Source organism: Ruditapes philippinarum, unplaced genomic scaffold, assembly GCF_026571515.1.
Source record: "Ruditapes philippinarum isolate M1 unplaced genomic scaffold, ASM2657151v2 ctg7965_1_1_1_1, whole genome shotgun sequence".
NCBI classification, from domain to species: Eukaryota; Metazoa; Mollusca; class Bivalvia; order Venerida; family Veneridae; genus Ruditapes; species Ruditapes philippinarum.
The window spans coordinates 1,369-65,457 of record NW_026851946.1 but is presented as its reverse complement, the minus strand read 5'-3'; the positions used below and the strand labels follow the sequence as shown (position 1 = coordinate 65,457).

Here is a 64,089-nt window from a genome sequence, read left to right as displayed (position 1 = left end):
AATATTTCAAACATATTCAACTGTTAGTACCTGTTGAATTTTCTTAACAGGTAACAAGTTAAAAACTCAAAACTTTTATTCTTAATTCATTTTTCCCAAAGTATATGAATGAACAACGTTTGTATTCAATGAAAAAGCAACTTCCCCCTGTCTTGATAAAAACGTTTGCCATTTAATTATCTTATCAATGTCCATTCAATGGCAAATTCACGATAAAACATTTCAACCTACAGGTATCATATTCAATTTAGGTCAAATCTTATCAAAAACCTGTATTCCAACTATATGACCTTATGCAATAAAACTTTTAAATGATTAAATAACATGAACAAAATGTATTCATTTTGTGTAAACATTTATTTTTGTTTGAGCATCATATCATTTTACAACACAACAAATATTATTAAATTTTGTACACTGTATCTAAGTTTAATTTTTACCGTCTCACTCGCCATGTCTTACATGGTATGAAGAATGGAGAAAGAAACAATGAAACATTTACACGCGAAATAACTCGTTCACATTTATATGTTATTTTATTAAATGACCACACTTTATAGACTTATTTGAATTTCACAAGTCGCATCAAGTAATACTGTTGGTTTGCAAATATTAATGTGACTTTCTTTGTCCAGAAAAAATTCTGAATACAAAAGAAGATGACAACCTAGAGGAACACCCTATCAAACTCCTGGATCCTCCAAAAACAAAGTTAAAACGTCAGTTGTCTATAGACACAGTTGATCAAACAGATGAACTGCGTGTCAGAAAGAGACCTGCAATTCTACGCCAGTCAGATTTAGGTCAAGACATACCATCGAGGAAAGATGAGGTTGACGGCAGTAGACCATCCTCTTCAGCCAATGTTGTTCATTTTGATACACCAAGACACTATTCAGCTAGTGTATCTGAAACACCAGTAAACACAACTTAACCGGTAACAGTAGTTACAAGCTATTTTAAAATTGGGATTAGTATTTGGTCAGTTGAATGCTTCTCAGTGTGTAAATATTCGATCGTTGCAATCAGATTCCAATTTTTGAGTGTAATTTACACGTGAAAGCGTCATAAAACCGTCATGTAGAGCTGGATTGAATGTCAAAACAGCTTTGTCATCGTTTACTATTGAGAAACCTGTTATCTGCTCCTTTAAAAATATCTGAACATTTTTTTATATTAATGGCTGCTTTAGTCTGTTTTGGTCAAAAATTGTCGAAGAAGACGCAGGATGTTTATTTTTTTTTTCAGATATTTCCTCCATGAAAACTTTTACGAAGGATTTTTTTCAGGAAATTTTTAGGAAATAATAACAAATAACACGTCATTTATTAAGATATGAATGGAACACATGATGAAATGTTAACATGTTGTACTCATGTTTCTGTGTGATTATCTTTACCGGTGATTGATTTGCAGTTTTCTTCTGATTTGGTCTAAAGCTATAAAGATCAATACCCCCAAAAAGTTGATTATTGACATATGTAAAAAAAAACAAATAGTAAGTCGTTAAATACATAGGGGATATTTAAGTTTTTCTCTATAAATGCAGGATGTATTTTCATTTAGTGGTATGAAAATAATTAGTTCACGAGGGGCAGTATCTACAAGTGAAATATGATAATTTTCATATAACAAAAGAACACACACTTTTACAGTGCAAATACGGAAACAAGAAAAGAAAATACGAGTTTTATTTTATCGATATATCTCACTATTACAATCATAAAATAAATGACCTTTACTCTCTTATATCTTTGAAACAATTATCTGAAAACAAATAACTCATTCAAGGGCGATACAAGAAGTATATTTGTATTTCACTGAGGAGAATAGTTCTGAACATGTAAGTTATATGTTGTAAAGTTGGCAAAATGTACAAAAAGTAGTATTTTGACTTCTATACAAAATACTGTTCAACTATGAATATACATAGTGCCAACAGAGGAAAAGTAGCAGAAATTGTTAATACATATTTGTATAACGTTCTTTTGTGAAAACTGTAACAAGATACTAAAAAAGTTTAAATAAATCTTATAGCATTTCTGAGGCATAAATGGTGGTCCTTAAAGACGAGATAGATATCAAGACACTTAGGTAAAAGCATTCTTAAGTATTTATTGTATTGCAATATATAAACAACCTGGTTAGGCTTCTGATTGTAAAAAATCTACATAAGATTGTTAGCAAAGAATAAAAACAGGTGAAATAAAACAAAAACATTAAAAGTTCGTTAAGCTTTAAAAAAAGCGTGCCATCAGATAAGTTCGCCGCTTATAAATATACATTTTTAAATTTGTTAATAACTTTTAACAAGTCCTTAAATCAATTTTGACAGCACGGTTCTGGACATAAGATATCATAATTATATCTATAAATTATAAAGAGTTATTGCACAGGTTTTCGTGCAGTAACATATGCAGAAGCTCAAGGACGCCTTTAAAGCTCACAGAAAAATCGATTTGAAACGTCCGATGGGTTCTGCAGAGTTAAGAATGCATTTTCGAGTTATAAATACATTTTGAGCGCAATATAAAATGTATTAGTAACGCAAACATTCTAGTTATTATATAATTACCTAATGTAGTCTAGACATTTAACAATTAGACAAGGGAGACCTTTGTTCAGTTATAGATTACCTCCCTGAGCCAAAATGAATTACCTGGCACGAAACGTTCGCGATAAAGGTTATCGAGATATCATGTAAAATTTTACACTGCAGTCTTTCTCTTACCGCCTTTCTTTCACTGTCATCTTTGTAGTCCCCTTTGAAAATAGATAGCAAAAACTAATGTGTTAAAAGGTAAGAGATCGAAATATATTTTACAGAAAATATACAACAGATAATATTGACGAGTAATATAAACTTTTCACGTGCAATATATACACATTTTCGATCTTTTACGTGCAAAATAAACACGATTTCGATCTGTTGATATCATTCCATGTACATTTCACGTCAGGTCGGCTACAAAAATATTACACTCTTAATAAAACTCGGTATTATCTGCGATTTTGTACATACATTGGTTTAGACCTACTGCAAATGCAAAATATATCTCTAAGATTTGTTTTCAGTCAGAAATATCCATGTGGATTAAGTTCTACTGTTTATCTTATAGCTGTACTAATTTTCCATCCGAATCTATAGTTTTAAATTTGATTTCAAATGGAAATTCGATCTGTACTAGTATTGCCAATTTCAGATCCAGTGTTGTTTTTTTTTTAAATTTTTGTCTTGATTTCCAGTGAGACGGTAGACGATTTTGTCATTTAGTTTTAACTTCATGTCAAGTCTTTATTTGATAATTTGATTTATTTAAAAATTCAGCCATTTTTTTCTACACAAATACATTTAACATTTTATCATAACAATATTTTAAAAAGAGGACACTTATCTAGTATATTTGTCCATGACCTGATTTTCATCTTACAATTTGTCATTCACGTGATAGATAACAAAGTCATCTTGTGATATTAACGCATGCGCTGTAAAATTGTGTTTTAATATCGCAATGGCGGAGTTAAGTCCTGGATTAAATGATATAAACTTTACGGACAGTATGTGAAAAAATTACGGTAAATATAATTTATTTATTTTTATATGATGATTTTCTTTTATCAAATAATGTAGCTGGTAAAATCATCTTAATGGATAACATTTTAAAATAGCCGTAAAATCTGTGTGCCCGAAAACGAAAGTAGGAGTTGGTCAAAGTGGGCGTCTTCTAGCCTGTAGAACAACACAGATTCGAAAATAAAAGCTTTTATTTTCATATCAAATTTTCTTCAGGAAGTTAACATTGCTACAATAACATAGTTTTACATTTGAAATTTTATTTGAATGATTTAATTAAATTATATTCATATCAAAATGTGTACAGAAATTAATTACAGTACAACCCCGGAAGAGCAAAACCCATTCAAATACAATTATTTAGGTTGTTCCTGAATGATGTTATAGTTACTCATTATAAATGTTTACTGTGGGGAAAATTAAAACTGTCCTTGGTCCTTGTTGATTACGAAAAATCTCAATCTATGTGTCCATAAATTCCTTGGGCACTTACTTGATATAAATTGATTGCAAAGTACAACGGCTTTGTTGATGTCAAATCGGATTGCAGTCATTTTTATTGCTATTAGAACGTTAACGGTTAAATATAATGCCAAATCAATATTTATTCAGATGGGTAAAAATAGTTATTTTCTTACCCTGTGTATGATCTTACGTCGCAACATTCTAAACATTTAATCGGAAAATAGAAATAACGATTTAAAGTAAATTGTGTAAAATGTACATGTTAAGTTAAATTTACTCTATTTCAATGCAAAAGTGCAACGTCAGCTGCTTATAGACGCAGGCATTAAGTCCATGTTCGACAAAAAAATAATGTACAGGGGGTTATCATGAGACTCCGAATAGAAAACTGAGTACGATACTAGAAAGAGAAACCAGAAAACGATTTATTCAAGTTTAACCAATATCAAAATAAGCATCATTTGGATTTTTTTACTTTGAATTTTTTCGAAAATTGAATATAGCTATATTAGTGTATGTGGCTGAAACCTATCAATCGAGGCAAAGTATAAACATACCTGACAAAAGATGGGGCTTTTATTTTTCTTATTTTAAATAGAGTCAATGACAGGAATATAACATCACATGTAGGAATAACATTATAGGCTATTATTAAACATTATCAGCTGCAATTATAAAATTGATAAAACGATGTTGCATTTAGTTGTTGTTCCTTATTAAGACTAAGATTCGAATAAAATTATTTAGCACATATCCGTGCTGTATTTGCGAGTCCGTAAAAACAGTATTATACATACATGCATATATTGTGTCATGGTATACAGAGAAATTCAAGCGTTACACTATAGGCGCGTCATTGGAAAATGATTTTTTTTTTTTCAGTATGAACACACTATTATTAAAATTAAATTATCTCCTTTCTCCACCATTTGGTTTGTTCTGTTCCTGTATGGCCTACTGTTGTCATGAGAAAGGGGTCTTTGGTGCATGAACGCCGATATCTAATGTTAATTTGTCCTAATATTGTGTTAGGCGTAACGGATGTAGCGGGATATTTCTTTTTTGTTAGTCAATATTGCTTTAAGGAATTTAATGATTTGTCAGCGCAAAGAAATATTGATATTGCTAAATTATTTTAGATCTACTATTGTTCATAATTCATCTCGAATGCCACATTGAACTGATATTTTAAATTCTGTTTCCATCGGGAATGATTCCTTTACTGATAGTGTCAACTCGAGTATTTAACAATATGTAATGGATAACCAGTAGCAAGGAAGTCGATCTCGTCAATGTAAGATAATTCTATCATAAGATAAACAAAGAGGACAAATATTTAGTATATTTTTGCCGCGGCCTAATTTTCGGCTAACAATTCAGTAGTCACGTGATTGATAACAATTTCATCTCGTGATAAAGACGCATGCGCTTTGACATTGTGTGTCCATATCGCAATGGCGGAGTTAAGTCCTGGATTTAATGATATAAACTCTACGGAAAATATATGAGTAATTAAGGTAAATATTGATTTTTAATTGGATGATAATTTTATCAAATTATGTAGCTTGTTAAACCATTAACCATCTTGATTGACAACATATTGAAAAGGCCGTAAAATTTGTTTGTCGAAAACGAAACTAGGAGTGGGCCTTAGTGGGCATTTTAATAACTATACAGTAATGAAAAAACATATGTTTGTTTTTGTTTTCTTTTTCAATTTCCTACACGATTTTAACGATGCTAAAATAACACCTATTTGTATATATTTAATATGCGGGTTTTAATTGAATAATTATTATATAAAAAAACACGTAGAGAAATTAATTACAGTAAAACCTCGGTAGAACGGAACTCAATCATATACATCATATACGAAAATCAAAGTTGTTCCTGAAAGACGTTGTTTAAAAGATGTTAAACTTAATGTAAAGGTTTATTTTAAGGGAAATTGAAACTGTTGCTGTTCCTTGCTTATTATAAAATACTCCCTTATAAATTTCCCCATAATTTTCTCCTTAAAGTCAAGGGCAGATACTTGATATAAATATAATTAAAAGTAAAAGCCCTTCACATGATGACATTATTATTTTTATTCATTCTATATTTTATGTTCGGCAGTGCTACATGTTGATTTTCCTACGTATAATACTTGCAATTACACAGTCTGTCCGAATAGGGCAATACCGGCTCTATGAATCCGACAATCACTTATTCAGAAATGATAACCTGCGTTCGTCCGACACTTTAGTCAGAACTACTGGGTTTCGTGTGACGATCAATTTTAGCCAGTTGTACAATCATTGGGGACCTGTTGTTTGCAAAAAATGTCAAAGGGTTAAGTAATATGTCAATATAAAGTTGTATATTTTAAAAACGTGTGGAATCATGGTGCATAGAAAATATTTTTGTTGTTTTATAATTATGAAATACTCCCTCATATATTTCCCTATCAATTCCTCCTACAAGAAAAGGGCAGGTACTTGATATGAATCGATTGCAAAGTAAAAGTCCTTCACATGATGTCAGATCGGCTTGTGGATATAATAACTATTTGCTTCTTTGTATTCGGCAATCAACAGGTTGTGTTCTGTTCCTACATATAATACTTGCAATGATAATGACTGTTAGGATATTAGGATAAAAGTAATGCATACATTGCTTTGTTTAAGTGGCAGTTGCATACTGTGAAAAATGAACATTTAACATAATGTATTCATCCGACATCTTGTTCATATGTTACCTTTATCTTCATCTTCAAATGTATTTATCATACATGAGCTTCAAACCTCAGTCGTTATCATTAATTGATTACAAATAGTGGTTGTGACTGATAAACCTTGATAAAACGCTTTACAACGAGACACACTACTATGTTAAAACAAATAAACAAATCTAAACATAAAGATAATTTAGTCTGTTTTGGTATCAATTTCAAATGAATTGGAGATACTACTTAAATATACTGGTGTCATAAAAGAGATAATCTCGTTTAACATTACATGTATTTTAACAGCAAAGAGAAGACGAACAAGATGTAAATTGCACAATTTATTTAAAGATTTAACCAACATTACATTGTACTGAATGTACATGAATAATGCACCAATGCATAAGTGAACAATATAGTATATCACTTATCTTCTTAAATTATTTTTGGTCTAGAATTAAAACAGATACTATCAGGCATTCTGATCTGATAATGACAAATCGTGAATATATGCTTATGCAACTATGTTAGAAAATGCTTAAGCCGTATAAACTATGTTTTTTTGTTTGTTTTTTTTTTTGTTTTTTTTTGGTGTGATTATTGCCCAGGCCGTACTTATATTGGCTGATACTTGAGCTGTTATATTTTTTATTCTTACGCCGTTATGTTAGTTGATGATTGAGCCGTTATGCTTGTTTAATCTTAAGTTACAATGTTGAATGAAATAAAGGTCATTTTTTATTTACATTATTCAGAACAAAATTTATTCTATAGGACTCGTACATTATTCAGAACAATATTTATACTATTGGACTCGTACATTATTCAGAACAATATTTATTCTATTGGACTCGTACACAGCTGCAAAATCTATATCAGTCTCAGTAAGATCCTCCTACAATATAGATTTGACAGCTGTGTACTCCTTCAATAGAATTTAGTATTGTACTCTTCAATGTAAATTCGTTTCAAAAGGAGTTTATGGAGAAATTGCCATATTTAAGGGAGAAAAAATAATGCAACTTCCCTATGATACAATATCAATAAATAGACGTGAAGTATTCTGATTTTGATGGAGCGGCTATAAATACATATTGTTTTGACAAATAAGCATTTATAAATATTAAACTTGTATAGGTGTAACATTTTACAAGGTTACGTTCATTACCATATTATATATAGCTTCTAACACTTATTTTAAGTTTAAACTTATTATGTAGCCAAATAATTCCAATTATTGAAATTGTTCGTTTTGGGATCTTTATCATTAATTAAAATCAGACGAAAGTTACATTCCAGCGTTTAGACGCACTAATGACTTTTCTGTCATGCAGGTGCATTACAGATTACATATTATATACCAGAAATGTGTTAAGAAAAAAGTCTTGCAGTGATTTGAAGATATTTGAGCAGGACATTTTGATATATGATATTCTTATATTGGCAATTATATTTATTTATTTATTTATTTACTTCAAACTGTATATTAAACACAGATAATTTAGCTCCATGATATTAAATAAGACACGGAACAAAATAATGAATTAAAACAAAAAATAATATGACATTGAGTTGCCAAAAACTTCTACGTAAAACATTTTGGAATCACTCCAATCTGAATTTGTTCTATTAAACTTGATAGTGTCCTAAAACAAAGAAAATTAAACATTCAAGAAAAAGTCGGAATCTGTACGGAAGCTTACACCTTGATAACACTACATAAGTAAAGATTTTTTAACATTGATTGGTAAGGTAACGTTTAGCAATTTAATGTTCGAAGTCTTATCATAAATTTAATATATGACGTTTTATAATTCCTAACCATTTATTTAACATTTTCTCATTTTCTTGATGAATTGTTGTCACAGATATATACATTGTAAAAAATCTATTTTTTTAAATTTGTATTCACATTTAATGTTTAAGCATCGAATACTTGACTTTATCTTTGCTAGTTTATCTCTTAGCAAACTAAGACATAGTAGCCATGAAATCCTTTATCTTACTTAAAATAAAATAAGGATATGTTAAACAAGTGTATGTTTTAATTTGTTTCAAAGGTGTTCTAAGTCATGTTTAGTCTCTTGATCGGCATTCCACACTCAAATAATTTGTTATCTACCAGTTCTAACTTCTTATCTGAACATCTTTGATGACTACATAAACTGCACAAGAAGGTGCTTGTTCGTAACTTGGTGCTAGGTGGGTGATTATATGTTAACTAAGAGTGAATATGCTGCTCTTTATGGTACAAGGTGGGTGAGATACGTTAACAAAGGCTGAATATGCTGCTTAAGACGGTACTAGGTGGGTGAGATATTTAAACAAAGACTGAATATGCTGCTTAAGACGGTGCTAGGTGGGTAAGATATGTTAACAAAAGGCTGAATATGCTGCTTAAGACAGTGCTAGGTGGGTCAGATATTTAAACAAAGACTGAATATGCTGCTTAAGACTGTGCTAGGTGGATGAGATATGTTAACAAAAGGCTGAATATGCTGCTTAAGACAGTGCTAGGTGGGTCAGATATTTAAACAAAGACTGAATATGCTGCTAAAATTAAGACTGTGCTAGGTGGGTGAGATATGTTAACAAAAGGCTGATAGGTGGGTGAGATATGTTAACAAAAGGCTGAATATGCTGCTTAAGACAGTGCTAGGTGGGTCAGATATTTAAACAAAGACTGAATATGCTGCTTAAGACTGTGCTAGATGGATGAGGTATGTTAACAAAAGGCTTAATATGCTGCTTTTAAGACAGTGCTAGGTGGGTCAAATATTTAAACAAAGACTGAATATACTGCTTAAGACTGTGATAGGTGGGTGAGATATGTTAACAAAGACTGAATATGCTGCTTAAGACAGTTCTAGGTGGGTGAGATATGTTAACAAAGACTGAATATGCTGCTTAAGACAGTGCTAGGTGCGTCAGATATTTAAACAAAGACTGATTATGCTGCTTAAGACTGTGATAAGTGGGTGAGATATGTTAACAAAAGGCTGAATATGCTGCTTAAGACGTTGCTAGGTGGGTGACATATGTTAACAAAAGGCTGAATATGCTGCTTTTAAGACAGTGCTAGGTGGGTCAGATATGTAAACAAAGACTGAATATGCTGCTTAAGACTGTTTTAGGTGGGTGAGATATGTTAACAAAAGGCTGAATATGCTGTTTAAGACGTTGCTAGGTGGGTGAGATATGTTAACAAAAGACTGAATATACTGCTTAAGACTGTGCTAGGTGGGTGAGGTATTTTAACAAAGAATGAAAATGCTGCTTAAGACTGTGTTAGGTGGGTGAGATATGTTAACAAAAGGCTGATTATACTGCTTTAGACAGTGCTAGGTGGGTCATATATTTAAACTAAGACTGAATATGCTGCTTAAGAATGTGCTAGGTGGGTGAGATATGTTAACAAATACTGAATACACTGCTAAGATATATGTTATATGTGGATGTGACATTTTAACAACGACTGAATAGACTGCTTTAGACGGTGCTAGAGGATTGAAATAATTATGTTAACATAGACTCAATATACTGATTTAGATGGTGCTATGTGTGCGAGAGCTGAGAGCTTCTTTCGGGTAATATTTGGAGTAGACTGGCATATATTGTATAACCCAAACTGCACGCGTAAACATATTTCCAAATTAAGTAAAATGAAATGTTTAAATCTTGTCATCATCCATACAATTAAACATTAAAGAACAATAATTTTGTTGAAAGTAGTTATGGGAAAACTATTTATCTTTGTTCAAACTTTCAATCAAATTTATTCAATTGAAATTAGATGATAAAAAGATATATGCCTGCTATTGTCTTCTCATTATAAAGAAACAGCACAATATTGCCTAAAATAATTGTTCGCAGAGTCTCGTTGGCCCTTTTTTTACTTAAGAAAATGTAGGAAAATATTTAGTGTTGTAAAATCTTTCTATAATTTAGTAGTGTTCGTTTACCGTACGCATGCACTGTAAAATTGGAGAAAATCAGTATGGCGGAAAATAGTCCAGGATAACATAGGCACTCGGTTCCACAACCTTCCATGATTTTAATTTCTTTTAAAAAAAATCATTTCATGTATATAAAATAAATAGTATTTTATATACATAATATGATTTTTTATAAAGAAATTATAATAATAGAAGGTTGTGGAACCGAGTGCCTATGCAGGATAATACAAGAGTTTTACAAGTAAAATGGTTTCCTGCGAGGAACATTTTTAATGATATAAAGATATTTTATTTAACTATTTTCAATATTGTTTGGGAGGGGGGTGAATAAACGTTTGTATCAGGAATATAGTTGACAATAATCGATCAATATAGAAGAAGGTCTTTGGAAACTGGTGACCGTTGAAGGCCTGAGACCGGAGAAGGTCGAACATAAAACAATTATTTCTTTTTAAGAAAATGATTAAATACCATTTTCTGAATAATTCTGAGCAAAAAAAATTGTTAAAATAAACACACAAGTTTACGCACGAGTAATATCTCTATTTAGTATGGCAGATGCCACTACACATATTTTAATTTTGTAGATTTTCAGTATAAACAATTGATTGTTTGTTATAATTTGAGATAAATATTAAAGAAACATTGATTATTTTCAAACACATCATTCAAGTTTTTCCACCTTAAACGGTAAAATAATTATAGAAAATTAGAAATATCACGTAATAGTTTTTTGTTGTTAATTAAATGTAATTCGGACTAATTCCCTAGAGGTAAATCCGTAACGTCGGCACACGGTATTTAGCTACGTTTTCGAAAAGGTCAATTAATTAATCATGTACGGATTACAGATCACATGCTCCTCTATGTACCGAAAACAGGTCACGTGCTCCTCCGTGCCTCAAAAGTTAAACGCGTACCAATACCCTGCGGTCTTCAGACCGCAGGGAATAAAAAGAAACTTTCGCAAAGTATGTGCCAGTTGTTCAAGGGTACCACTTAGGTGTACACACTTATATACATGTAGTAGCTAGTAAAACTCGTTTTTTGGCAAAATCGGTATAAAAGCCCGATATGTTTATTCGTAAACAGGACATTTCGGCCCCAAACCAAATCGGTCCCGGGACGTTTCGGCCCTTTTCCGCGAGACGTTTCGGCCCTACTATATAGCACAGACAATTAATTAACAACAATAAATTTAATTACAATTAAACAGTCATGACACTTTAATTCTTTAAATAATTATTTATTATCTTTTGATCTCTTGAACCATTTAGATATATATACGTTAATGTTTTTAAAGGTGTAGCAAAAAATAAAGGCAGGTTAATCCTTAATTTATAAAACAAACCACTAAAACTTCTTGATTAAGAAAGTTAATTACAATTATTTCTTAGAAAACATTATTTTTTTTATCTTGATTAAACTATAGGCCTACGTATTTTTTCAAGGTGTAACTAATTAACTGTGTATAGCTTTATGTAAGTTATATCAGAGAAAACTTCAAAAGATTTAAACAAAACGTTTACTATAATCTCCTGATAATATTTTTAATTATTATTGTTATTAGATAATGATAGATGCTAGATGTTTTAAAAGTGATTGAAAGACTGAAATCAAATTATACTGGTTTCCTAGCAGTTTCCGTCCCCTAGCAGTTTTCCGGCCGTTTATCATTTTCGTCCAGTACAGTCTATTTTTACAAGTAAGGCATCCACATTACTTCATCAATCAGAGAGACATTTGTTTTCTATGCTAAACAGCATTTGAAATAGTACAACAATTTATATGTTTTGAAGTTTTGCCTGTTATTAAAAGTTACGTGAGAGAACTTGCGACTTTCAAAAATAAGCAACACCTAGGGAATTTTTAGTTAGAATATCCATGCACAATAACTAAGACCCCATTTTAGGTAAATAAATACTTCGGAAAATAATTTTGACCACACGGAAAAGGTTGGGAAGTTCTGTTTGTCTGATAAAACCATTTTAACATTGCTTCTTGGTACTGAATTATATTCAAAATAAAACATGTCCGGAAAACTGCTATGCATTTTTGAATAAGGTGAAAAAAGGTGTTACATTTCAGGCCTATATTCCAATTAAAAAGTAAAATGAAAGTGCAATATTAAACACATGGCAATGCTGGACAGGTACCTATTTTTGTCCTGTTAATGTTGTGTACCCCTCCGTAGACTGATTTTTATTTTATTTGTTAAAAAGTGCGATTTGTGTCCGGAAAGTTGAAACTGCTAGGAAACCAGTAAATGCTATGTACCTGCTATATATTTATTAATTAGTTTAATCAAACAATGTTGACAGTGACAAAAGAATTATAAATATTTTGGCTTCTGTTTTCTTTTCATTGTAAAATTACATGACCGAATGTAGAAGAGGTATCATAAATCTTTCAAGGTACTTGAAAATTGGCGTTCCACTTCATGAAAATTGTCATTTATGATTATTATAACTATGAAATTTTGATATACCGGTTTAAAACATAGTACTTATTCTGGGGCCGATTTGGTAAAGGGTCGAAACGTCTTAGTTAATTTTGGGCCGATATGTCTTGGGGCCGAAACGTCTCAAAATCGTTTATTCAACGTAAAAATCGAGTTTCAAAAGGATTGAAAAAACTGTACTAACATATCTACTTTCAAACTTGGAGAAAGTGTCTTTTTTGTTTCAGTATATTTTTTTCTTAAATTTTGAAGAAATTGCAATAAGAACCTTGAAAAGCTTGTAACTTTTAAGTAAATTACTTTTTACTTAAATGAAATGTTAACATAACAAATAAAAAATAATAAACTCTCTTACGGCTTAGGTAAATTACCAATGTTTTATCAATTGAAAACGAAATTTTGAATTTGGGGGCTAATAATCTTAAAAAGCAACAAACATTAATTAGACTTTTGTTACGCTCTTCATTAAATGAATTTCTAATATTGATTAATATTAATTTATTGATTAATTGTAAAACAACTGGTCCTATTGTATTGTGTTAGAAATGGCAAATTATCTTCCCCTATGTTTATTCACAGGGGCTTGACATTTTATCAATAATTGAAAAAATATAAGCAAATAATTAGAAAATAACGGCAAATAAACCCCTCTGAATAAACACATGTAATTAAACGCCTTTTAATAACTTGATTCAAGAACTTTGCCTATATGTGTATAGTTAAAAACTTAAAAACTCTTCTTAGAGCTACAGCTTAGATATTTATCATGAAACATCTTCAAATGGGTACCATGTTTGTTAAAATAAAAGCCCCTTGGTTAAAATTGGCCACGCCCCGGGGGCCTATATTCAGGTGAGCGATTTCAGGGCCATCAATTGGCTCTCCTGTTTAGGAACACATCATATTAACCCTTTCACTGCCATAGGGACGGCTTATGCGTCCCTGTTATTTTCGGCGTATTTGCAATATGGACGGCTTTTGCTGTTTCTATAATAATCATAATAATGATAATAAATTAATAATAATAATAAAAATAATAATGAATATAAAGAAAATTATACCATCGACAATAATTTTTATTATACTAACATATTTGGAAAGATATATAATTATTATAATGCTAATAACAAATAATAATAATAATTATATTAGTTAATAGATAATAGTAATTTCTTAGGAAACCCTCAGCAAATTAAGGTGATCAATAAAACAATAACCCTCTGGCAGCGAAAGGGTTAACCCGGTATTTTTTTACTTTGAATTGCAATCGAAGACCATAATTATTTATTTACATAAAATCTAAGTTAAACATAATCTTTTTGTTGGTTTGCTTAGATATTGATAGAGTATGGCGCATCAACTTCATTTAGAGAAGGAAAAATACAGACAGTGGGTAAAGGCTGGTTTAGGACTTGGATATTTAAAGGAGGGACTGGCACCATTCTGTAATGACATAGCTGTCCAACAACATAATGATATCTTACAAACCATTCGTTCTACAAAATCACTACCATCAACTGTGACGTGTGGCAGCTGTCGAGTTGAAACTCTAAAGCCAGACCATAAGCCATTAGGGAATGCTAAAAATAAAGTTTGTCCTCTTGGGCAAGTAAAATGCAGCTGTTGTTTTAATGGCAAAATTGCTTGTCCGAACAACATATGTGGCGCCATCTATGACTATATTGTGCAGCATCATGCCTCTACACCACCTGCACCAGACTGGAAAAATAGCAATGCTCTAAATTGGTCAACAGACCCGTGGAGCATATGCAAATGTTTTATAAATGCTCCTGGGTACAAGGACATGACATCAGCAGTCGATACAGATTGTACTGGGTTGCTGCATGTTATCACAAATAACATATATTTTCATAATAATATTGGAGGCCTTGTTACTGGACCAAACAATCTTTTTTCAAAGGTAAACCCATTTGTATACTAAATATACTCTCAATCAATTTCATCAAATTTCAGGTATTTTATGTAAGTGAAAAATATTCTTGATTACTCAAACACATATGTTTTTTGATTACTAAACTTGATTACTATCTATATTCAGCACCAAAGCATAAAAAATGTATATTAAGCTATCAGTGTAATTATGTAATTAAGTGATGCACACCGAGAATTTTTTTTTTCATAAATGATTTGAAAATCATTATGGATAACATTTTAATTGAAGGTAGTTTGTTAATATTGACTTTTATGAGGTACGTTATTATGTAAATGATTTGTGTTTTGTTTTAATATCAAATGAATATAGAATCCGGTAAAAATATACATACATGTATCTTTTATCAAAATACCAATTCAGTATCCATTTATTATGTAAATGTATATAATTTCAACTAAACTTTTTTTTAGCTCACCTGTCACAAAGTGACATGGTGAGCATTTGTGATATCTTTTTCGTTTGGCGTCCGTCCACCTATACACTTTTACTTTAAACAACATCTCCTCATAATCTGCTAAGCAAATTTTATCCAAACTCATAGAAATGTTCCTTTGGTAGTCAACTTTAAAAATTGTTCAAAGAATTAAATTGATATGGCAACCGAAAGAAAAAACTGTAAAAATCTTCCTTTAAAACCCAAAAGAGCTAGAGCTTAAATATTTGGCATGAAACATAATAGGGGGGGGGGGGGGTCGGGGGATGTCATTGATTTTCCTTATTTGTCTATAGTAAAAACTTTAAAAAATCTTTAAAAAAAAAACAAATAGTTAGAGCTTAGATATTAAGCATGAAACATCTTCTAGTGGGTGTCTATCAAGTTTGTTCAAATTAAAGCACTGGACTAGGGTCAAAATTAGCTGCGCCCCAGGGGTCATTCTTTTTCCCTTTATGTATAAACTGTGAAAAAAATCTTCTTAAAAAAACCCCAAAGAACCAGAGCTAAGATATTTAGCATGAAACATCTTCTAATGGGTGTCTACAAAGGTTCAAATAAAGACCTGGGGTTAAAATTGGCCATGTCTCGGGGTCAATTATTTTCCTTGTATATGTATAGTAAATACTTAAAAAATCTTCATTTAAAAGACCCAATGATCTAGAGTTAAGATACTAAGCATGAAATATCTTCTTATGAGTGTCTACAAATGGGTTAAAATTGGCCCGAGGGAGCATTGCTTTTCCCTATATATGTATAGTAAAAACTTGTAAAAATGTTCTTCTGAAAATCCCAAAGAGCCAGAGCTTCAATATTTATCATGAAACATCTCCTAATTGGTGGTCAAGGTCACAGCATGACCTAGAAGCAAAACCGTGTCCGGCCCTTTGTTATTTGAAGACGGATTTTACAACTATATCACAGAAATGACTACCATATTGAGACAACATGTCGCCCGCAACATTTTGGTCACTACCTTGAAAGTCAAGGTCACAGCATGACCTTGAATAAAAATTGTTTCCAGCCCACAACTTTGTTATTTGAAGTCGGATTTTATTTTACAACTATTTCACAGAAATGATCACCATATTAAGACGAGGTGTCTCGTGCAACTTTTTGGCCCCTACCTTGAAGGTCAAACATGACTATGCAGCAAAATTGTGTCCGGCCCATAACTTTGTTATTTGAAGTCGGATTTTACTACTATTTCACAGAATTGATCAACATATTGAGACAACATGTCACGGGCAAGTCGGTTGATATATCTCATTGAGTAAAGTGCAGTGCAAAGAACAGTAACTCTGCTTTGCCTAAGTTTGGAATTATCACACTTTGAAGTTTGTCTGGGACATTACTGTGAAACTACAAAAGATAAAATTTTCTGTGTCCAAAACCTAGTCGGGGAGCATCACCCGGTTCAACCAGCTCTTGTTGTTACAGTGGAAAGTTCAGTAATTCATGATTGAAACAATTAGGATACTTTCTTAACAGTTTTAATTCTCATCTAGTTTAGTTTAGTTTTATTGCTTAACACAGTATAATTATGTGTGTCTGTTGAACTTAGTTTTGTTTTACATTCAATAGGTACGTCAGTATAGAAATGAAATTTTCCACTCTAGCAGCATGGAATTAGAAGAAAGTGAGGCTAATACTTACTTAGATGACATGATTGCAGTTCTACAAGACAATAAGGAACTTGTACATCAACCAGCTGCACAACAAGCTGTATTGAAACTTCAAGATGTAAGAGTATATACATTTGTAATTTACTTATGATATCAGTTTGAAATCTTTAAAGAGTTCACTGTTCAGTTATAATTATTTTTATTAAGAATTCAAGATAAATTTTAGTGTAATCGATTAGATCAATTGAGATAATTTCAAATTTATGTTTAACCTTATATATAATTTGTTGTGTAGGAGTGTTATAAATCACATAGCTACATTTTTTCTGAAGAAACTATTAAAGAATTGATATTTTTCATTAGCTGAAGAAGAGGGACTTCATTATAACTACTGTAGACTTTGATGAAATTCTGGGACAAATCAAGGAAGAAATGAAAAAAGTTCTAAAATCAATTGAAGATGCTCCAACAAAAGAGGAATATGAGGAGCTTAAAAATACATCTATAGAACTTGAAGCCCAGATATTCAAATTAAATGAGGTAAACTTAACATTTCTAGTGTTTATTTCCAGTTATATACTGGTACATGCCTTGCATACAACATTGTTTTTAGAGAACTTAGTATGTTTATTTCCGGTAAATATATTTGTACTTCTATTCCACACAACCATGGTTTTAAGAGAACTGTTTGTTTCTGGTTGATATACCGGTACATGCATTCCACACAACCATGGTTTTAAGATAACTGTTTGTTTCTGGTTGATACAGGTATATGTATTCCACAAGAGAACTTTATAAGTGTTTTCTCCCAGGAATATATTTATACATGTTTTAAATACAACATGGTATTAAGAGAGGACTGTTTGTTTCCAGTTGATATACTGGTACATGATTTCCACACAACCATGGTTATAGAGAAATAATTATTGTTTCCAGTTAATATATTAATACATAAATTACATACAGCCATGGTTTTAGAGAATAATGGTTGTTTCCAGTTAATAATCTAATACATGAATTACATACAGCCATGGTTTTAGAGAATTAATGTTTGTTTCCAGTAATATTCTTATACATGAATTACACACAACCATGGTTTTAAGAGATTTAATGTTTGTTTCCAGTAATATACTTATACATGAGTTACATACAACCATGGTTTTAGAGAACTAATGTTTGTTTCCAGTAATATACTTATACATGAATTACACACAACCATGGTTTTAAGAGAACTAATGTTTGTTACCAGTAATATACTTATACATGAATTACACACAACCATGGTTTTAAGAGAACTAATGTTTGTTTCCTGTAATATACTAATGCATTTTAGCTCACCTGTCACAAGGTGACAGGGTGAGCTTTTGTTATGGCTTTTCGTCCGGCGTCCGTCCGTCGTCCGTAAACTTTTACTTTAAATGACATCTCCTCATAAACCACAGTATAACATAAACAAACTTCACAGGAATGTTCCTTTGGTGGTCTCCTTTGAAAATTGTTCAAAGAATTCCATTCCATGCAGAACTCTGGTTGCCATGGCAACCAATAGAAAATTGTTTAGCTCACCTGAGCACAAAGTGCTCAAGGGTGAGCTTTTGTTATCACTCTGCGTCCGTCGTGCGTCTGTGCGTCATGCGTCCTTCAAAAAATGGCGTCAAACTTTTCAAACAACAACTCCTCCTAAACCACATCGCCAATTTCAACCAAACTTTACAGAAATGATCCTTAGGTGGACTCCTTTCAAAGTTGTTCAAAAATTTAAATTCCATTAAAAACTCTGAATGCCATGGCAACCAATAGGAAAAACTTAAAAAATCTTCTTTTAAAAATCCCTAAGAGCTATAGCTTAGATATTTGGCATGAAACATCTTCTAATGAGTGTCTACCAAGTTTGTTTAAATCAAAGCCCTGGGGTCAAAATTGGCCCCGCCCCAGGGGGTCATTGATTTTCCCTATATGTGTATAGCAAAACCTTAAAAAATCTTCTTTGAAAAAAAACCAAATAGCTGGAGTTTAGATATTAAGCATGAAACATCTTCTAGTGAGTGTCTACAAAGTTTGTTCAAATAAAAGTCCTGGGGTCAAAATTGGCCCCGCCCCGGGCGTCATTGATTTTCCTTATATGTGTATAGCAAAAACTTAAAAATCATCTTTGAAAAAACCCAAATAGCTAGAGTATAGATATTAAGCATGAAACATCTTCTAGTAAGTGTCTACCAAGTTTGTTCAAATAAAAGCCCTGGGGTCAAAATTGGCCCCGCCCCAGGGGGGCTTTGATTTTCCCTATATGCATATAGTAAAAACTTTAAAAAAAATTTCTTTTAAAGAACCCAAAGAGCTAGAGCTAAGATATTTAGCATGAAACATCTTCTAATGAGTGTCTACCAAGTTTGTTCAAATAAAAGCCCTGGGGTCATAATTGGCTCCGCCCCAGGGGGTCATTGATTTGCCCTATATGCATATAGTAAAAGCTTAAAAAATCTTCTTTTAAAGAACTCAAAGAGCTTTAGCTAAGATATTTAGCATTAAACATGTTCTAATAGGTGTCTACCAAGTTTGTTCAAATAAAAGCCCTGGGGTCAAAATTGGCCCCGTCCCAGGGGGTCATTGATTTTCTTTATATGTGTATAGCAAAAACTTAAAAAAATCTTCTTTGAAAAAAACCAAATAGCTGGAGTTTAGATATTAAGCATGAAACATCTTCTAGTAAGTGTCTACAAAGTTTGTTCAAATAAAAGCCCTGGGGTCAAATTGGCCCGGCCCCGGGCGTCATTGATTTTCCTTATATGTGTATAGCAAAAACTTAAAAATCATCTATGAAAAAACCCAAATTGCTAGAGTTTAGATATTAAGCATGAAACATCTTCTAGTGAGTGTCTACCAAGTTTGTTCAAATAAAAGCCCTGGGGTCAAAATTGGCCCCGCCCCAGGGGGGCTTTGATTTTCCCTATATGCATACAGTAAACTCCGCTTATAACGAACTCGTTGGGACATTCAAAATCTGTTCCTTATATCCGGGGTTCCTTATAAGCATATAGCGAATTAGTTCCTTGTATCAGGAGTGTTTATAGCGAACAGATTTACATATAACGAACTGATTGTTAAACATCGTCCGCCATTTTTAAGAGCATTTGATTAAGAATAGTCATTTATTTCTTTTTTTAGACACAATACCCGAGAGCGTACATTTTAGAATTTGAAAATCCTTTGCTATTTCAGTTTTAGTTTTACTCCCTTTCTCAATTTTTCATAGATCATCATAATATTATTTTGTTTCTTAACTCAGTGTTTTTCGTTTTCTTTCAATGAATAAGAGTAAACGAGATTTTCCATTTTTCTTTTATATTGAATATCTTCTATTACATTTTAAGGGTGACTTTAACTAATGAAATATATAGATTTCTTTTCATTTCAATCAAGCATACTTTGTAGTTTTCTGTGGATTATGTTTGCAAGCATTCGTGATTATGTTGAAAACCGATAATTCCTTTACTCGAGCAAAATTAATAAAGAAAAGAAATTATAGAATAAAAGGAATTACCGTTTTATCTTTGTGACAAGAACTCAAGCTAAAAATATCCTAAATAGAAAACTATTACAAACTTCTATACAAAATCATTTTCATATATTGAATTACATACAACAATAAACGGTACATTCCGCGAGTGTTATTCCGTGCCAATAAAAACGAAAATTGAAAATGCAGGATATATTGACGAATAGCCGATATTTGGAGTTTGTTATAAAAGTGTAATTTAATGCACTTTTAACTAAATTGGGACTAAGAAATGAGTTCCTTAAAAGCGATAATTCCTTATAACCGTGTTCGCTATAACCGTATATTTTTATATTAAATAAAGAAAGAAAAAATTCGGGCCAAAATAAATTGTTCCTTATAACCGGAAGTTCGCTATAACTGTGTTCGCTATAAGTGAAGTTTACTGTATAGTAAAAACTTAAAAAAGAACCCAAAGAGCTAGAGCTAAGATATTTAGCATGAAACATCTTCTAATGAGTGTCTACCAAGTTTGTTCAAATAAAAGCCCTGGGGTTATAACTGGCTCCGCCCCAGGGGGTCATTGATTTTCCCTATATGCATATAGTAAAAACTTAAAAAATCTTCTTTTAAAGAACTCAAAGAGCTAAAGCTAAGATATTTAGCATTAAACATGTTCTAATAGGTGTCTACCAAGTTTGTTCAAATAAAAGCCCTGGGGTCAAAATTGGCCCCGTCCCAGGGGGTCATTGATTTTCTTTATATGTGTATATCAAAAACTTAAAAAATCTTCTTTGAAAAAACCCAAATAGCTGGAGTTTAGATATTAAGCATGAAACATCTTCTAGTGAGTGTCTACAAAGTTTCTTCAAATAAAAGCCCTGGGGTCAAAATTGGCCCCGCCCCGGGGGTCATTGATTTTCCTTATATGACAGTGTATAGCAAAAACTTAAAAATCTTCTTTGAAAAAACCCAGATAGCTAGAGTTTAGATATTAAGTATGAAACATCTTCCAGTGAGTGTCACCAAATTTGTTCAAATAAAAGCCCTGGGGTCAAAATTGGCCCCGCCCCAGGGTGTCTTTGATTTTCCTTATATGTGTATAGCAAAAACTTAAAATCTTCTTTGAAAAAACCCAAATAGCTGGAGTTTAGATATTAAGCATGAAACATCTTCTAGTGAGTGTCTACAAAGTTTGTTCAAATAAAAGCCCTGGGGTCAAAACTGGCCCCGCCCCAGGGGTGTCATTGTTTTTAACTATATGTGTGCGCTATAAGTGAAGTTTACTGTATAGTAAAAACTTAAAAAAAATTCTTTTAAAGAACCCAAAGAGCTAAAGCTTAAATATGCATATAGTAAAAACTTAAAAATCTTCTTTTAAAGAACCCAAAGAGCTAGATTTAAGATATCTGGCATGAAACATGTTCTTATGGATGTCTACAAACTTCTATACAAAAAAACTGGCCCCGCCCCAGGGGTGTCATTGTTTTTAACTATATGTGTTCTCTATAAGTGAAGTTTACTGTATAGTAAAAACTTAAAAAAATTCTTTTAAAGAACCCAAAGAGCTAAAGCTTAAATATGCATATAGTAAAAACTTAAAAATCTTCTTTTAAAGAACCTTAAGAGCTAGATTTAAGATATATAGCATGAAACATGTTCTTATGGATGTCTACCAAGTTTGTTCAAATAAAAGCCCTGGGGTCAAAATTGGCCCCGCCCAGCGGGTCATTGATTTTCCCTATATGCATATAGTAAAAACTTAAAAATCTTCTTAAGAACCCAAAGAGCTAGAGCTAAGATATTTAGCATGAAACATTTTCTAATGGGTGTCTACCAAGTTTGTTCAAATAAAAGCCCTGGGGTCAAAATTGGCCCCGTCCCAGGGGGTCATTGATTTTCCCTATATGCATATAGTAAAAACTTAAAAATCTTCTTTTAAAGAACCCAAAGAGCTAGTGCTAAGATATTTAGCATGAAACATCTTCTAATGGGTGTCTACCAAGTTTGTTCAAATAAAAGCCCTGGGGTCAAAATTGGCCCCGCTCCAGGGGGTCATTGATTTTCCCTATATACATATAGTAAAAACTTAAAAATCTTCTTTTAAAGAACCCAAAGAGCTAGATTTAAGATATTTAGCATGAAACATGTTCTAATGGATGGCTACTAAGTGTGTTCAAATAAAAGCCCTGGGGTCAAAATTGGCCCCGCCCCAGGGGGTCATTAATTTTCCCTATATGCATATAGTAAAAACTTAAAAATCTTCTTTTAAAGAACCCAAAGAGCTAGATTTAAGATATCTAGCATGAAACATGTTCTTATGGATGTCTACCAAGTTTGTTCAAATAAAAGCCCTGGGGTCAAAATTGGCCCCGCCCCAGCGGTTCATTGATTTTTTTATATGCATATAGTAAAAACTTAAAAATCTTCTTTTAAAGAACCCAAAGAGCTAGAGCTAAGATATTTAGCATGAAACATCTACTAATGGGTGTCTACCAAGTTTGTTCAAATAAAAGCCCTGGGGTCAAAATTGGCCCCGTCCCAGGGGGTCATTGATTTTCCCTATATGCATATAGTAAAAACATAAAAATCTTATTTTAAAGAACCCAAAGAGCTAGTGCTAAGATATTTAGCATGATACATGTTCTTATGGATGTCTACCAAGTTTGTTCAAATAAAAGCCCTTGAGTCAAAATTGGCTCCGCCCCGGGGGTCATTGGTTTTCTTTTTGTGTGTATATAGCAAAAACTTTGATAAAAAATAGCTAGAGATTAGATACTAAGCATGAAACATCTTCTTGTGAGTGTCTACAAAGTTTGTTCAAATGATAGCTTGGGGTCAAAATTGGCCCCGCTCAGGGGGACATTGATTTTCTTTATATGTGTATAGCAAAGACTTAAAAATCTTCTTTGAAAAAACCTGAATAGATAGAGTTTAGATATTAAGCATGAAACATTTTTAGCTCGACTTTTTTTCTTTTTTTTTTAAAGTAGAGGTATTGTTATAGTCAGGTCGGCGTTGCTGTTGCCGTTCCCGTCCGAAAACTTGTACCTGGATCATAACTTTTTATATGCCCGTAAGAATTTCGGGCATATTATGTTATACCCCCTGGCGTCCATCTGTCCGTCCGTCTGTCTATCTGCACTCACAGGACAGTAATTATGTGGCTAGAGGGACAATAGGTAACTGTTCTTTCTCTTTGATGTCATTCATTCCGTAATGCTTTTATGTGGCTATTTTCTTTTGCGTGGCTAAAAAGAACAATAGAGAGAACACTAGAGTAGCCACATAATTACTGTCCTGTGAGAACATCCGTCCGTCCGCACTACCGAATATGGATAGGGGGCCATCTAACTGTAAACAGAACAAAAGAGAACAATAGAGTTCATTCCGTAACAATAGAGTGGGGGCCATTGGCCCTCTATTAAACAATAGAAAAAAAACAATAGAAATGGCCCCTTATTCCATTTCGGCCGGACATTCGTCCGTCCGTCCGTTAGCAATTTGGTTTCCGGAGCATTACTTAAGTTCCATTTGGCCCATAACATTCAAACTTTATAGGATGATTGCCCATATTGGGTAGAAGACCCCTATTGATTTTAGGGTCACAAGGTCAAAGGTCAAGGTCACTATCACCTTATAACTAAAAACAGTTTCCGGAGCCTAACCTAAGTTTCATATGGCCCACAACATTCAAACTCCATAGGATGATTGTCCATATTGGGTAGAAGACCCCTATTGATTTTGGGGTCACAAGGTCAAAGGTCAAGGTCACTATCACCTTTAAACTGAAAACAATTTCCGGAGCATTACTTAAGTTCAATTTGGCCCACAGTGTTCAAACTTCAAAAGATGATTGTCCATATTGGGTAGAAGACTCCTATTGATTTTGGGGTCACAATGTGAAAGGTCAAGGTCACTATTACCTTAAAACTGAAAACAGTTTACAGAGCATAACTTAAGTTCCATGTGGCCCACAGTGTTCAAACTTCATAGGCTGAATGTCCATATTGGGTAGGAGACCCATTTTGATTTTGGGGTCACAAGGTCAAAGGTCAAAGTCACTATTACCTTAAAACTGAAAACAGTTTCTGGAACATAACTTAAGTTCCATTTGGCCCACAGTATTCAAACTTCATAGGATGATTGACCATATTGAGAAGGAGACCCCTATTAATTTTGTGGTCACACGGTCAAAGGTCAAGGTCAGTATTATTTAAAAACTGAGAACAGTTTTCGGAGCATAACTTAAGGTCTATTTGGCCCACAATATTCAAACTTCATAGGATGATTGTCCATATTGGGTAGAATTCCCCTATTGATTTTGGGGTCACAAGGTTAAAGGTCAAGGTCACTATTACTTTAAAACTGAAAACAGTTTCCGGAGCATAACTTAATTTCTATTTGGCCTACAATATTCAAACTTTATAGGAGGATTGCTATTGGAAGGAGGTAATACTTTATTTAATTTATGTAATGGTAATGTCTTACAAATGCTTCATCCTTAATATAAAAAAAGAATACTTTCGGGCATATAATGCTCCGCCAAGCGGTGCTCTTGTTTATTTCTTGGTGTATTGTCTTCATACTTGGCCACAGCAACCCTTGGGACAAGACCTTTCAGTAGACCACACTTACCTTCACCTTCATCCATAAATGACCTTGACCTTTAAGGTTAAAAGTCCAATTTTTGCTTGTTCATGCTGTTATTGACTGTAACTTTGTTATTTTTGAATGGATTGTCTTCAAACTTGAACATAATAATCTTCCAGGATATCCCTTAAAAATAACCTGCCAGTACTTGACCTTCAACTATAAATGACCTTGATTTTGAAGGTCAAATTATTGAAATTTTCAATTTTTTTGGCTATTATTGGCTGTAACTTTGTTATTTTTGAATGGATTGTCTTCAAACTTGAACATAATTATCTTCAGGGATATCCCTTAAAAATAACCCGCCAGTACTTGACCTTCAATTATAAATGACCTTGATTTTGAAGGTCAAATTATTGAAATTTTCAATTTTTTTGGCTATTATTGGCTGTAACTTTGTTATTTTTGAATGGATTGTCTTCAAACTTGAACATAATTATCTTCAGGGATATCCCTTAAAAATAACTAGACAGACCTTGACCTTCACTCATAAATAACCGTGACTTTGAAGGTCAAATTATTGAAATTTTCATTTTTTTGGCTATTATTGGCTGTAACTTTGTTATTTTTGAATGGATTGTCTTGAAACTTGAACATAATAATCTTCAAAGATAACTGTTAAAAATATACCGAAAGACCTTGACCTTCACTCATTAATGACATTGTCTTTGAAGGTCAAATTATTGAAATTTTCATTGTTTTGGCGGTAACTGACTGTAACTTTGCTATTATTGAAGGGATCAACGTCATATTATAACAGATCATTCTTAAGGACCAGACCTCGTTGTTTATCAAACCCAAATTTGCTTGGGCTCTTTAATGACCTTGACCTTGAAGGTTAAATTAGTGAATTTTCTCAGATTTGTGCATTATATTTAAATGACCATAATTATTTATTTATTGGTGTGTGTGTGTGTGTATATATATATATATATTTACAACAACAAGAATTGCGTCATTGTTTCTATTTATAGAATTGCGTCATTGTTTCTATTTTTAGAAATTGCGTCATTGGTGCTATTTATAGAATTTGCGTCATTGTTGCTTATTTTAGAAATTGCGTCATTGTTGCTATTTTTAGAAATTGCGTCATTGTTGCTATTTATAGAATTTGCGTCATTGTTGCTATCTATAGGAATTGCGTCATTGGTGCTATTTTTAGAAATTGCGTCATTGCTGCTATTTATAGAAATTGCGTCATTGTTTCTATTTTTAGGAATTGCGTCATTGTTGCTATTTATAGAAATTGCATCATTGGTGCTATTTTAAGAAATTGCGTCATTGTATCTATTTTTAGGAATTGCGTCACTGTTGCTATTTATAGAAATTGCGTCATTGGTGCCATTTTTAGAAATTGCGTCATTTGTGCTATTTTTAGGAATTGCGTCATTGTTGCTATTTATAGAAATTGCGTCATTGGTGCAATTTTTAGAAATTGCGTCTTTGGTGCTATTTTTAGGAATTACGTCATTGTTGCTATATATAGAAATTGCGTCAATGTTTCTATTTTTAGGAATTGCGTCATTGGTGCTATTTATAGAAATTGCGTCATTGTTTCTATTTTAAGAAATTGTGTCATTGTTGCTATTTTTAGAAATTGCGTCATTGTTGCTATTCATAGAAAATGCGTCATGTTGCTATTTTTAGAAATTGCGTAATGTTGCTATTTTTAGAAATTGCGTAATGTTTCTATTCATATATATATACAAAATATATAAACAAAACTAATGTGACAAGAGAGAACAACTAAATTTATAAAAAGGAAACGTTAAGATATGTTCAAACCTTTCTATGTTTGCGTTTAAAAAAAGTAAAAAGTCGAACGTTGCCCCCGCCCGGCGGTGGCTCTTTTCTAGTAAGTATATACAAAGATTGTTCAAATAAAAGCCCTGGGGTCAAAACTGGCCCTGCCCCAGGATTGTCATTGTTTTCAACTATATGTTTAAAGAAAAAACTTTAAAAATCTTCTTTTGAAAAACCCAACGAGCTAGACCTTAGATGTTTAGCATGAAACATCTTCTTTTAAATGGTTGTCTACCAAGTTTGTTCAAATAAAACCCCTGGGGTTTAAACTGGCTCTGCTCCAGGGGCCTACATACAGGTGAGCGACTTCAGGGCCATCATGGCCCTCTTGTTTACATACAACCATGGTTTAAGGAAAACTAATGTTTGTTTCCAGTAATATACTAATGCATGTTTTACATAATGCTTGGTTTTAAGATTCTGTATTTATCTATTTTATGATCACATCCGTGTTATTTGTACCGTGAAGCGGCTGTAAAGAGTCTCCCCGTACATTTAATCAATGATGTTATATTTTTTATCCTTGAAGATCGTTCAGCATGACATTATTGTTGTGCTTATGGTATTTTTAGTTTCAACTTTTCGGCATTTTCTAGTTGGGTCAGGTTCCAATATTCCTACTTGAATAATGTTGAATCACCCTTAAGATATGTTGCCTGCTTTTTAAATTTGTCTTTTGACGTCTTATCTGTGATACGCAGGCTTCATAACCTCTGATCCCCTTTCAAAATTCCATTTTATTTAGTTCCGCCCATTGTTTTCTCATGTAGGGCACACGCTTTTATATGCCTGGAAGAATTTCGGGCATATTATGTTATACCCTCTGGCGTCCGTCCGTCTGTCTGTCTGTCTATCCGAGCAAACATTTGATTATTATGAGCTTCATTCCGTAGTTAAATAAAGAACAAAATCTCATAAAATTCAAATTAAGAGCTATTTTTGGTTTTTATGAGCTTATTTTGCTTATGATTGTTGGTCCGGTGGTGTTTATGAGCTGATTTGCCTCATAAACATCAAAAGTTGATACGTCAGTCTTTCCGTCCATCCGTCCCCTTTTCTTGTCCAGGACAACAAAGGTATCAACATGAAACTTTGTAGGTAGATAGATCTCATTGAGTAGGTGTGCAGCGCACAAGAAAAATAACTCTGCCTTGCCTAATTTTTGAATTATTCCCCTTTGTTTATTTTTACACTTTGAACTTTGTCCGGGACATAACTCTAAAAGTTTTAGAGGTATCAACATGAAACTTTGTAGGTAGATAGATCTCATTGAGTAGGTGTGCAGTGCTTAATAACTGTAACACTGTCTTGCCTACTTTTCGAGTTATTGCCCTTTGTCATTTTGACACTTTGAACTTTGTCCGGGACATAACTCTAAAATTATAAGAGATATCAACATGAAACTTTGTAGATAGATAGGTCTCATTGGGTAGAAGTGCAGTGCTTAAGAATCAGTACACTGCCTTGCCTTATTTTAAGTTATTGCCCTTTGTTTATTTTTAGCTCACCTGTCACAAAGTGACAGGGTAAGCTTTTGTGATCGCTTTTCGTCCGGCGTCCGTCCGGCCGGCGTCCGTCCGTAAACTTTTACTTTAAATGACATCTCCTCATAAACCACTAAGCCAATTTCATCCAAACTTCACAGGAATGTTCCTTTGGTGGTCACCTTTAAAAATTGTTCGAAGAATTTAATTTCATGCAGAACTCTGGTTGCCATGGCAACCGAAAGAAAAAAACTTAAAAATCTTCTTTTATAAAACCAAAAGAGCTGGAGCTTAGATATTTGGCATGAATCATCTTCTAGTGAGTGTCTACCAACTTTGTTCAAATAAAAGCCCTAGGGTCAAAATTGGCCCCGCCCTGGGGGTCATTGATTTTCCCGATATGCATATAGTAAAAACTTGAAAAATCTTCTTTTAAAGAATCCAAAGAGCTAAAGCTAAGATATTTAGCATGAAACATCTTCTCATGAGTGTCTACCAAGTTTGTTCAAATTAAAGCCCTGGGGTCAAAATTGGCCCCGCCCAGGAGGTCTATATACAGGTGAGCGACCTCAGGGCCATCATGGCCTTCTTCTTTAATATATGGATCTAAAATATTGATGTGTCGCATGTTAAACTTGTTGGGACGCCGGGAGTAGCTCCCCTTACCTACCAGAGAACGATTTGTAAACAACCTTGCTTAACAGTAACTCTTACAGTCATAAAATAAAACATTTTTCAGCAGTTAGTTCCAAAATAAAATGATATTCATTGCAGGCAAATTTCTGGCTGCCATATAAGAGAAAAGTTAGGCTTTGAGGGGGGGGGGAAACATACTATTTTGAGGGGGGAATGGGGCCAAATTTCGCCGAATATTTTGATGAAAAAAACACTGACTGGAAAATTTAAGTAATGCATTTTCCCCCAATTTTTAACAAAATATTGCTATTGTTCCCAATTCCATGGGTATGGGTCATGTTTCCAAAATCCTGGAAAACAAAACCCTGAAGTTTCCTCTTTTCTCAGCACCATGACAACCGTTTCCTGCGATCAACCTCCCGGATAGTCAGTTTCTTCCTTGCTACTCGTCGCCTAAATCCATGCTTATGTAAATAAAATTGTAATGTCCTTTTAGCTAGTGGCCTGTCTCTGTTTTTCTTTAAATTTAGTTGTTATATCTTGTAAACTGTCTCTCCTATTCATTTTAACTAACCTTTCTAACCTCCTATACTCCCTTGCTGTCACAGTTGATTTTCTACCACTTTTTGGAATATTTTCTATAGAATCTCTCTGCTCAATTCTCTTCTTTAAATTTCCAACGGTCGATTCAGGCACATTTAAAGTATTTGATACACAATCCATTGTTTTACCTTCTTCAAATAATTTTTGAGTATTTTTTTTACCACTGGCATCAATGAGGGAAAATAGTGAATAACCTCCCCTGAGTACTCCCTATAAATAGATAGGTCCTAAGCTATTGGATTACTCGGACTTTTTCGCCTATTTCTTTGTAGCAAACTTAATAAATTAGAGCTAATTATGATCATTTTTTAATAATCAGATTAAATATTGCGATAAGATGTAGAATCTGTTGACATAAATGAAACATTTTTTTCTTAAGGTTTACATATTTGTTGATGCATGTGGAAATAATTGAGTAAGACATATCAACCTGTTTTACATAAAACGATAAAAGCAAAGGATTCCAAATATTTGGACCTACTTACATTTTGGTTAACCTCGGTTTTTATCAAGGGAAGATTATCCACTACTGTCCCCCATTCTTTTCCTGTCCGCTCGATGTTTAATTTTCGTTCTTTAGATTTACTTAAAAACGCTGCCGACGAAGCAAATAACATGATGTAAGAAACGTCACATTTCTTAGTATTCTAAAACTTACCTACAAAAAGCCTGTTTTTATTTATAACTCGATTAACCGAGTACACATTGGACTCATTTATTGACAACGCTGCACAGTGACGCGCCGCCATTTTGTCCGTATATATATTGCTCTATACTGTACTTAATACTAGGAGCTACTTTGTACCGGGAATGTCCAGACATTACAAATAATACTTACATAAGAAATTTCTTTTGTATGCAAGTGTTTTCATATTAATTTCATACAAAATATGGCACATTTTGAAGAAAATTGAAAGTTTTAATAACGCTAATCACATATATTTGTTTTTTACGCATAAAAACCAGTAACGATTTGGACCCAACATATCATATTTTGAATGTGTGTGCAAATGTTTATCAAATGTTTACCCTTTTACTGTGTGATAATTGATAAATATTGAAATTTGAATAGAATTTTAGTATCATTAGCAGTAATGGACCATTAAAGTATGTTTTTAACTTTTTATTGATTGTTTAAAAGTCATTCTCGGTATCAAGTACTTAACAACAAAGATGGCTGCCACTCATATGAGGTTCTTTTTGATTCATAGTTAAAAATTATTTTTGGTCATGTTTATCTTAAAATGGTAGCTTCTGCAGTAAATATTAAACTATTTTATAATAAAAAACTTCTGTATTATATGGTGGCGGGCCGGTAGATAGTACAACCAGGATATATCTAAATTTAGTCCAAACAGTATTTCGTTGTTATATTTACATATAAGTCTAAATCCTTTGATTTATAAGTAAAAAGTCACATTGTGTTGCTTGGTGTGAAAAGCCAGTTGAGTTACTGTATTTCACATAGGTTTTTGATTTGTAAATTGAGTCATTGAACAAAATATGAAATTCTGGCCCAATTCTATTTTGATTCTATAAATTAATGATCTTTGAACAGTTGATACAAAGTGAGCCATCTGAAAGTATAAACTGTTATGTTTAGGAAATAGATTTTTAGCTCAACTATTCAAAGAATATGGAAAGCTATTATAGTCGCCCCGGTGTAGGCGTCCACGTCAGCGTTGGTTAAAAATTTTTTGTAAAGTTATTGCTTGAGATATTAAATTGAAATTTACAATACTTTTTTATAGTAACAATGTACATCAGTTTGCAAAGTTGCATAACTCTGCCTGCAATATTAGAAGAATTATGCCCCTTTAATACGAACAAATATTGGTTAAAGGTCTTAAGAACTATCAAAGATATTTACTTGAAACTTTACACATGTACCACGGATTTATATTACAGGGATCGGACACTCCCAGTTAACCCTATATATAAATGCTTAAATATCTTGTCGTGCACCCGATAAAGGTACATCGATCGATAATATACCGGCGCTAAGCGTAAATGCCCGTTCGCAACGGATACCTACTTTACAAAATACCATATAGCTTTTCTATTTATTATCCGATTTTGGAAATTTAATTTTTATTTTGAAGAAAAATACTTGTTTAATTCAAATATCTAATTTATTTTTTAAAGGTACAGTTTATCTGTCCGCAACGACGATTAACAAATTAACTTGACGAAATCCGCGGTGGAGCCTTGCTAATCCGAACCCTTCTAATCCGGAATCCTTTCTTATCCGAACGAAGTGTTCGGTCCCGATTTTATTCCTTCTATTTTCAATAGTAAAAAACCTTTCGGATCCGGAACCTGTCTACTCCGAATTCCGGACGATTTTTTCATTTTTTGTTCTTATTTTACTCTAAAATTTACCTCTCTGATCCGAACAGATTTTGCCAAATGTCACACCTTCATTCAAAATAACAAATAATCGCACATCTTGCAGGTGTTAACATACACCAAACTGATAAGTGTTTTTTCGCTTGATTAATGGGTGAAACATATGATCTGCGAAGGTCTGAAAATTACACTTAGCTTGCCTTGATATCTTCTATAATTGCTAAATTGATCGTTTTTCGTCGGCTTCTATAAATATTTTGATATAATGCAATAGAAATATCTTTTAATCCTTTGTATTGGATTCAATGATACGTGATTAAGTAATGAAAGTTAATGGAAACTGTCAGTGGATTCGGATAGTCGCTGAATCGGATAAGAGTAAACAACAATTGACAAATGCTGGTACGAATATCTAATCATGTCTCGGCCTCCTGTTTAACATCGTTGGTTAACTTACCCTTGAGGACATAATATTTTTCCTTAATTATTTATTTTTATTTCTTTATTTTTGTATTCACATGTATTAAAATGAACGATAAGAGACTGCAAAAATAGAATATCTAAATTGCAATTTCAAATGCGTTCCCGTTTTCTCTTCTTGAACTATTTTGCAAATAACATGAAAAAAACATGTAAACAAACCCTCTAATTCGGAAATCTTTCTAATCTGGAAACCTTTCTAATCCGAACTTTTCTTCTGGTCCGGACGAGTTCGGATTAGACAGGTTCCACTATTTGAAATTTATTAGCACGGTACCATAATAATTTCAATTTCAAAATAAAAAAGAAGCAGATGTAAGTTATTCACAGATGATTAAAGATGAAATATTTAAGATTTATTTGGTTATGTTGTCAAATTTATTAACGCACAATTGTTTTACGGGTAATGTATTGCTGCCGTTACAATTCGCTCAACACGTGAAGAAAATTTATTCATTTTTTTTAGTTCAAAATATTGCCGAGATTGTCAATATTAGTGAATATTGCCATATTCTTAGAATATCCAAATTTCATTCATCATTTATATCATTATTATTTTTTGTGAATATGTTTTCAAATGTCGGTGCAGTGAAGTAACAGTAAAGTACCCTAGTGTGGCCGTCTCGATTCCGGCCTTTTTAATGTCACTCGTATATTTTAATCCGTATAATTTAATTATTCTTTTTATTTCAATGCCTGTAGAAAGATATTTCTGATACTTTTTTATGTTACGCTAGAAAAACAATAAAAATCTTTACACTTTGACTCAGGATTTTGCGAAAAAAATGAACATTTGATTATTTTTACACATCGCTTAAATTTCTTTCAAGTTCAAGTTTAATTACTTTTGAAGGGGGTAATTACCAGGTTACAAGTGATAATTGACAAATTTTATTTTCAAACTTTCATTACCAGGTTACATGTGAGAATTGCAACACTCAATCTTCAAAAACAAATAGAATTTGAATGTATATTTTGTATGTGCGCGGTCTTTAACTACAGTCCATGGCATGTGTGATAAGAAAATGATTCTGAAGAGGATATATATAAATACAATGTAAATCTATTTTCTTTATTAACATTTATATATGAAATTAAAAATAAACAACTCAATTTGTATAGTCCTTTCTTTGAAAAATAATGAAAATAAACATATGACAAATAAATCATTTGACGTAAATTGTGAAGGATAACTATTAAAAAAATCTGTTTCAAAATAAAAATAATATTATAAAACAGCTGTTCTGTATGCCAAAAAAAGTTTCTTCCTTGCCAATCTAATGAATTCATCTATATATGAACGCTTATGTAAAATGATCTGAAAATATATTAAATACACTAAAAAGTAGAATTATCAATATTTACTATATTTATACTAATAAACAGGTAATTCAAATAAAAAATGTACAAATCATTAGAAAATAATTCACAGAAATAAAAACACATTTCAAACATGAATTTCTACTGGGACATACGATAAGTTATCGTATATCCCAGATTTCTATAAAAGTATTTTAGCAATCAAGAAACATTTTTTTGCAATGCCACCATTAAACCATGTAAAAAATAATTATCTTAAAAAATCTGAATCGCGGTAATAATTTATGCTTTAAGTAAAAGGGCGTCAAAATGTAGAGAGTATGCCTAAACAAAAGACGAATTTTTTTAAATAGGTACTTTTTAACTAAGCGTTGCAGCGTTCTATCGGCATATTTTCATATGTTAATACTTTAGCGACATAAAATAATACTTTATCAATACATTCTTATGTGTTTAATTTTTCACAAAGCTGCAATAACACCACATACTCTAGTGAAAATCTGTCATATTTCGCACTCCGAGCGTTCCGCCATCTCATTCTTTCCACCTTTATCCGATTCCGCGCATGCGCGCGACGGGTTTTTTAAGCTAAACGAAAGTGTCCGATCCTTGTAATATAAATCCGTGCATGTACTTAGGGTCATAATTAAAGGTCACATCTCAAGATCAATTACTCTGCCATGAATTTGGCTGAATTATGGTCCCTTTTGGACTAAAAAAATCTCCTTTTCTTGGTTAAGTTTAAAATGCAAGTTTTGCATATCTCTGAAACTATTAAAGATACAAACTTGAAACTTCATATGTATATTTGTAGTCATAAATAATGATCACTGAACAGCACTTACATGTATCTGTGTCATGTATTTAGGCTGGTTTATCTCCCCCTTCTTACTTAGTCTCTTGGTTAATGTTTACATGTAAGTTTTACATATCTCAATAACTATACGAGATTTTGATGTAAACTTCACATATGCATGAAGGGTCATAATTGTATGTCACTGACCAAGGTCCATAATTCTATCTTGCATTTAGGCTGATTTTTCTCCCCTTTTTATATGCCCGAAAGAATTTCGGGCATATTATGTTATACCCACTGGCGTCTGTCTGGATGTCCATCTGTCCGCACTCACAGGACAGTTATTATGTGGCTAAAGGGACAATAGGTAACTGTTCTTTCTCTTTGATGTCATTCATTCCATAATGCTTTTAATGTGGCTATTTTCTGTTGTGTGGCTAAATAGAACAATAGAGAGAACAATAGGGTAGCCACATAATTGCAGTCCTGTGAGAACTTCTGTCCATCTGTCCGTACAAACCCAGAGGTACTTGTGTAACTTGGAGAACAATGGGTAACAGTAAATTCTTTTTGATCCTATTCATTACATTTTTATGCCCCCACAATGTGGGAGCATAAAGCGTTGTACTTGTCCGTCCGTCCGTCAGTCCGTCTGTCAGTCAGTCCGTCCGTCCGTCAGTCCGTCCGTATGTCCCGAAATCTTGTGAATGCAACTCCTCTTAAACCGTATGGCAGATTTTGCTTAAACTTACAGGGATGAACAACCTTAATGTTAAGATGGTAGTAAAGGAAGGAATTTTTGCTGCGACCAAATTTAACAGAATTATGGCCCTTTGTTGATTTTTTCACTAGATACTATGTAGAAATTTTGTGAACGCAGCTTCTCTTAAACCGGATGGCAGATTTTTCTTAAACTTACAGGGATGAACAACCTTAAGGTGTAGATGGTAGTAAAGGAAGGAATTTTCGCTGCGACCAAATGTTACAGAATTATGGTCCTTTGTTGATTTTTTCACTATATACTATGTAGAAAGTTTGTGAATGCAACTCCTCTTAAACCGGATGGCAGATTTTGCTTAAACTTCCAGGGATGAACAACCTTAATGTGTAGATGGTAGTAAAGGAAGGAATTTTTGCTGCGACCAAATTTAACAGAATTATGGCCCTTTGTTGATTTTTTCACTCTATACTATGTAGAAGTTTTGTGAACGCAACTCCTCTTAAACCGGATGGCAGATTTTGCTTAAACTTACAGGGATGAACAACCTTAAGGTGTAGATGGCAGAAAAGGGAGGAATTTTTGCTGCGACCAAATTTAACAGAATTAATGGGCCTTTGATTTTTTCACTTTATACTATGTAGAAATTTTGTGAATGCAACTCCTCTTAAACCGGATGGCAAATTTTGCTTAAACTTCCAGGGATGAACAACCTTAATGTGTAGATGGTAGTAAAGGAAGGAATTTTTGCTGCAACCAAATTTAACAGAATTATGGCACTTTGTTGATTTTTTTATTATATACTATATAGAAATTTTGTGAACACAACTCCTCTTAAACCGGATGGCAGATTTTGCTTAAACTTACAGGGATGAACAACCTTAATGTGTAGATGGTAGTAAAGGAAGGAATTTTTGCTGCGACCAAATTTAACAGAATTATGGCCCTTTGTTGATTTTTCACTCTATACTATGTAGAAGTTTTGTGAACGCAACTCCTCTTAAACCGGATGGCAGATTTTGCTTAAACTTACAGGGATGAACAACCTTAAGGTGTAGATGGTTGTAAAGGAAGGAATTTTTGCTGCGACCAAATTTTACAGAATTATGGCCCTTTGATTTTTTCACTATATACTATTTTGAAATTTTGTGAATGCAACTCCTCTTAAACCGAATGGCAGATTTTGCTTAAACGTCCAGGGATAAACAACCTTAATGTGTAGATGGTAGTAAAGGAAGGAATTTTTGTTGCAACCAAATTTAACAGAATTATGGCACTTTGTTGATTTTTTTATTATATACTATATAGAAATTTTGTGAACACAACTCCTCTTAAACCGGATGGCAGATTTTGCTTAAACTTCAAGGGATGAACAACCTTAATGTGTAGGTCGTAGTAAAGGAAGGATTTTTGCTGCGACCAAATTTAACAGAATTATGGCCCTTTGTTAATTTTTAGTTTTCAACTTGTGGCACATGTAGTCCAAAAAATATTTGACCTAGAGTCATAAGATTGACAGAACAGTGGCGTGTGGGGGCATCAGTGTCCTATGGACACATTTCTAGTTACTTGTGTGTCTTTTTTAGCTCACCTGAGCTTGCTCAGGGTGAGCTTTTAGGATCGGTGAATGTCCATCGTCCGTCGTATGTCAACAATTGCTTGTGAACACTAGCGGTCACATTTTTGAACCAATCAACATCAAACTTTGTCAGCAAGCTTGTTTAGTCAATTGCTTGGATGAGTTCGAACATGGGTCATCTCTGATGAAAAACTAGGTCACAGGAGCTAAAAATAGAAAAACCTTGTGAACACTCTAGTGGTCACATTTTTGACCCAATCATAATCAAACTTGGTCAGGATGCTTCTCTAGCTGATAGCTCGGATGAGTTCGAACATGGGTCATCTCGGATGAAAAAGTAGGTCACCTGAGCTAAAAATAGAAAAACCTTGTTAACACTCTAGCGGTCACATTTTTGCATCAATCATCATCAAACTTGGTCAAGATGCTTGTCTATTTGATCACTCGGATGAGTTCGAACATGGGTCATCTCGGATGAAAAAGTAGGTCAATGCAGCTAAAAATAGAAAACCTTGTTAACACTCTAGCGGTCACATTTTTGCATCAATCATCATCAAACTTGGTCAAGATGCTTGTCTAGGTGAAAGCTCGGATGAGTTCGAACATGGGTCATATCGAATGAAAATCTAGGTCACAGGAGCTTAAAAAAGAAAAACGATGTTAACACTCTAGCGGTCACATTTTTGCATCAATCATCAATAAACTTGTTCAAGATGCTTGTCTAGGTGAAAGCTTGGATGAGTTCAAACATGGGTCATATCGGATGAAAAACTAGGTCACAGGAGCTAAAAATAGAAAACCCTTGTTAACACTCCAGTGGTCACAATTTTGACTCAATTGTCATCAAACTTGGTCAGGAAACTTGTGTAGGTCATTGCTGGGAAGAAATTAAACATGGGTCATCTCGGATGAAAAAGTAGGTCACCGGAGCAGAAAATAGAAAAATCTTGTTAACACTCTAGTGGCTACTGTTGTGATCCAAATATTCTGTTAATTGGTCTGAAAGTTTGTTTTGATGATTTCAAAGTCCAGTTCGAACTTGGGTCATCTAATATGAAAAACTAGGTCACACCGCCCAAATATCGAAAAACCTTGTTAACATTCTAGTGGTCACATTTTCGACTCAATTATCATCAAACTTGGTAAGATTGCTTGTTTAGGTAATTGCTTGGATGAGTTCGAAATCGCACGTGGAACTAGGTCACCGGAGCTAAAAATAGAAAAATCTTGTTAACACTCTAGTTGCTACTGTTTTGATCCAAGTATCCTGGAAATTGGTCTGAAAGTTTGTTTTGATGATTTCTAGGTCAAGTTTGAATATGGGTCACCTAGGTAAAAAACTAGGTCGCACTGCTCAAATATGGATAATCCTTGTTAACACTGTAGTGGTCACATTTTTGACTCACCTGTCGTGAGACTTGGTCAGAATGCTTGTCTAGGTAATTGTTTGGATGAGTTTGATAAGTCAGGTGAGCGATCTAGGGCTATCATGGCCCTCTTGTTAATTTTTGACTTTTGTCCGGGACATAACTTTAAAACTATTAGAGATATCAACATGAAACTTTGTAGGTAGCTAGATATCATTGAATAGAACTGCAATGCTTAAAGAACCTAATCAAAGCCTGGTCTAATTTTGGAGTAATTGGCCTTTGTTCATTTTTACACTTTGAATTTTACCCGGGACATAATTCTGATATCATCAGGAAACTTTATAGATAGATAGATGTCATTGAATAGAAGTGCAGTGCAAACAAACATAACTCCGCCTTGCCTAATTTTGGAGTTTTTGCCCTAGTTCATTTTCTTTATACTTTCCTGTGTCCAGAACCTTCTCGGGGAGCATCGCCCGGTTCAACTGGTTCTTGTTTATCCTGATGTACATGTAACCTTTTTACAATCAGTTCAAATGCCACTAAAAGTACATATACAAGAACAGTGATAATGAATAGCCTATATTCAAGCAGAAAATGCCTAACGGACAGCTGTACTGTTGACTTGTGGAGTTCTAGTCTATAAAGAATATAATGGGGAAAAAATCAGGACTTTCATTTGACTTCAACACATCCAGAAAATCAACTTATAGAAGTTTGTCTCGTTGAAATTCTACTGTATATTTGGACGCTGTATGTTATACAAAACGACTGAAAATACACATATTACTTTATACAATAAACATTTTTGAAAATTTAATGAATAAAACACAATTATTTGTATTATATTTTATGTTGTAGGAGATAAAAAGACTCAAAGTAGAAGGCTCTCCTCAACAAAAACAGTCAGAATTTGAAAAGGCTAAATCAGGTATGCTACAAATCTATATAGAATATGAAAAGGCTTAATCAGGTATGTTATATAGAATGTGAAAAGGCTAAATCTTGTTTGTTATATAGAATATGTAAGTTATATAGGATATGAAATGGCTAAATCAGGTATGTATATAAAAGGCGAGATCAGAATATGAAAAGGCAAGATCAGGTATGTAACTGTATTCCTAGAAAAGATTCTGCGCGTTTTAAGTTAGCGCTTTTCGCAGTAGGCATAATTCCGCAAATCTTTATAGCCGCGAATATGTCACTTATAACAAATCCGCGAACATTTTTAGCTTCAACCAAATAAAAACATAAAGGTGCAGAATATTTATTATAATCTGCTTTCACAATAACAGATAAACAGAGGTACGTACTATAGAACTGTGTCAAGAGTTATGTATGTATGTTATAGATACCTGTTTGGACCCTGAAGAAAATAAATTGTCAATTATTAGTAATTATCATGCTTATTGACGTTATTCGGTAGTAACGGCGTATACAAAAGCGTACATTGAATGGCTTGGATTTTATTTGCTTGGAGTAGGTGTAATCCTTTGTTAAAAGAAAAATAGCGATCAATTGTTACATTGATAAGCAGCTGTTACATTACTATAATGAAAGCGATATAATGTAAACTCTGATACTGAGCAAAAAAATACGCATCAACATTTTGAAGATAAAGTCAGTTATGATTCCAATGAGAATAAAAGCTAACGGGTCTGACTGTATCTTATTTATTCACATATTGAAAAAGGTAAGGAAATAAGATAAAAGTGTTCACGGAACATCTGGCTGTGTTCGACTAGTCAAAAGATAAATAGCTATTGTCAAAAAAATAAAATAATTAAAAGTACCCAACAGGCAAGGACTTGCATCAAAAACGTTGACTCCAAAAACTAGTTTAGGTCGTAGCGACTTAATATTTGCGGAATTTGCGGTTACTTCAAATCCGTGAAAGTTTGTCTCCGCGAAAATGCCGACGTTGTGAAAAACGCGAAATACTGTATCCGCGAACATTTCTAGGAATACAGTATATAGAATATGTATAGGCTAAATCAGGTTTGTGATTTAAATATGAATAGGCTAAATCAGGTATGTGATTTAAATATGAAAAGGCTAAATCGGGTATGTTATATAGGATATGGAAAGGCCAAATCCGGTATGTTCTATAGAATATGAAAATGTTATATTAAGTATGTCATATAGAATATGTAAAGGCTAAATCAGGTATGTGATTTAAATATGAAAAGGCTAAATTAGGTATGTTATATAGAATATGAAAAGACCAAACCATGTATGTTATATAGAATATGAAAAGGCTAAAGCAGGTATGTTATATAGAATATGGAAAGGTTATATCCGGTATGTTATATAGAATATGTAAAGGCTAAATCAGGTATGTGATTTAAATATGAAAAGGCTAAATCAGATATTTTGTATAGGATAAGAAAAGGCTAAATCAGGCATGTAATATAATCTATGAAAAGGCTTAATCATGTATGGTATATAGAATATGCAAAGGGTAAGTCAGGTATGTTATTTAAATATGAAAAGGCTAAATCAGATATTTTGTATAGAATAAGAAAAGGCTTAATCAGGCATGTAATATAATCTATGAAAAGGCTAAATCATGTATGGTATATAGAATATGAAAAGGCGAGATCTGGTATGTTACATAGAATATGAAAAGGTTATATCCGTTATGTTATATAGAATATGAAAAGGCTAAATCATGTATGGTATATAGAATATGAAAAGGCAAGATCTGGTATGTTACATAGAATGTGAAAGGCTAAATCAGGTATGGTATATAGAATATGAAAAGTCTTAATCTTGTGATTGTTGTCATTAACTAGCGTCAGTCTGTTCAATATTTGCTGATTTACTGATTTGTCTTTACATTTCAATGAGGCCCCCTGTGATGTATTCTACTTCTTTTATATATTTCTGTGATAATCTGTCCAGGCCTTTACTTATTTTCTGTATCATTTACTCATTGATTTGTTCTTAACAATTTGATATCATATTATCATTTAAATTTCAGAATGGCGGAAAAAGTTGATTGAACAGTATCAAAAAACCCTGCTGCAAGTTCCTACAAAACCTTTACAACCAAAAAGTGAAAAATGTAGCTTTAATGAGATTTATATTAGGCCTAAAATAACGAGGGAAATAAAAGGAAAAAAGGGGGAGACAAAGGAGGTGGATGTTGAAACAATGTCTGAAATCTTCACAATGAACGGAGTCCCCCAAAAATCTGTATATGTTATAGGAGATGCAGGGTCAGGAAAAACTAGTTTTTGTAAATATCTGGTCAACTGTTGGTGTTTGTCACACAGTGAGGAACATGGAGCTGGCAATGAAAATGATGATGGCAGTGGTAAACCTGAAGGTGACAGTGAAAAACATGGAGGTGACAGTGAAAAATTTGGAGGTGATGATGAGACACCTGGAGTTGGCAATGAATTTGAAGATGGCACTGCAGAACATGGAGTAGATAATGAAGGAAATGAAACACATGTTGGTGTCAATGAAATTGAAGATGGCAGTGAGGAACATGGAGGTGATAATGAAGAACATGATAAAAAGAGAATCAACATTGTAAATGAAGAGGTAAAGGGGACACATAGTGGAGACATTGAAAACGAAGAGGGCAGTAAGACACATGGAGGTGTTAATGAGAAACGAGGAAATGAAAAACATGTGGGTGGCATTAAGAAAAATGGAAGTGACAGTGATGACATTCAAGATAACAACGATGAATCCCACAATGATGACTCTGATGGTGACTCCATGCCTTCCGAATCTGACATTTATGACTCTGATATCTTTAATAACTCTGAATCCCATAGTGACGACTCTGATGGTGACTTAATACACTCCGAATCCGATAGTGACGACCCTTATACTGACTCCACAGACTCTGAATTTGACTTTGAATTTTACAGTGATGACTATGAATATGATAGCAAAAATTATGAACTTGAATTCAATGGTGTAAAAGAGATGAAAAAATTTGACTTTGTATTTTACATCCCTCTAAGACAGTATAATCAAAACATTGACACTATTGATGAAATGCTTCTAAAACGTTATCAAATGAAAATGTTAAACACACTTCTTGAAGAGGAATCCTCTAGAGTAATGATTTTGCTTGATGGCTTAGATGAATGGTCCTCTGAAAATGTCCCACAGCATAGCATCTTTAAGGAGTATACAATATTAACTACTTCGCGGCCATGGAAATTTCATACATTAAGACCAACTAATGTTGATATTGAAGAGTCGCTGAATCTGAAAGGGTTTGATTTTAGATGTGAAAGGGAAATGGTAAATAGGACAGTCTCACAATTAAATGTAAATAGACATGCTAATAAACATCCCAGAGATTGTAGGAAAAAGCTGAATCAGAAGTCTCTGGGAAGTTTAAAACAGGTACCAATTATGCTACAACAACTGATATGTCTATGGTTTGATGGTAAACTCGATAAAACCTCAAGATGTGCCATCCACACCGGTATGTTAGAATTATTCTTCACCTGGAATGACATGAAAACTACAGGAACAAGTACTCGACTCATGAAGGGGACCCAGAAAGTAGATCTTCCTAAATATTTAGCCGATAAAACCAAATTAAGATTAAATCGCCATTTTATTTATGAAGTATCACAGTTGGCTTATGAGACACTATTTAATTGTTCGAAGGATAAGTCTTTGACATTTGACATTTGTATGTTTGATGAACTAGAAATATCAGATGAAGTAAGAGAAAATTGCTTGAAACTTGGAATAATTACAGAAGATGAATGTCCAAGTTTATCTGTATCAGAACCACCAAGCTCATTGTTCTCCTTTATTCACAAATCAATGCAAGAATTTCTGGCTGCAGTGTATATTGGCATCAATTTCAATGCAAAAATTGGGTTGTCAGATAGTACAGGAAATGTTGAATTAGCCAAAAAGTTTATTGATGAGATTTTTCAGAAATGTCTAACAGTCAATGACATATTAGAGCAGTCAAATGTAATTATTATGCTATCTGGTCTTGAACCTAGATTAGCAACTCATGTTTCAAAATACATATATGATACTGTGTCAGAAGACTCTCGTGTTCAGGAATACAGGAGAACAATAAGTGTTCAGGAATACAGCAGAACAATAATTAGTGACAATTATAATTATAGTATTAGTAGGGATCATCGTTGTATTACTGATATTCAAGAGCTTATGTTTGAGTCAATGGAAGAATTCAATGCAGCATGTAGTGTAGGAAGTAATACGGTATTTTATATAGGAGATTTGGTCATTGATAGACGGGGTCAGTATTGTGATATTGTTTGTTCAAGTATTGATCAGCAACAAATTGTTCCTGACTCTGTTCTGTCTATTAAGGTAGGTGACATCAACACATTTAATGTTAAATTTACAAAATATTTACCAATGTTTCATCACCTTGAAAAAATTGAAATAGAGTATGTATATGTACAAAGGTTATCAAGTACACAAAGTGATAGAACACAGAGTAATGAACAGATGATTGATGAGATAAACAATTGTGTTCCTGAGACAATTAATGTAAATACTTCAACATTAAAGTCTCTGTCTCTTGTTGATTTCTCTTACACTGGCAAGTATTACCCAGTGTATAAAACAGTTGTTAGTTACCTACCTAGTATGATCAATCTTGTAGCAATACATATGAAACATATAGCAATGAGTCATGATGATACTACTACATTTTGTAATTTTCTTGAGGGAACCAGTCATCTTGAACAAATACATCTTGATGATGTTATATGTAAGTGTAAGAAGCAGCATGATGTAAATTTATCAAAACATAAACAACTTCAGTACCTTGATTTGAATGATACTGTTAGTGTGATAGATGCTGATACTACAAACCTTGAAATATTTAAATTTCATGATTTGATAGATAGTAATTATGAGAAAATATTTGATATTATTAGAAAATCTAGCAAATTAAAAGAACTTAAATTGAATGAAGAATATGACAATAAATCTCAATTTTATCATACCAACATAACAAAGAGACTAGTCACAGTATTACCATTGTTACACAATCTCAGTAAGCTTGAGTTAGATAGATGTAGGTTAACTGACAATATAATACAGTCACCTTTAGAGATGAAGAGTTTAAAGAACATTCGGCTTTTTGAAGTCATAATGAGTTTGACAACATGGAAGAAGTTTGTTGATAGTCTTCCTGGTATTCCTCATACTGTAGAGGTGAGGGTAAGTAGCTGTTATATAATAGGAAATGGTGATGATATGTTTACATTGACATCACTAGAACTTAAAGGAGGGAAGGGAAATTATGCTATACAGTATGTAAAAGATAAGGATCAGCTATTTCATGTTAAACAGTATAATGGTAATTGCTTTGACTTTTCAACAAAAAAGTGATAAAGTATACAAGTAGTTTAGTTACATAGTGTTTGAACACTAATTTTTGTTTTTCTACCTTTTCAACAAAAATAATGGTTTGAATTTTTAACATAGTGAGATAAAATACATGCAGATAACATAGTGTTTGAACTGAATTATTTTATGTGAAAATTTACAATAATTTTTTTGTTGTTATTTTCTTAATAAAAGTGATTCTTATGACAAGTAATTAACATATTGTTGTGAAGCAAGAGGATGAATTTAATGCATTATTATAACAATTTAAATACAATTTAGAAAATAAATATTGATGTTTTATCAATGTAACAAAATGTATTTATAATATTGAAATTGAAGACAGTAATATTCAATTTTTGTTTATAAATAAATAAATGAAAGAAATGCAGTGAAATAAAGTAAATATATTGATTTAATAAAGATAAAGGTTCTTTTCTAAAGATCAGGAATAGTTTGCGGGGAAAAAATGATTTGAAAACAGTAATGTTCTAATTATAAATGTATAAATAGGTTTGTAAGTAAACAAGTAAATAAATTAATGAATAAGTAAATTAAATGAATTATATATCATAAAACAAATATTGAATGTACAAAGTCAAAAAGGAGGATGATGTCAGTTAATAGGTTGAAAAAGTAAAATATACTTTATTTATAATTAATAAGCCCATTTCTAAGCACATTTACTTTTTATGGTAAAAAATAGAATCACACATTATAATAATCAGGAATTTGACAAGAGTTAGGGGTTGAAGTTGTTTTTATTATCATTGAACAAAATTGTAATATATAAATGGATACTATCATACATGAAAATAAAAAAGCACAAAGAGAATGATATATACATGCTTAAATAGTTATATGATATATGATACAAGGAAATGGTACCAGTTATATGTTATATATGACAAGAGAATGGTATATATAAATACCAGTTATATGATATATATATGACAAGGGAATGGTATATATAGATACCAGTTATATGTTATATAAGACAAGCAAATGGTATATATAGATACCAGTTATATGTTATATATGGCAAGCGAATGGTATATATAAATACCAGTTATATGTTATATATATGACAAGGGAATGGTATATATATAGTTATATATACCAGTTATATGATATATAGGACAAGGGAATGGTATATATAGATACCAGTTATATGTATATAGGACAAGGGAATGGTATTTATATATACCAGTTATATGATATATAGGACAAGGGAATGGTATAATAATAACCAGTTATTTGATATATTGGACAAGGGAATGGTATTTATAAATACCAGTTGTATTATACATTATACTAAGGACAAGGGAATGGTATATATAAATACCAGTTATATGATTTATAGGACAGAGGATCAGTATATATTATTACCAATTATATGATATATAGGATTATATGATATAGAGGAATTGTAATTTTTTATTTGAATACCTGTTAGATGTGAGGACAAGTAAATGGTATGCTAATTTTTTTCATGGAGATGAGGACTACTTACAAGTTATATTTTAGAAATTCCTTCTTTGATTGTTTTATATGGTAAGGATTGAAAAAGGGGAAAAATTATAATTATGCAAAAACAATTACTTTGTACAAGTTAATATTATTAGTCAGTATCAGTCATGTGTATATCTAAAGGGGCTTCACTTAGGATTTTTGACATGTTCGGAATTAAATTTTCTTGATTTTTTTAGATTGATAGGATGAGAATATTCTTGAGGTTTCCTACTATTTCAATATAACTATTAACTTGTGTGCAAAAAAATTAGATCATTCTTTAGATCAAGCTGTATCTCCATTACAACTTCGGGTGGATTAGAACCTCACGCACATATGAGAGTTATAGGCAGTCTCTGTCCGAGGACCATGAATATAACATAAATTTTGACAGAGTTATTGCCCTTTTTGAAGTTAGACAGTTCTGCAGTCGCCATCACTGTGGATAGCTGAGCACACTGTGCTGTCGAGAGCTCTTGTGGTTCAAAATGATATAAATGTTTATAGCTTAACTCCCCTTAAAATTACACACAATTAATATCAATTTTCAATTTTAGTTTTTTTTTCTTGAGAAATAGTATTATTCTTATATGCCCGAAAGAGGGTGTCCGTCCGTTTGTCCGTCCGTTAGCAATATGGTTTCCAGAGCATAACTTAAGTTCCATTTGGCCCACAATATTCAAACTTCATAGGATATTGTCCATATTGGGTAGAAGACCCTTATTGATTTTGGGGTCACAAGGTCAAAGGTCAAGGTCACAATGACCTTAAAACTGAAAACAGTTTCTGGACCATAACTTAAGCTCCATTTAGCCCAAAATATTTAAACTGCATAGGACGATTGTCCATATTGAGTAAAAGACCCTTATTGATTTTGGGGTCACATGGTCAAAGGTCAAGGTCACAATGACCTTAAAACTGAAAACAGTTTCTGGAACATAAGTTCCATTTGGCCCAAAGTGTTCAAACTTCATACGATGATTGTCCATATTGGGTAGAAGACCCCTATCGATTTTGGGGTTACAAGGTCAAAGGTCACGGTCACTATTACTTTAAAACTGTATAACGTTTCAAGAACATAACTTAAGTTCCATTTGGTCCACAATATTCAAACTTCAGAGGCATGAATTGCTATTTGAAGGAGGTAATACTTTATTTAATTCTCATGTCTTACAAATGCTTCAACCTTACTAAAAAACAATCAACACTTTTGAGCATATAATGCTCCGCCTCAGCGGTGCTCTTGTTATATTTTTCCGTATTAAGTTTCCAAATTAATCTGTTTTGGAATTTCTACTTTAATTTTTTATTTAGGGTTTTGGACCTCAGTGGAGCTTCTTTAAGTGAACTTAAATGCTTATTTTTTTTGTAAATTATATAGATAAACTTAAGGTAAATGAGTATAAACATGCCTATCTGTAAATTAAGATGTACATATTAGGAATATTATACCAGTTTGTGGCTGCCCCTCAGGTATATATTCCCTTTCTCGGCTGTCCCGAGGGTAATTTGCCAGTTCTTAGCAGCCTCTCTTGGATATATACCAGTTTTTGACTACACTAAGGAAATGTATTATGGCAGAAATATCTGTAAGTCTATAATTACTCAGCTTGTTTCAATATTGCAGTAAAATGTTACATTTGTCTTGTTATTTCTTGATTTTCGGCACATTTAAGTACCATTACTTTGAAATAAAATTTACCATTAAAGGATTGCCTAGCTTTTGAAATATTGTGCACTGAGAAAATGTAAATTTTAATTCAATCAGTATAAATGTGAATGGGTAACCCATACATATAAACAAATACACTTCATTTGTGATGATTGTAGTTCAGCCCAGTATCTGTGGATTCATATGATGTTAAGACTGAAAATTAAATGTTTTCAGACAGTAAAGATATAACTACATTTTATTAAAGATTAGTTAGTTTTTTATGCTTGCTGATGTTAGTATATACATGTACCAGGATTAAGATATGTTATATATAAACATATGGTACACTTGTCTGTGACTTTATTTCATGAAATTCTGAATGAATGAATGAATGATGTATGTATGTAAGCATATTATCACATATAATATACATGTTTGTTGTTTAAGTGACATGCTATTGCAAAGCTTTTATGAAAATAAGATAACATTATTTTATATAATGAAAGATTTTGGGGCATGTAATCCTACGTACATCTTAAACAGTTATACCTGTTTGATTTAAAGACCCATTAAGCCTTAAAAAATGCAATCACTTTATTTTTTAAAAAGCTTATTTTTTTTTTGTGTCCAAAGAGTATTTCATTGTCCATATAGCACAGCCATCATTTGTTTCTTTTGCATTTATTCATGTTTGATTTAAAGGCCCATTAAGCTTAGAAAATGCAGAAAGTTATTTTTCAAAATTTTATATTTTTGGTGTCCAAAACGTTTTTCATTGGCCATATATCTAAGCCAACTTTTGTTTCTTTTGCATTTTAGCAACCAGTACAATTATGATGAATAAGTATTATATATGGATGTCAAATAACATTATTATTTTTTACATTTTGCATCTCTAATACTTAACTCAAGGTTTTGGCAGGTGATAAGAATATCACATTTTCTAAATATATCATTACAACATTATAAAACACATATTGGCCCTTTTACAAAAATAAAAATGTATTCATTTCTGAGGCGAAGTGTGCCTTTAAACTTTAAATGTATATGTAGAGTAAATTCATCTAGTAAATAAGTAAACATATAATTACATGAAGATGTTATTGTTAACTAGATATATGAATGTTTATCTTTTTTTCATGCTTAGATTTGTTATGTATTGTGAACATATGCATCAGACATGTTTGTTTGTGACTTGGAATATAGATTTTATAATTCTAGTATATTTGTAAAAATACAATTTACATGTACTCATAACAAATCTATATTGTCCATGTTTATGCTTGAACAATTCTATATGAAGTTAAGATAAGTTCATGCTGTAATATTTTATGTCAATTATACATTATATATTAACTATGTCTGTTTATTGAATATTGTATGATTAAATCCATCTAGTTCATTTGTAAACCTTAAATTACATGCACATGATAACACAATATATTTTGGCCATGTTTATGCTTAAACAATTCTATATGAAGTTAAGATAAGTTCATGCTGTAATATTTTATGTCAATTATACATTATATATTAACTATGTCTGTTTAGTGAATATTGTATGATTAAATCCATCTAGTACATTTGTAAACCTTAAATTACAAGCACTTGATAACACATATATTTTGGCAAGGTTTATGCTGAAACAATTCTATATGAAGTTAAGATAAGATCATGCTGGAATATGTCAATTATACATATACATATATATTAAACATGACTGTTTAAAACTTGAAATGTTTATTGAAAACAATATTCAGTATATGATCTTGTCATGGAAGCTTCATAGACAGAATTGTTAGTATACTGTTTTTGTTATTAATGTAGTAATTTAAAAAAATAACATGTTTGTTTGATTGGTTTTGACAGCATAAATGTGTGACTTTTCTTAATAAAAGATTGTACAAAATTGATTTGTGTGTCATTTGTTTTTCCCTCTCTTACAGAACAAATTGAGGGTATAAAACGTGTCAAAAATTATTTCCGACTATTTTCATATACAGCAAAGACTAAGCTGCCAGTACATCAATAATGTACTGTACTAGGAATGAGACATTGACTTTGTGATGAATTCCATTTGATCATAAATCAGATAGACATCCATATAAATTAGAATTTTGAAAATGCGACGGCTCTAAAACAAGTTTTCTGTTTTCTTATAAATTGATTACATAAATGGGTATAACATTTTACAAGGTTACGTTCATTACCATCCATGGTTACATCTTTGCTCTAATTACTATACCTGTATTAAAGGACAAAGGGACACCTGAGGTCTTCCTCAATCAATAGAGCTGGAAAGTCGTCTTTGTGATCTATTAAAAATGGTGTTATTTTTAAGGAAATGCCTACATCGACTTAACCTGTTATAAGAAATGTAGCCCCCGAAACACAATTTGAACATTCTCTTGTTAAAAAACACGGAAAGAAAGTGATCCCTTGGAAGCATTAATCACAACAAAATTACATAAGAATTGCAGACTCGGTTTGATTGAGTCTGTAAATGAGGGATACTGAAAAAGTGAACATTCCTCACGCCCCCTAGCACCGGCTTAAGCGGTAATCGATTCAAAACACTTAATAGTGCTGGTATCAATGATCCCGAAGGACCAGAAAAATATAACAACACTGAAGTGAAGTACGGAGCAACTTTTTATAGCTGCCACACAGCACTTGACACATGCTGTTGTGAAGTATAAGAATATGAAAACCATAGGTAGAATTAAAAGTATTTTGCCCAAAGATAATATCTTTAAGTTTTCTGAAACCGACCACGGGTCATTTAACCCTGTATGGTATGGCAATTTGGCAAATGATATCATATAATTGCAGCTGTAATTATTTTCCTATTCTTTATTTTAAGTTGTAAACTGTTCGTGGTCATTAAAACAAAATGCTCCACGGAATCAAACGGGTAATAGCAGGTTATGTTTGTTTGTTTTATTTTACGCTTTTTCCCCAACAGTATTTCAGTCATTTAGGCAGGTAGTTTCCAAACCATCGTTCCTGGATAGTTACACCAGTACTAGACTACCTTCCTCCGTGCTAAACTACCAAAGCATCTCCCGGGGACCGAACCCACGCCAGAGAAATAACTGGATTAGAAGTCATCGACTCTAACCCCTCGACCACGGAGGCAGTGAAATAACAGGTACTAATTTCTAAAGTTATAGTTTTGTGAAGGATCTGCTAATGAATTTTGTGTAGATACAAATGTATGATGATAATGATTTCAGAATGATAATGATAATTATGTATAATAAAGATAATGTACATATCGGTATAATAATGAAGATAGCAGAATAATAATGAAGATATCAGAATGACAATAAAGATATTGGAATGACAACCATACATCTTACTCCGTTTCATCATACATTTGTATCTACATAAAAATTCATTCACATCAGAATAATAATGGTGATATTTAATGATTATAAAGACATATAAGAATGACAATAAAGATATCAGAATGACAATGAAGATATCAGAATGTAAATGAAGATATCAGAATGACAATGAAGATATCAGAATGTGAATGAAGATATAGAGGATATTCAAGTTTTTTCTATAAATACATGATTTATTTTCATCGAGTGGTATGAAAATAAATATTTCATGAGTGGCGGTAGCCACGAATGAAATATGATAATTTTCATGCCACAAGATGAAAATAAATCATGTATTCATAGAAAAAACTTGAATTTTCTGTTTATTATATACATTTTTCTCTTTTTTTGCGATAAAATTTGAAAGACTTTCCATTAAATTGTGTGTACTGGCAGAATTTAAAAGAAAGTGGTCTGGCGAGACACCAGAGAAAATACGGAAAATATGTTTCACAGCAGTGAAAAATAAATTTTTACAGTGAAAATACGGAAAATGAAAATATGCATTTTATTTCATCAATATTTCTCAATATTTCATTTATAAGTATATAATAAATCAGATTGATGGTGATATTAGAATTATAATAAAGATTTGTAATACATAATATATGGATCATGAAATTGATCATCGGTAGAAAATATTTTAATTTCTGTTGATCCAGATGTGTACTTGAACACTCAAATGTAAGGTAAAGTTTCAACTTTTTTCAAAAAACTTGTGAAATTCATTTTTTAAATAAGAGATCGAAATTCAATTATATCCTTCTGACTTTCTTCTGTATTCACCATTTTATGATTTCTACACAGTGTGAACATATTTTTTCTTGCGTGGGTCCTGACGTGGCGTGAACATGCATTTTGTACGAAGAAAATGCCATAAAACGGACACAAAACAGAAAGATTTTGTAACCTCTAAACTCGAGACGCTGCAAGTGTGCATTGGAGTTTCATATAAAGAAGATAAAGAGATCATTTTCAATGACTGTTAACGTTACATTTTTAGCTCACCTGTCACAAAGTGACAGGGTGAGCTTTTGTGATCGCTTTTCGTCCGGCGTCCGTCCGTCCGTAGTCCGTCCGTCCGTCCGTAAACTTTTGCTTTAAATGACATCTCCTCATAAACCACTGAGCCAATTTCATCCAAACTTCACAGGAATGTTCCTTTGGTGGTCACCTTTAAAAATTGTTCAAAGAATTTAATTCCATGCAGAACTCTGGTTGCCATGGCAACCGAAAGAAAAATCTTTAAATATCTTCTTTTAAACAACCCTAAGAGCTAGAGCTTAGATATTTGGCATGAAACATCTTCTAGTGAGTGTCTACCAAGTTTGTTCAAATAAAAGCCCTGGGGTCAAAATTGGCCCCGCCCCAGGGGGTCATTGATTTTCCCTATATGCATATAGTAAAAACTTAAAAAAATTTCTTTTAAAGAACCCAAAGAGCTAGAGCTAAGATATTTGGCATGAACCATCTTCTAGTGAGTGTCTACCAAGTTTGTTCAAATAAAAGCCCTGGAGTCAAAATTGGCCCGCCCCAGGGGGTCATAGCTTTTCCCTATATGCATATAGTAAAAACTTTAAAAAATCTTCTTTTAAAGAACCCAAAGGGCTAGAGCTAAGATATTTGGCATGAAACATCTTCTAGTAAGTGTCTACCAAGTTGGTTCAAATAAAAGCCCTGGGGTCAAAATTGGCCCCGCCCCAGGGGGTCATAGCTTTTCCCTATATGCATATAGTAAAAACTTAAAAAATCTTCTTTTAAAGAACCCAAAGAGCTAGAGCTAAGATATTTGGCATGAACCATCTTCTAGTGAGTGTCTACCAAGTTTGTTCAAATAAAAGCCCTGGGGTCAAAACTGGACCCGCCCCAGGGGGTCATAGTTTTTCCCTATATGCATATAGTAAAAACTTAAAAAATCTTCTTTTAAAGAACCCAAAGAGCTAGAGCTAAGATATTTGGCATGAAACATCTTCTAGTGAGTGTCTACCAAGTTTGTTCAAATAAAAGCCCTGGGGTCAAAATTTGCCCCGCCCCAGGGGGTCATTTATTTTCCATATATGCATATAGTGAAAACTTAAAAAATTTTCTTTTAAAGAACCTATAGAGCTAGAGCTAAGATATTTAGCTTGAACATGAGCCCTGGGGTCAAAATTGGCCCCGCCCCGGGGGTCATTGATTTTCCTTATATGTATGGCAAAAACTTAAAAATCTTCTTTGAAAAAAACCCATTTAGCTAGAGTTTAGATATTAAGCATGAAACATCTTCTAATCAGTGTCTACAAAGTTTGTTCAAATTAAAGCACCGGGGTCAAAATTGACCCTGCCCCGGGGGTCATTGATTTTCCTTTTTTGTGTATTGCAAAAACTTAAAAATCTTCTTTGAAAAAACCCAAATAGCTAGAGTTTAGATATTAAGCATGAAACATCTTTTAGTAAATATCTACAAAGTTTGTTCAAATAAAAGCCCGGGGGTCAAAAGTGTTCCTGCCCCAGGGGTGTCATTGTTTTTAACTATATGTGTATAGCAAAAACTTAAAAAATCTTCTTTTAAAAAACCCAATGAGCTAGAACTTAGATGTTTAGCATGAAACATCTTCTTATGGGTGTCTACCAAATCTGTTCAATTAAACAAATAAAAGCCCTTGGGTAAAAATTGGCCCGGGGGGCTATATACAGGTGAGTGACCTCAGGGTCATCATGGCCCTCTTGTTTAAATCCAGGTGTCCATATTGCAGAGTTGCATTCAATGTAGGATCTGACATGCGATTTGAAAGGTTGAAAAAACATTTCTTCATTCATATAGGTAAAAAATTAAACCACAACTCCAAGGCTCCTAGTTGCCTAATTAATTTATCTATTTATGCGATTAGTCAGGTATGTTAGTCTTTCATAAAACTAATGTCATAGCTAGTGTACTTTACTTAATGTGCAAAGTTTTGCTGTTTTACCCCTTTTTATTGAAGAAATTTTGTCATTTCCTTGACTAGTCGCGTCAAAATGTTATCTTGAAGTCTCATTTCATCATTGTGTTAATTTATGACATAATATATCTTAGTGTCTTATGTAAAAGTTTATTAGTATAGAATATTGCCTCAGGAAAGTCAATTATAAAATATTAAAAAGAAAACAGGTCAAATTATATTTCCCTTCGGAGCTCCACTCTTGAGAAAGTTCCGTTTATCTGTACTCTTAGCTATCGATTTTATAAATAACTGTTTATCCATCCATACTAGTAGATTTTGCCTCTTACACTCATATAAGCTCCAGACCTTACTTAATTAATACCACAGCTCAATTCTGAGATCCATATGTAGTACCGGAAGTGTAAAGAATTTAATGCATAGCCTCTTATCCCTCAAAATTTCATTTTATTTCAGTTCCGCCCATCGTTTTCTCGTTTAGTGCAAACGCATTGTTTTACTTTGGGACGATACGACGCTTTTCATGGAAAGCAAGAACATACCATAATGAAGGTTCCATGATACCCGCCGTATTAACGCATCTGCGGATGTTTCTAAATTAAAAAATTTTGCTGTTTTAATGTTGAATTTTGCTTTAGCGATGCTGGAGGGCGTGGGCGGTAGCTTGCACTTACCAGTACTTTCCATGAACAGACTCAATCAAACTGAGCCTGCAACGTTTTTAATTTTGTCGTTTTGGGATTTCTTTAGGGATTCTGATTTTTGCTATTTTAATTATGTACCGGTATTATGGGTTTATTTATTAATATGTTCACAGAGCGTGCACTTGTAATATATAATTATCACATACACGTGATTCTATATATAGTTCTATCGTTTTATGACCACTGATTGTTCAATGTATATATGAGTGTATATATGAGTGGCAGGAAGATAATGGACATGCGCATTACAGTATAAGATAAAAAAATGTTCAATATACAACAAATAATTACTGTTATTTCTGTAACTTACCAATAACAAGCTATACTATTTGAGCCTGAAACACAAACAATTGATACTACCAAATCATGCAGATTTATCTAGTTAACCAATTAACTCATATACACGCGTTGTTTTCACTCCATTTCAGTGAAAAAAATACTCTATTTCGGCCTTAAACACTTGTTTTCGTTTAAGAATGTTTTATAAAAAGTGAACTCATTTTTCCACGCCGCCTCATCAAGAAAATTTTGGACATGTAATTAAGTGGCTAAAAATGGTCTCAGGTTGAGCATCGGTAATTTGTAACCAACGCTGAAAGCCATTCATGTAAACGACTATAAATATATGAAAACATATTCACTGGTTTTGTTGTTTATTGACATTAACAAATAAATATTTTAGTCATTATTCTATTGCGGCTTCTCCGATATTTGACTCTACATGAGGCAAACGTGGCCGAGTGGTTAAGGTCGTTGACTTCAAACCACTTGCCCCTCACCGCTGTTGGTTAAAATCCCGACAGGGACTTTGGATTTCTTTCAGACTGTGAGGAAGCTATCCAGCTAGCTTACGGAATGTCGTTGGTTCTACTCAGGTTCCGTTCGTAACTGAAATAATGCACGGAAGGGCACCTGAGGTCTTCCTCCACCAGGAAAGCTGGAACGTCGCGATATGACCTATACTGTGTCGATGTGACGTAAAACCCAAAACAAACAAACAAACAAACATGAGGCAAAAATGCTGAAACCCATATTGGCATTTTATTGTTTATTTGTATATCGGTACATGTTATAATGTCAACTGAAAGAAAGGGACGACACATTTTATATATCGATGAAAAAGTTGTTATTTGCCCTACAACTTCATTCAAAAATGTTTGCAAAAAAATTAACATAAAGATAGTAATACATGTTTAAACCAGGAGACCTAATTTGACCAGTTCCGAAACACGTATTTTTGATTACGGGATTACTATCAGAATGAACCCAAATGAAAACCTTTCGCGTTTTCTTTTAAGAAATAAATGTTCTTTAATATTGAAATATATGAATAAGTATTATGTAAGAAAGTGTGCCAACATTTTATTTGAGGTATACGTATATTAAAGTTAAATTATAATCATTTTTTTTAAATGCGCTTACTGTACGCCACTGTAATATAGTAGGAAAGTCGTTACTTAAAATACCCTACAATGTTATTATTTTATAACAAGTACTGTACGTATAGTGTAATATTAATATAACTGAAAACTGAATAATGAAATAAAATGCAGGATATAGAGCAAAACAAAACATGGACATGGATATCTACATGTGTCAGTGTTGACAGATATTATTCTTAACTAAAGATGTTTGTCAATATGGATAAAATAAAAAAACATAGATTATCTATAAAGAGTATTTACCAGTAATGGGACTAGAATAAGTGTTGTTCAAGCATATTTGCAAAACAAAAACTTATTTTTATCTTGGACATTGTATACGATCCCTGTTTTAAACAGAACTTACCAGAAATAATGACAAAAATCAAATGCATGCAATGCAATTGCAGTTCTGCTTCATCTCACGCCAAGCATGGTGGTGCTTTAAAGTTTACAATACCATATATATGTATACCCCGAATGAATATTAAAATAATAAATCAGACTGGAAGTTTGTAGTGTACTGACTTAGTTTTAGTATTAGCTCGCAAAAATAGTCAAATTCTTCGGAGGTAATATTAAAAATGACATTTGTAACGTTATGTGCACCGGAACTTGCTTCGGAACTGGTGAAACCAACCAGATTCAATCAAGCAGTATTCTTACTAGAAAAAAGATAATATATTTCCTAATACTTGTTAGGCTTGAAGTCGAATCAAATATCAACTAGCTAGCAGGTACATTTTTTTAAACCAACTTTTTGTTAATTTGAAAGCAGACACCAAACGTTGAAAAACTGCACCGGAACCGGTCAAACAAATGTATCACATTTTTATTAGATTTATTTTATAACATAGTAACATATATATTGTAATTTTTTTAACAAAAACAAAATGCTGAGGCTATTATCATACTTAATTTTATTGCATTAAGAACACATTTACGGAAACGCTATATAATTTTATGTAAATCATTATATAATACATTTTACCATTGTGTTTTTAGTTAATATAGATAAACAATAAAAACAAAATCTATTATTTTTTTAAAGTCCAAAGTTTTCATGCTATTTTTGCCGCAATATTTAGAAAATTAAAAATCTATATAGCCATAGAGGGAAAATACATTTTACTGGTAAGTGAAGGACAATATTTAGTGTTGTGAGGCCTTTGGGAATCGCGCATGCGCTGTAAAATTGAAAAAAAAATATCAGTATACATGGCGGCGGTTAGTCCAGGATAGGGTTTCATAATCGGACAAAACTCATAATCGATCATCGAAAATAATCGAACCACCCTTTTCGATCAATCATCGATTATATAATCGAAACATTTACTATAACAAAGTAAATATGTACAATGTTCATATCATGCTTTAATATTTATAAGAATTCCATTTCCATGTAACCACCACTTTATCAACTGAAATAAATTAGTTTATTAATAAAGATATATAGAGGATATTTGTTTGTTTGTGTGTAAGATGAAATTTTATTTCATCGAGTGGGCTTTAAAAACAGTATTCTCACGAGTGGCGACTGTTTTTAAAGTTCACGAGATGAAATAAAATTACATCTTACACAACAAACAGACAAATTTTCTTTTTATTTTATGCTTAAAAACAAGTTAAAACGAAATTTCCATAATTTTAACGTTAATATTAAAACTGTTTCCCCCATTGAGAGCCCAATTTATTCGGAATTTCTCATTAAAAAAAAGAAGTCTTGAGCTGAAAAATAAGTCCGCCAATCAACATTAAATGACGGTGATATTTATTAATTTTATTAAAAAAATATGAATGATCGCTTGTTTTGATAATAAAAACAAACAATTCTTGTAGGAGAAAAAGTCCAACCATCCATCCATATTTCTGTTACTTAGTGCGAATTTATATTAGACCTGGCTTTGTAAATTGTAAGCGGCAGCCATTTTTTTAAAGTTGTGTATTTCATGGGAGGAAAATAATTGTGTAAGATTCAGAGGGATATAATTTGGATTTGTTAGTCATACACATTTTTTAAAAGAAAGAAAACTTATTTGAGATTGTAACAGACAAAAAATAAGTGTTGACAGATGTGAAAACATTCAGAAAAGGAGCTAGGAAAATGGAAAACTTGGAAACCTGCTCAAGAACGCTGGGTTGATTTAACTTATTCTTCGAGTTATGGCTGTCAATGCTTTCAATTTTTTCATAAAGCATACGGCAGTTATTGCTCGTAGGATACTTTAATATGCCCAAATGTCATCAAGAGCAGTTTTGCATGGGGAAGGAATGTATTTTTGAGACTGTCAAAATGAAACAAAAAAACGAAATTTGGTGATTGGAATTTCATGAATTTGAATGAATAGAAGTAAGTTTTCTTCTTTTTATTACTTTTGACATTTAAGTTATCAATCAATTTCAGTTTTGCTTTTTCTTTAAACAGCCTGACATTGTCAGAATTGTCAGCAAAAATAAAATTGAGGTACCACATGGGGAAAATCTTAAAAAAGTAGTTTCGTCATTGAAAAGAGTGAAATTATATTTTGATAATTTTCACTGTGAAATTACCAAATATAATTTTCACGGATAAATCAGTAATCCACTGAAAAGCATAAAATAAACTATGCTCATCCTTGAGTAAAATATTTTTATCAAATAAATTCGTTAAAATCTATGAAATTATTATGTCTCACTTCCAAAAAGCAATGAACAAACTATGTATGGGAACAAGTTAAGTTGGTCCTTTCTTAACAAAACTGCCATTTTTTTTTTATAATGACACTATATATTGATATTGCAACCACCTTTAGTGTGTTAGAATAATTTTATATATAACATATCTTCTTTGTGTGAAGTCAAAAACATTTTTTATATTTACAAATAGGACTGTGTAGCAATTTTCAATATTCTCTAATGTCAAATTTGAGCATAGTATACCTTTAAACTAGCATGCCTCACAGTCAACTATTAACTCCATGGTCACCAGTATACATGTACTTTCATATTCAATTGAATAAAAATTATTGTTTCAACCAAAACTGGCTTTAATTTAGTGTTGTTATAATACAGTGAGTCTGACTTAAGTAACGGCAAGAAAATGAATTACCGATAATCGATTATTAAACTTTGTAATCGATCATCGCTGATCGGTTCTATAAACGATTAATTTTCGATTATACTCGATCATCGTTTAATCCCTAGTCCAGGATAAGATTTTCTTAAAATTTGAAGAAATTGATGTAAGTATCTTTTAAATCTTGTAGCCGTTATGTTACATATTTTATACTGAAACGAAATGATTACTTCATGAAACAGAAATAACTAATGTGCCAACACAAATTACAAAAAATTAACAATTAAAAACGAAAGTAGATTTATGAAAAACTGGGGGAATTCCCACATTAGGCTAATTATAGATGTTTTCAAATGGAAAGGTAACACCCCATTTATTAAGCATTTGTAAATCATGTATGTTATCTGAAATCATAATTTTGATGAATACTTTATTAAACTAATTTTAATATAGGATTTGATAATTTACCAAAAGGTGTTTGGTGAAAACGAAAGAAGAAATTTATAAACCAATTAATTATTTCGTTCCTTAATTATTTCAGACCTGAATCTAACCAGTTTTCTGACCTCAATTTAACAAATATATACCAATAATGTAAATAAAATTTGTCCATAATCTGACCAAAATTCAGACATTCTGAAAAGTACCACAGACGCTCACAGGAAAAAATCTGTCCTTTCTTTTATTAAATCTATATACATGAATATGATAATATGAAATTAGGCAAAAGCCTATGAACGGGGAAGTCGTTTAAGAAATTCCTTTTATTCTTTCCGTTTTAAAGGTGTCATTCGGTATTACATGCACCGCTTCCGTTTTCACTCGGAACACTCGACGTTTATTATTTATCTGTAAAGTTGAGATTTGTTCCGTTATCAGAATACCCCCCCCCCCCTTTTATCATTGAGTTTCATTGTAAATGGCGGCCCCCGACTAGAACTAGGCCCGCTCTTTAACTTCCCCGTATAAACATGGAATGCAAGTTGTGGCCTCCCATTACCAGGAAGGGTTCGTAAAATGCATTCACACGTGTAAACTGTATAAAATGTCCTTTATTCCATCAAAGTTATTGTAGAAGTTAATATATGAATCAGGGCTCATCCTGGGGGGAAATTTAATGGAAAAAAGTGACTTCCTCGCGATAATTAGGGGAGAAAAACAACTAATGTGTATGCATTAACGAATTACAGACAGGGCGGACCGTACCATGACAGACCATATGTTTGGGGGGCCAGACCATATTTTTGGACAGGGCGGACAGTGAATACCTAGGATAGTAGGAATAAACTTTAACCTATACTTAATGCAGTTTATTGATTAATCTTGAATATTTTTTTAGGATATTATAAATAACAACATTGAGTTGGATATTATACAGATGATTAGGGATTAAACGATGATCGAGTATAATAATCGAAAATTTGATCGGTTTATAGAAAACCGAATCAGCGATGATCGATTAAAAATTAAATAATCGATCATCAGTAATTCATTTTTCTTGCTGTTACTTAAGTGACTAACTGTATTTATAACAACACTCTAAATTAAAGCCAGTTTTGTTTGAAACATTAATTTTCATTCAACTTGAATATGAAAGCATTACTGGTGACCATTGAAAGTTAATAGTTGACATCAGGCATGTTAGTTTAAAGGTATACTATGCTAAAAAATTTGACATTAGAAAATATTTAAAATTGCTTATACCGTTCTATTTGTTGAGATATAAAATAAACATGTTTTGACTTCACACAAAGAAGATATGTTATGTATAAAATTATTCTACACCACTATAGGTGGTTGTGTGCAATATCAATTCATATATAAGTGTCATTAAAAAAAAACTTGGCAGTTTTGTTAAGAACAATTCGACAACTTAACTTGTTCCCATACATAGTTTATTCATTCCTTGTATAGAAAAGTGAGATATAATAATTTCATAGATTTTAATGAATTTATTTGATTAAAATTTTATTACTCAATGATGAGCATAGTATATCTTAAAACTAATTTATTTCAGTTGATAAAGTGGTGGTCACATGGAAATGGAATTCTTTATAAATATTAAAAGCATGATATGTACATTATTACTTTTTACTTTGTTTTATCATAAATGTTTCGATTTTATAATCGATGATTGATCGAAAAGGGTTGTTCGATTATTTTCGATTGATCGATTTTGATTTTTATGTCCGATTTAAGGACTCCTACAGATTTGATAATTTGCCAATTTTGGAATAATTAACATGCCATTGTTTTGTTAAATATAAGACCCGGTTACTTCTGCTAAAAATTGAAATTTCTTTATTAAAATATTGATACAGAAAATTGAGGGAAGTAAATTTTTTCACAAAATTTGATATTGTGAAAACACAATTACAAAACAATAACGTTTTTAAAAATTTTGATTCTTCTGACAAGTTACTTTATTATTAGAAGAATTTGTTTTTTTTGTGCCACTTCTGTTTGTTCGACTGTTCACGTTAATTAAAAAAAAGATTTTCATGTTCAACTTTAGTTTTATGACAAAAAGAAACAAATTTAATGCTTTTTCCATCAAAATTATATATCAAGAATATAGTTCTTAAATTTAGCAATTGAATAAATTTACAGAATTTTCATTTATAATGTTATTGAGATGGAATGGGATTCATTATGGAAATACTTACTTCCGGTGGATTAACCATTAGTTATCCGCAACCATTTCAGTTGAGTTTGGCGTCATTTCTTTGAATGAGCAAAGCTTGGACAAGTCTTGAGAACCCTTGCCCCTAAAGCTTTCGGAAAATATCTTTCAAAAGGTTGTTGAAACTATGACTTCATTGGTACTAGATAACAAATTTACATGTATTACTGGTTGACCTTATTGCTTCATAACAATAAGAGAATACCACAGCATGTTTTTAAAATATTATTATAGTTTATTGAAAGTTGTAAAAATTTCTCTAATAATCATGATCAATTTATTTTTATATTAAGGCAGGCCTAGGTTCATATATATCCTCATATACCAAAATGAATTGTTTTTTATTTTCCTGGATTTTTATTTGGTCCAGGGAAGACAGATCCGGGTTTTCCAGTATTTGTTCTCAGATTACTGGACTGAATGAACAATAACACCAAATTTTGAAAAAAACAAGAAACATATAGATAAATTTGTAACACCTTTTTTTTCTACTTCTGCTTAAGGCCTGTTGCATTGCCATTTGTTTCAATCATGATACATGTAACAATATTTGAATTTCCAAACAATACGATTCAAGATACCGTAAAATTCCTAATAAACGCCCCTCCCCTAATAAAGGCCCCCCCAGGCCTTTTGATAGGGAAAACAATCTCCTCATCAATGCTGAACTCATAATTAAAAGCCATAATTTTATTCAAATCATTCAGAATCATAGTATTTTATAGTAAACACAAAATATGTATAATATGAACTTTAAAACCTTAACATTTTTTTAATGTCATTACCAACACAGTACTTGCTAACACTAAATGTATTTACAGTGATATTTTTATTTAGGAAAAAAACTGTGTTGTAATAATAACCCCCTTTTGGAAAATGTTTAGCCCCTGGGGCGTTTATTAGGAATTTTACGGTATGTATTGCATACTTTGATAAAAAATGCGATGCATATTGCAATTTTTATGTTGTGATGCAATAGCGTATCAAAATAATGACTTTCAGAGAGACTTTATCTATAAATATAGATCACGTTTCTAGGCGACTTGGGCGACAAAGTCGCCTTGTCTCTCTTTCCATTTCGCCATTTTTAATATATAAAACTTGGTCATTTTGTTCACAGCAAAATTACGAATATAATATAAAATTATTACAATAACAAAACAAAAGACTCTTCAACTTGTTATTATAACTTGTTTTCAAGTTTTGATCTTTCAACAATTTACTGTACTTATTACTTAGGAATTTTTACTTTTTACTTAAGGATTAAAGTTATTTTTCATTATATCATAATTATTAGTGTATTGTGATTTCTTCACGATATAATCGATGCATTGGGTGCTGAAATATGTATTGCGTCCCGATATATTGGAATTTATAATTTCAGTACAATGCATGCATCAAGGACAGGGCAGATCCCGATGTATCAATGAATCGATACACCTCTACTCTGCTTTCCCAGCTTATATTTTTAGCTCATTTTAGCTCATCTGTCAGTAAGTTACAAGGTGAACTTTGTGATCGCTTTTTGTTCGGCTGTCCGGCCGTCGTCTGTAAACTTTTACTTTTAATGACATCTCCTCATAAACCACTGAGCCATTTTTATCCAAACTTTACAGGAATGTTCCTTTGGCAATCAACTTTAAAAATTGTTAAAAAATTGCCATTGCAAACGAAATAAATTTTTTTATAAAATTCTTTAAAAAACACCAAGAGCTAGAACTTAGATGTTAAGCATGAAATATCTTCAAGTGAGTATCTATCTATTTGTTCAAATAACAGCCCTGGGGTCAAAATTGGTTCTGCCCTGGGGGTCATTGATTTTCTTTATATGTATTTAGTAAAAACATAAAAAATCTTCTTTTAAAAAACCCAAAAGAGCTTGAGCTCAAGCTTAGCTATTTAGCATGAAACGTCTTCTTATGGGTATCTAA

The 64,089-nt window shown here is 32.4% G+C and overlaps 2 protein-coding genes across 2 annotated transcripts; both read left to right on the top strand.

Moving 5' to 3' along the window:
• The first annotated feature begins 3,494 nt into the window (after positions 1-3,494).
• On the top strand, positions 3,495-39,431 carry LOC132743745 (uncharacterized protein CXorf38 homolog). The gene is made up of 5 exons (XM_060732310.1): positions 3,495-3,576; positions 14,499-15,084; positions 17,135-17,293; positions 17,539-17,715; positions 39,324-39,431. The coding sequence occupies exons 2-5, from the start codon at positions 14,512-14,514 to the stop codon at positions 39,429-39,431; spliced, it is 1,017 nt and encodes a 338-aa protein (XP_060588293.1). The 5' UTR covers positions 3,495-3,576; positions 14,499-14,511.
• Positions 39,254-48,213, top strand: LOC132743735 (uncharacterized). Its single transcript, XM_060732300.1, has 2 exons — positions 39,254-39,393; positions 41,446-48,213. The coding sequence occupies exon 2, from the start codon at positions 41,619-41,621 to the stop codon at positions 44,823-44,825; it is 3,207 nt and encodes a 1,068-aa protein (XP_060588283.1). The 5' UTR covers positions 39,254-39,393; positions 41,446-41,618; the 3' UTR covers positions 44,826-48,213.
• Positions 48,214-64,089: the final 15,876 nt, after the last annotated feature.

What these genes read in the sequence shown, in the direction of transcription:
- LOC132743735 (XM_060732300.1), top strand. Translation starts at nt 41,619, where the DNA reads ATGTCTGAAATCTTCACAATGAACGGAGTCCCCCAAAAATCTGTATAT.
- LOC132743745 (XM_060732310.1), top strand. Translation starts at nt 14,512, where the DNA reads ATGGCGCATCAACTTCATTTAGAGAAGGAAAAATACAGACAGTGGGTA. An exon ending in CAAACAATCTTTTTTCAAAG is followed by an intron (nt 15,085 to 17,134) that starts GTAAACCCATTT and finishes TACATTCAATAG; the next exon opens with GTACGTCAGTATAGAAATGA. An exon ending in CTGTATTGAAACTTCAAGAT is followed by an intron (nt 17,294 to 17,538) that starts GTAAGAGTATAT and finishes ATTTTTCATTAG; the next exon opens with CTGAAGAAGAGGGACTTCAT.